The sequence below is a fragment of the Oncorhynchus mykiss genome, chromosome 1 (assembly GCF_013265735.2).
Source record: "Oncorhynchus mykiss isolate Arlee chromosome 1, USDA_OmykA_1.1, whole genome shotgun sequence".
Classification (NCBI taxonomy): Eukaryota; Metazoa; Chordata; class Actinopteri; order Salmoniformes; family Salmonidae; genus Oncorhynchus; species Oncorhynchus mykiss.
The window spans coordinates 19,834,287-19,903,711 of record NC_048565.1 but is presented as its reverse complement, the minus strand read 5'-3'; the positions used below and the strand labels follow the sequence as shown (position 1 = coordinate 19,903,711).

Sequence of the window (69,425 nt, the reverse complement as noted above, 5' to 3'; positions counted from 1 at the left end):
ATAACGTTGGCTCCTTTATAAATCGCAGCTTTATGTGTTAAACAGAGAATGATCAATTTACATTTATTTTTGTAGCCCCTGCGTGTGACCCCTGCTCTTTGCCGAACATGAGAGATTTCTGCACAGAGGGAAATTAATAAATATCGGGTCCGTTTTTTTCTATGAAACATATTTAGACTATGGAAAAAACACCTCTTTATTATTAATAGAATATTCTATTGTTATGGTCTCAACTACACACAAAAAACGTCAGATTGGAGGACTAATCAGGTCAAACTGTCACTGACTTTACGGAACAGCGAAAATGGCTGGGAGTTCGTGTTTTGTTCGTCTTGTTTGAATGAATAAACAAAAATAATTTAGCTAATTTCCATACATTTTGTAAAGGGTTCAACTTTTAAATATTTTTGTAGTCTTTACTTATCATTCCGACTAGATAGAGACACCTAACCACCAACTATTGTATTTCTAGCTCTGCTCCATGGCATTACATGTGGCTTGAGTCTGCTTCAATGCCCTCTATCTTTACTCACCAAAGTAAAATATGTTCAAGTTCTGACGAAATTCGACGCAATGTGCGAGCAGGCCCATGGGCATGCGTCGGATCTGCATTACGAGCTGTGTGCGCATGGACAAAAGCTAGTCTGACGACAACCAGAGTGCTCGAAAGTAGTTTATTTCGTATTTTGGACAAATGACAACTTGCGCATACTTAAATAAGTTGGTCAGCACTCCTGCAACACTTATGTTTGCGAGTAACGAAAGTATATTAAAGCCAGTCAGTAAACATAATTAGAAAAAAATCCTCTATGGAGGGTAGCCATGTAAACTCGAACCTCAGCTGCATATCTAATATGCTGTTTATTAGCTGTAAATATATTTTCGACTAAGCTTTACTTGGTGATACTTTCTTTGTTCTCGATTTGGAAGGGGCCGGTGTCTTATAAACCTCTGTGTCCAGTTGCAGGTGGAACTCCAATAAGGAGGATATATTCAGAAAGATATATAAACCACGTTCTGTGTGCTGCATACATTGGATAAATTGGACGTATGCTTAGACGGCTTGACAGAAATGGTAGCGGAAGGCGAATGTTGAAATTATGTTGCTTACATATCCCGATGAGGCTCTACCATTTTGCGCAATAACACTGTCGGTGTGATCGAGGTGTTACAAATGACTAGTTCCTGCAAAGATGCCAAACGCCAGATCTCCAGCAGCTAAAGTGGCGAGGAACCTCCTCCTGTGGTGCAAAAATTAGATTAAATATTTTTCAGAATATTCCGTTTTTTGGAGTACCACCTGCAACTGGCCACAGAGGTTTATAAGACACCTGTGCATTCCTAATCAACAATGAGGAGTATTGCCAAGCAAAAGGTGGTCAGAAATTTGATGACTACGGCTAAATAGGAGCATAGTAGCGACGGCTATCACAAGCAAATTAAATTAATACGCATACGTTAAATTGATGATAGTCGTTTGATTTGATATCAGTTATATTAATCGAAATATGCAGGCCGTTGAAGTCGAGGCTCAAGCCACACATAACACCCTGGACCAGAGCTAGCATGTTTCCAATCCACACGTGACACATTGTCAATTCATAAGTTATTTCCTCTGCAGCATAAAGGTAAGAAGTATATTTGACCTTTCAAAATATATTGACATACCAATCCGAGTGAAATTTCAGGGAGGATGAGAAGGTAATTGTCGCAGCTATTTTGACCTAGGACTGGTCATTCATGTTTTTGAAAGTCAATGCACCTCAATTCCAAACAGTAATTGTATTCACTGACAATCGTTCACAGCCAGTGGTGTCCTGAAGGGTTTTGATCCTCTGTTGAACCTACTGTTGGATGAAACAGTTCAATACATGCGCGGAAAGGGATACAAACTCCTCTGACAAATTTAATAGCATACTCATGTCCTCTCTCCTTGCCTCCTTTCTCAAAACCCATTGGAGGAGAAGTTCAGAGAGGAGGAACCTCTGTCTTTCTCATCCATTCCTAACACCTTTTTACAGCAGCAGGAGGGCTAGCCAGTAGCAGCACCTCCACCACCTCTCTCCTATTACTCTCAGGGGATGCATCTCAACAGTCTACATTGGCTTCCTCTCCTTTTATTCTCCCCTTTATCTGTTCCCGAAAAGACAAGATCGGTGAAAGCAGTAGGACTACTAGAAATGTTTCTAGCATTTGTCCAGCTATTCTTTTTATTTTAATTGAACCTTTATTTAACTAGGCAATTTAGTTCATTTATTTATTTTTAATTTAACCTTTATTTAACAAGGAAAGTCAGTTAACAAATTCTTATTTACAATGACAGCCTACCAAAAGGCCCCCAGCAGGGACGGCTGCTGGGCTAAAAAAAAAAACACATAACTTTTTAATATATTTTTAATTCACCTTTATTTAACCAGGTAGGGCAGTTGAGAACAAGTTCTCTTTTAAAACTGCGACCTGGTCAAGATAAAGCAAAGCAGTTCGACACATACAACAACACAGAGTTACACATAAACAAACGAACAGTCAATAACACAATAGAAAAATCATTGTACAGTGTGTGCTAATGTAGAAGATTAGGGAGGTAAGGCAATAAATAGGCCATAAAGGCAAAATAATTACAATTTAGCATGAACACTGGAGTGATAGATGTGCAGATGATGATGTGCAAGTGAAGATACCGGGGTACAAAAGAGCAAGAAGATACAAATCAATATGGGGATGAGGTAGTTGGGTGTGCTATTTACAGATTGGCTGTGTACAGGTACAGTGATCGGTAAGCTGCTCTGACAGCTGATGCTTAAAGTTAGAGAGGGAGATATACAGTTGAAGTCAGAAGTTTACATACACTTAGGTTGGATCATTAAAACTTGTTTTTCAACCACTCCACAAATGTCTTGTTAACAAACTATAGTTTTGGCCAGTCTGTTAAGAAACCTACTGTGTGCATGACACAAGTAATTTTTCCAACAATTGTTTACAGACAGATTATTTCACTTATAATTCACTGTATCACAATTCCAGTTGGTCAGAAGTTTACATACACTAAGTTGACTGTGCCCTTAAACAGCTTGGAAAATTCCAGAAAATGATGTCATGGCTTTATAAGCTTCTGATAGGCTAATTGACATAATTTGAGTCAATTGGAGGTGTACCTGTGCCTTTTTGCTTGACATCATGGGAAAATCAAAAGAAATCAGCCAAGCCCTCAGAAAAAAAATTGTAGACCTCCACAATTCTGGCTCATCCTTGGGAGCAATTTCCAAACGCCTGAAGGTACCACGTTCATCTGTACCAACAACAGTACGCCAATATAAACACCATGGGACCACGTAGCCGTCATACCGCTTTAGTTTTACTAGCATTTAAAAGCAGTTGGAGGCCGCGGAAGGAGTGTTGAATGGCATTCAAGCTCATTTGGAGGTTTGTTAACACAGTGTCCAAAGAAGGGCCAGATGTATACAGAATGGTGTCGTCTGCGTAGAGGTGGATCAGAGAATCACCAGCAGCAAGAGTGACATCATTGATATATACAGAGAAAAGAGTCTGCCTGAGAATTTAACCCTGTGGCACCTCCATAGAGACTGCCAGAGGTCCGGACAACAGGCCCTCCGATTTGACACACTCTGAGAAGTAGTTGGGGAACCAGGCGAGGCAGTCATTTGAGAAACCAAGGCTATTGAGTCTGCCGATAAGAATGCGGTGATTGACAGAGTCGAAAGCCTTGGCCAGGTCGATGAAGACTGCTGCATAGTACTGTCTTTTATCAATGGCGGTTATGATATCGTTTAGGACCTTGAGCGTGGCTGAGGTGCACCCATGACCAGATCGGAAACCAGTTTGCATAGTGGAGTAGGTCCGGTGGGATTCAAAATGGTCAGCAATCTGTTTTTTAACTTGGCTTTCGAAGATTTTAGAAAGGCAGGGCAGGATGGATATAGGTCTATAACAGTTTGGGTCTAGAGTGTCTCCCCTTTGAAGAGGGGAATGACCGCGGCAGCTTTCCGATCTTTGGGGATCTCAGACGATACGAAAGAGGGGTTGAACAGGCTAGTAATAAGGGTTGCAACAATTTGGGCAGATACTTTTTAGAAAGAGTGTCCATCACGACAAGAGAGACAACACAACACTACATAAAGAGAGACCTAAGACAACAACATAGCAAGGCAGCAACACAACATGACAACAACATGGTAGCAACACAACATGGTAGCAGCACAAAACATGGTACATTATTAGGCACAGACAACAGCACAAAAGGCAAGAAGGTCGAGACAACAATACATCACACAAAGCAGCCACAACTGTCAGTAAGAGTGTCCATATTTGAGTCTTTGAATGAAGAGATTGAGATAAAATTGTCCAGTTTGAGTGTTTGTTGCAGCTCGTTCCAGTCGCTAGCTGCAGAGAACTGAAAAGAGGAGCGACCCAGGGATGTGTGTGCTTTGGGGACCTTTAACAGAATGTGACTGGCAGAACGGGTGTTGTATGTGGAGGGTGAGGGCTGCAGTAGATGTCTCAGATAGGGGGGAGTGAGCCCTAAGAGGGTTTTATAAATAAGCATCAACCAGTGGGTCTTGCGACAGGTATACAGAGTTGACCAGTTTACAGAGGAGTATAGAGTACAGTGATGTGTCTTATAAGGAGCATTAGTGGCAAATCTGATGGCAGAATGGTAAAGAACATCTAACTGCTCGAGAGCACCCTTACCTGCCGATCTATAAATTACGTCTCCGTAATCAAGCATGGGTAGGATGGTCATCTGAATCAGGGTTAGTTTGGCAGCTGTGGTGAGAGGAGCGATTACGATAGAGGAAACCAAGTCTAGATTTAACTTTAGAGGGGAGAGGGGCATTCTTCTTACCAAACCACATGACCTTTGTTTTGGAGGTGTTCAGAAGAAGGTTAATTGTAGAGAAAGCTTGTTGGAGACTAAGAAAGCTTTGTTGTATACACAATCCTGGGAGGGATATAAATATAAATGTAAATGGATGAGAGAGCTTCCTACTGCCTGTGCTATGTTGTTGATGTAAATTGAGAAGAGCGTGGGGCCTAGGATCGAGCCTTGGTGTACTCCCCTTGGTGACAGGCAGTGGCTGAGACAGCAGATTTTCTGACTTTATACACTGCACTCTTTGAGAGAGGTATTTAGTTAACCAAGCCAAAGACCCCTCAGAGACACCAAAACTCCTTACTAAAGAACAAATTCTCATTTTACAATGACGGCCTACCCTGGCCAAACCCTCCCCTAACCCCAGTGGTGTAAAGTACTTTAGAAAAAATACTTTAAAGTACTGCTTAAGTAGTACTACTTTAGTACTCTTTGAAGGACTAAATGTCAGTATTTTTTACTTCAACCACACTTGTGTATTCAAAAGAAAGCAGAGGCTCAGAAAAGTGTTTTCACCCTCATACCGCCCTCTGGAAACTTCTTTCTCAAAACTAAGGATCCAAATCACTTTCTGTGCATGTTATTTTGCACACACATTCAAGTTTTTCTCTTTACTCTATGCTTTTCTCAACCTCCTCTGAACCCTCAACCAATTTGATCGACATGATGATGTAGCCAATGTCTCTGCCTCATATTTCTGAACAGCTGAAATAACTTGCCGGCGATTTGAAAGAACATTCCAAAAACCTATATATTATAAAGTCTGTCTGTTGTAATGGATGTTGCTGTAGCACAAGCAAGACTGTCTACACATTGTATTGTGGCAAAACTATCAGTGTTTTGTGTTATGTCATCTTTATAGTTATGCTGCCATATATCCAGAGAACTCTGCCTCCCAATAGCCAATGTTTGCGCATTAAATTACTATTGACTGCCTGTCTGTGTTTTGCTTGTTGATATGCTACATACATATAGCTTGCCTACATAGCAGTGGTGTAAAGTACTTAAGTAAAAATACTTTAAAGAAAGTACTATTTAAGTCGTTTTTTTGTGGTATCTGTACTTTACTTTACTATTTATATTTTTGACACCCAAAAGTATACCTTTCATTTTGACAGGAAAATTGTCAAATTTGAAGAAAACTGTGATGTCTCGTTTGCTTAATATAAGGAATTTGAAATGAATTGTACTTTTACTTTTGATACTTAAGCAGTGGCGATTTAGCAAATACATATTGGGATGCATGCCAGCTAAGCCACAGCACAACACTAAACAATATATTAATTGCACTATAACGGTGACAAACGGTGCCCACCAACTGTTAGGGCCTACATAAAGCTGTCCCAACAGCAGTCCCAACATCTTACCACTGCTACACCTGGCTATCAGCGGAGCCTTGTCTGGCAGCGAAATAGTTAATTTAGCCTCATTTACTGCCTTTTAAGCAAACATAGCTGATATGGCTGACTTGCTTAAACAAATGTGGTTTCTAATGACAATTGAGATGTACAAACTATGGCATAAGGGGACGACAAGCAGATAAGAGGCAATTCGTAATTTAGATTAAGACATTAATGAGCGAGCTAGGATGGACGTAGTCAATATAACTATTTGTTTAGCACTTTTGAAATGTACAGCGACAGAATTCAGAACATGGGCCATTCTTACAGTGTTCTCCCTGTACACCAAGTCAGAACCGTAGGATAAATAAAGCAGACAATGAAAGATTTTACATAATTTTACATAGTAAGCAGACAATGAAAGCTTTTACAATATTCAATGATTACATTTCTCTAAAACAGGTTATAGGCTACTTGTGCACCATTAAGTCAGAACAGTAGGTGAAAGTAAGTGGGGTAAATAGACCAAATTATTAGGGTGAGGCACATGGGCTACTAACATCTTATTACACAACATACACTTAGTATTAATTTCCTAGCTACAGCATACATATCTCCCTGGCATATTACATAATTCATGTAGCAGCATACAATGCATTTTTGGACTCACCTTATTATGCTGTGCTCATGTGAACTGGAAGGTGGCGCGACGGTTCTTCGTGGGCAAAACAACTGGGAACTTGGAAAAAAAAACAAGGTTGAATTATGATGACATCATTGGTCTTCAGGTCGTATATCTAGAAAGAGGCCAGATTTACAATTCGGAGTTGGATGAACGTTCAAAACGTATTTTCCCAGTCATAGCTCGTTTATTCCCGACTTCCCAGTTGTCTTGAACTCACTGAAGTCAAGTTTTCGCAGTTCCGAGTTAACAGTTGTTTTGAGTACGGCACCACTCATGCTTCATTGACACCATGACCAATGTTGAATGCTTATCATTTAAAACCTGGAAAAGAGCCCCTTAATCGCAGATTTGGGACCATACAGCCACTCTACTGAATAGCAGGCTAGTGATTGCATTGCAATGCTTGCAGTTAGCCTCTGTCACTAATTCCTTCCAAACCACTCATTGTTGAATTTGTGATTTCCAACTTGTTGTGGAATGTTTATGTCCAATGGCCAATGAACACAACTACGTTTTATCTGTAATTTCTCTTCATTATTTCTCTTCATATGACAAGCATTAAAAATGATTGTCGACTTGATTCATGATGATGACTCGCAGCTAAGATTTTGAAAATATGATGTTGACATGATCAGTCCAATCAAAGCTACTGTACATACAACGTGATTTGCCGTAATTTTATCTGTGGCCAATGACCTTGAGCCTTTTTGGATGGGCACTTCTATTGTAACTATATCAAATCAAATCAAATGTTTGTTGTTACATGCGCCGGATACAACAGTGAAATGCTTACTTACAAGCCCTTAACCAACAATGCAGCTTTAAGAAAAGTAAGTGTTACGTAAACAATAGATAAGTAAAAAATAAAAGTAACAAATAATTAAAGAGCAGCATTAAAATAACAATAGTGAGGCTAAATACAGGGGCTACCGGTACAGAGTCGATGTGCAGGGGCACCGGTTAGTCGAGGTAATTGAGGTAATATGTACATGTAGAGTTAAAGTGACTATGCATAGATAATAAACAGAGAGTGGAAGCAGCGTACGGGAGGGAGGGGGTCAATGCAAATAGTCTGGGTAGCCAATTTATTAGCTGTTCAGGAGTCTTATGGCTTGGGGGTAGAAGCTGTTAAGAAGTCTTTTGGATCTAGTAGAGAAAACAGTCTATGACTAGGGTGGCTGTAGTCTTTGACCATTTTTAGGGCCTTCCTCTGACACCGCCTGGTATAGAGGTCCTGGATGGCAGGAAACTTGTCCCCAGTGATGTACTGGGCCGTACACACTACCTACCCTCTGTAGTGCCTTGCGGTTGGAGGCCAAGCAGTTGCCATACCAGGTAGTGATGCAACCAGTGCTCTCGATGGTGCAGCTGTAGAATCTTTTGAGGATCTGAGGACCAATGCCAAATCGTCTCCTGAGAGGGAATAGGCTTTGTCGTGCCCTCTTCACGACTGTCTTGGTGTGTTTTGGATCATGATACTTTGTTGTTGCTGTGGACACCAAGGAGCTCTCAACCTGCTCCACTTCAGCCCCGTCGATGAGAATGGGGTGCTTGGTCCTCTTTTTCCTGTAGTCCATAATCATCTCCTTTGTCTTGATCACGCTGAGAGAGATGTTGTTGTCCTGGCACCACACCACAAAGTCTCTGACTTCCTCCCTATAGGCTGTCTCATCATTGTCGGTGATCAGGCCTACCACTGTTGTATCATCTGAAAACTTAATGATAGTGTTGGAGTCGTGCCTGACCATGCAGTCATGAGTGAACAAGGAGTACAGAAGGGGACTGAGCAAGCACCCCTGAGGGGCCCCCAGGTTGAGGATCAGCGTGGTGGATATGTTGTTACTTACCCTTACCACCTGGGGGCGGCCCGTCAGGAAGTCCAGGATCAGTTGCAGAAGAAGGTGTTTAGTCCTAGGGTCCTGAGTTTAGTGATGAGCTTTGAGGGCACTATGGTCTTGAACACAGAGTTGTAGTCAATGAATAGAATTCTTACTTTGGTGTTAATTTTGTCCAAGTGTGAAAGGGCAGTGTGGAGTGCAATAGAGATTGCATCATCTGTGGATCTGTTGGGGCAGTATGCAAATTGGAGTGGGTCTAGGGTTTCTGGGATAATGGTGTTGATGTGAGCTATGACCAGCCTTTCAAAATACTTCATGGCTACAGACGTGAGTGCTACGGGTCGGTAGTCATTTAGGCAGGTTACCTTAGTGTTCATGGGCACAGAGACTATCGTGGTCTGCTTGAAACATGTTGGTATTATAGACTCAGTCAGGGCCTGGTGAAAAATGTCAGTGAAGACACTTGCCAGTTGGTCAGCGCATGCTCGGAGTACACGTCCTGGTAATCCATCTGGCCCAGCGGCTTTACTCACATCGGCTATGGAGAGCGTGATCACACAGTTGTCAGGAACAGCTGATGCTCTCATGCATGTTTCAGCGTTACAGTCCTTGAAGCGAGCATTGAAGTAATTTAGCTTGTCTGGTAGGCTCGTGTCACTGGGCAGCTCGCGGCTGTGCTTCCCTTTGTAGTCTGTAATAGTTTTCAAGCCCTGCCACATCCGACGAGCATCGGCGCTGGTGTAGTATGATTCATTCTTAGTCTTGTATTGACGCTTTGCCTGGTTCGTCAGAGGGCATAGTGGGATTTCTTATAAGCTTCCGTTTTAGAGTCCCGCTCCTTGGAAGCGGCAGCTCTACCCTTTAGCTCAGTGCGGATGTTGCCTGTAATCCATGGCTTCTGGTTGGTGTATGTACGTACATTCACTGTGGGGACGACGTTATCGATCCACTTATTGATTAAGCCAGTGACTGATGTGCTGTACTCCTCAATGCCATCGGAAGAATCCTGGAACATATTCTAGTCTGTGCTAGCAAAACAGTCCTGTAACTTAGCATCTGCTTCATTTGACCCCTTTTTTTATTGACCGAGTCACTTGTGCTTCCTGCTTTATTTTTTTTCTTGTAAGCAGGAATCAGGAGGATAGAGTTATGGTATGATTTGCCACCAAATGGAGGGCGAGGGAAAGCTTTGTACGTGTCTCTGTGTGTGGAGTAAAGGTGGTCTAGAGTTTTTTCCCTCTGGTTGCACATTTAACATTCTGGTAGAAATGAGGTTAAACTGATTTAAGTTTCCCTGCATTAAAGTCCCCAGCCACTAGGAGTGGCACCTCTGGATGAGCGTTTTCCTGTTTGCTTATGGCCGTATACAGTTCATTGAGTGCCGTCCTAGTGCCAGCATCGGTTTGTGGTGGTAAATAGACAGTTACGAAGAATATAGATGAAAACTCTCTAGGTAAATAGTGTGGTCCACCGCTTATCATGAGATACTCTCCCTCAGGTGAGCAAAACCTTGAGACTTCCTTAGATTTCGTGCACCAGCTGTTGTTTACAAATATACACAGACCCCCACCCCTTGTCTTACCGGAGGCAGCTGTTCTATCCTGCTGAAAAAAGCGTGAAACCCGCAAGCTGTATGTTATTCATGTCGGCGTTCAGCCATGACTCGGTGAAACATAAAATATTACAGTTTTTAATGTAGGATATATGTGCTCGTAGTTCGTCTATTTTATTATCCAATGATTGCATGTTGTCTAATAGGACCGATGGTAAAGGCAGATTACACACTCGCCATCGGATCCTTACAAGGCACCCAGACCTACGTCCCCAATATCTCTGTCTCTTTCTCCTGTGAATAATTGGGATGAGGGCCTTGTTGGGTGTCTGAAGTAAATCCTTTGCATCTGACTCGTTAAAGAAAAAATCTTTAACGAGTGAGCAAAGCTGCCATCATGGCAAAGGGTGGCTATTTGAAGAATCTCAAATATAAAATATATTTTGATTTGTTTAACACATTTTTGGTTACTACATGATTCCATATATGTTATTTCATAGTTTTGATGTCTTCACTATTATTCTACAATGTATAAAATAGTAAAAATAAAGAAAAACCCTTGAAAGAGTAGGTGTTCTAAAACTTTTGACCGGTAGTGTAGTTCTTCATGTACAAGCAGCAGCGGTGTCACAGAGTGAGTGAACACTGAGCAGCAGCTGAAACTTGGAGGGGGAAGTGCGCAGATGATCCTGCACATATGTAGAAATGTTTAGTAAAAAAAATATGGGTTCCAGAAAATCCGGAACCGCAACCACTGTAAAAAGAACATTGTGGAGGGTTGGTAGCTTGCTGGCTATAGTGTCACATTTATAGCTAAGTTAGAGGGGCTGAACGGCTCTTTTCATCCTGCAGGAAGGGAGGCTTGTTGATTGTGATCAGCGGGCTGTAATTCTTAGCTGCTGTAGGGGGCTACTCAAGCTTGCGGGCACAAACAAAGAGACGCTTGTGGGCGGCTCGGGTCTTCCTGGGGTCTTAAGCGGTGCATGGCTGCGAAATGAATATAGGGGAAACACTGTTGACTCTTGAAAGCATTTACATTTAAACCAGCTACTGGCAATTATTTATCTGTAGATAGATCAAAATGTAATGCCACTTTATTTTCATCCTAAATAGTGTACTGCGTGAGTGGCACAGTGGATGTGGTCTAAATGCACCATGTAACTAGAACTGATAAGCGAAGTTGGCTAGAGAGACTGCAGTCCTGGTAAGATAAGTAAAGATCTGCCAAGAGCAGTGAGCCCAAGGCATCGAGCCAAAAGTTAAAAGAATTCTAGGACTCTCCCCTCCATCTTGAAGTGTTTTACTATGTCAGGAGATAAGGTAATGATGTATACTGAACAAAAAATATAAACGCAACATGTAAAGTGTTGGTATTTCTGCCTGTAATAAAGCCCTTTTGTGGGGGAAAACTCATTCTGATTGGCTGGACATGGCTCCCAAGTGCGTGGGCCTATGCCCTCCCACGTCCACCCATGGCTGCAACCCCTGCCCAATCATGTGAAATCCATAGATTAGGGCCTAATGAATATATTTCAATTGATGGATTTCTTATATGAACTGTAACTCAGTAAATTCTTTGAAATTGTTGCATGTTGCGTTTATATTTTTGTTCAGTATAATAGCCTACATGAACACAAATATTTAGACACTACATGACAAAGGGTAAGTGAACACCTGCTCGTCAAAAACATCTCATTTCAAAATCATGGGCATTAATATTGAGTTCTTCCCCCCGTGGCTGCTATAACAGCCTCCACTCTTCTGGGAAGGTTTTCCACTAGATGTTGGAACATTGCTGCGGAGACTTGCTTCCATTCAGCCACAAGAGCATTAGTGAGGTTGGTCACTGATGTTGGCCGATTAGGCCTAGCTCACAGTCGGCGTTCCAATTCATCCCAAAGGTGTTCGAGGGGGTTGAGGTCAGGGCTCTGTGCAGGCCAGTGAAGTTCTTCCACACCGATCTTGACAAAGCATTTCTGTATGGACCTCGCTTTGTGCACAAGGCATTGTCATGCTGAAACAGGAAAAGGCCTTCCCCAAACTGTTGCCACAAAGTTGAAAGCAGAGAACCGTCTAGAATGTCATTGTATGCTGTAGCTTATTTCCCTTCACCTTAACGGGCCTAGCCCAAACCATAAAAAAGAGCCCCAGACCATTATTCCTCCTCCACCAAACTTTACAGTTGGCACTATGCATTCAGGGAGGTAGTGTTCTCTTAGCATCCGCCAAACCCAAATTCGTCCATCGACTGCCAGATGGTGAAGCGTGATTCAGAGTCCAATGGCGGTGAGCTTTACACCACTCCAGCCGACGCTTGGCATTGCGCATGGTGGTCTTAGACTTGTGTGCGGATGCTCGGCCATGGAAACCAATTTCATGAAGCTCCCGAAAAACAGTTATTGTGCTGATGTTGCTTCCAGAGGCAGTTTGAAACTCGGTAGTGAGTGTTGCAACCGAAAACAGATGATTTTTACACATTATGTGCTTCTGCACTTGGCGGTCTGTGAGCTTGTGTGGCCTACCACTTTGCGGCTTAGCCGTTGTTGCTCCTAGACGTTTCCACTTTAAAATAACAGCACTTACAGTTGAACGGGGAAGCTCTAGTAGGGCAGACATTGTATGAATTGACTTGTTGGAAAGGTGGCATCCTATGACGTTGCCACGTTGAAAGTCACTGAGCTCTTCAGTAAGGCCATTCTACTGCCAATGTTTGTCTATGGAGATTGCATGGCTGTGTGCTCGATTTTATACACCTTTCATCAATGGGTGTGGCTTTAATAGCCGAATCAAATAATTTGAAGGAGTGTCCACATACTTTTGTTTATATAGTGTATATCCAATCAAAACTTTTTTTGATTTGACATTCAACTCCTATGAAATTCACCTTTTTTAGCTCAAAATAAATGTCACAACATTTCAAGTAATTCCATGATGAATACTAGGGAGCACCCTTTGTTTTGATTTACCTGTGGATTTTTACACATATAATACTGTTAGGTCACATCATTTGTACAATGAAGCCTATGTAAACCGGGATGTAGCCAAACCCTTTTTTAAGGCTCTAGGTGGGATCAGGGTTGGTGGGAGGGGGGACTCAGAGGATTTGTGAAGGGAAGGATATGAACACAAGGTGATTCTAGCGCCTTCACGCCCACTGGCAGGTTGAACAAATACTGGACCTGTTTCCGATGTATTTAGTCTCCATGGATCTTTTGTCTGTCCCGACTCATCTTCTGAAAAGGATACTGTGATCGTCAGTGTCGGACATTGGAGACGGGACAGGTGAGTTGGCATACTTTAAATCGTTTTACTTTTTACTGTAAGCAGTTACTAATGAGTGCTAGCACCTGTCGTGTCGAATTGCTCGACATAACTTTATGCGTAAAAGTGGCGCTTAGGGTTTCTAAAATTACATTCAACTAGTTTAGGCTGCTCATCTCACAATGCCATTGGTGGCGTGTAGACTCAGCATTTGTTTTTCTTACATGGACTTCAAACAACAGACTACTTCTCCTATTTATAATGCTTTTTATTTGGCCTATCCAGTCCTTAGGGCGATCCATTACTCCGATGCGCTTTTGACGGATGAGCGTAAATTTCGAAATCGGCCAAATTGAAGCCATCAAATGAGAAACTTAGATGAAAATCATAAACACCTAAGTATAGCCTACTAAATATGTATAGTTTTATTTCACCTCCACTTTTATTAATAATACCAATGTCTAGTGATATTGTGCTTGTTTACTTATAGTAAATTGCTAGCTTTCTTTGCATTAGTAGATAGGTTTTCATCCAATTGCTGACAGATTTTCATGCGATTATTCTAAAATCCGCATAAAGAAAATATCCTATGTGAATTTCTCACCATTGGTGTTTCCACCAAATGGACTTGTTGAGGATAAAAATCAGTGCGTCGTGATTTAGTGCACACAACATTTACTTTTTTGTTAACATTTTCATGTACCCAATAAAAACCTAAAGTTCAATGTGTTTCTATCGCATTTTCAACTTTACCGATAGTTTTGTCACAAAAACGGTTGAGTTTAATAGCAAATGTGCTTACTCTGGTATTGGAGTGTGCAGGCCTGCAGATACAATGCATGTAGTAGGCTAGACATGATGAGATTAAGGATAACAGCGAGAATATTTGTATTTGTCAAATGGCAGTCAAGCATTGACCATGTCACCAGAATAAGACCCTCGATATTTATTGGAAAGGAGCATCAAAATCACCTTGCAGTTTTCACCACCCTGGGAAGTTCATCATAATTTAATACATCTGTAGCCTAATAAAATGCATAGTTTCTAGTCATTGTGGGAGGGCCACACATCATATCATCGCTTGAAGTTTACTTAGATTTGATGGTTATTATATCAATATTTGCGCATAAAGACTTTTCCACCGTCATTTATCGCATTATTAATTTTACCAACACAAAATATCCCACCATGTCGAACTAACAAATGATCTGTTGGCATTTACAAAATTATACCCAAACTTCCTGTTTCCATCACAGCTGTTTTTATTGTTTAAAATAAGGTATAACTTTACTCGCATAAAAACTGTGGATGTAAACGTGGTTAGTAGCTAGGTTTCCATCCAATTTGCAACAGATTTTCATGAGACTATTCTAACATCCGCAAGAAAACAATATGCGCATTTTCCCACGAGAGATGTGCTTCCATCAAATGGGTTCAAATGTTGCAGATAAATCTGTGCGTGAGGATGTAGTGCACATAAAAATACCTTTGCGGTTAAATTCCCATGTACCGAATAAAAAAAATAAAAAAGTTACATGGGTTTCCATCGCATTTTCAACTCAACTGAACGTTTTCGCACACAAAAGTGCTATCTGTGCGCTGTTGGCTAGAGTGCACGCATAGCCTACATGATGAGATTATGGGGGCTAATATGAACAAAAGAGCGAGATTATTTTTATTTGTCAAATGGGTTGTGTCCGAAAATCATGTCACCAGAATAAGACCCTCGATATTTATTGGAACGGCGCATCAAGCTCATCACCTTGCACTTACACCACCCTGTGGAGTTCATAATGTATTTAATTTGTAGCCTAAAAAACTGCATGCTTTCCCGAGTCGTAGTGGGAGCTCCACACAACATCTCATCGCACAGCCTGGTCAACCAGCCAGCCAGCGTTTAACTACAAGTTCTCTTCAATATTATGGTTCTTATATACATTTTTGTGCATAAAATGGTTCCGCTGAAATTTCTAGTATAATTCATTTTACAGACACAAAAAGATCCCACCCACCTTGTCTAGCGTTTTTGGTTTTGTGACATTTGTAACGTTTACCGAAACATTTTATTTTGCCATCAGGCCTGTCATTACATTTGTTTTATCTTACTGTGTACTTTACTCGCATACAAAGGATGGATGGAAACCTGGTTTAAAAATTTCAATGGCCTAGTTAAATGGAATATTTAGTTCCATTGCTCCAGGGTGGTGTATTTCAACTAATGGAATAACATTGGATCGGAGACCAGCCCTTTCTCCCCACGAGAGCCATAATTAACAGAGTTATGCAATGTAAATATCCTCTGGTCAAAAATAGATATCTCATGTAACTAAATATCACCACAAGTTGTAGTATCATTGCCGGATAAAGAATTTCGACCAGTAGCCCTACAGTATATTCCATTACCCTAAATCTTTGCTAGCTAAAGCTCCGCCTTATCTCGGCTCACTGGTCACCATAGCAACGCCCACCCGTAGCACGCGCTCCAGCAGGTATATTTCACTGGTCATCCCCAAAGCCAACACCTCCTTTGGCCGCCTTTCCTTTCAGTTCTCTGCTGCCAATGACCGGAACGAATTGCAGAAATCTCTGAAGTTGGAGACATATCTCCCTCACTAACTTTAAGCATCAGCTATCTGAGCAGCTTACCGATTGTTGCAGCTGTACACAGCCCATCTGTAAATAGCACACCCAACTACCTACCTCATCGCCATATTGTTTTTATTTACTTTTTTGCTCTTTTGCACACCAGTATTTCTACTTGCACATCATCATCTATAACTTCAGAGTTAATTTGCTAAATTGTAATTACTTCGCCACTATGGCCTATTTATTGCCTTACCTCCTTACTCCATTTGCACACACTGTATATATATTTTTCTATTGTGTTATTGACTGTACTTTTGTTTATCCTATCTGTAACTCTGTGTTGTTTTTTTGTCACACTGCTTTGCTTTATCTTGGCCAGGTTGCAGTTGTAATTGAGAACTTGTTCTCAACTGGCCTACCTGGTTAAATAAAGGTGAAAAGAAAATTGCCCTTAAATTTCATACCCATCTTGCCATTATTCTTTATAACTTTCTGTTAAACGGGGTTTGATATGCTTTACGTAGAGTAGGCTACTACTACAGGGTTACATTTACAAGGTTTGCCAAAAAAAGGAAAGATTACAATGCATTTCCCAATCTTTGACTGACTGAGTATTCCATTCTATGTGCAGATACTGGAATGCTCTGTATGAGGTAAGGTTGCTTTGAAGCCAACATGGAGTTAAAGAAGGATCATGAGTGGCCCCCAGGGGAGCCCGCTCCTACTCCCCCCAACTCTGTCTGCTGTAGGAACATCACCCTGGCTTTTATCCTAGTCTTATTCATCAGCGTCTTTGTGGGCTTGTTGGTTGGTGAGTCATGTAACTTACATAATGCTTATTACAGATAATGTATCGGCTATTTGAGTAGTAATAATCAATTGCATACAGATGTTTGATCCTCTCTGACATCAACAGCATACTTGGTGGAAGAGGAGCATTACTTCATGGAGACGGTAGAGTTGAAGGGTCTCAAGTATGGTCCTGACCTGCAAGATGAAAGCTCTGCATTCTCTATAGTGCTCACTTCTACTCTAAAGACTAAGGTAAGAGCTGACTGCACTGAGATCCTGGGGCCTGATTTCATGTCACACGTTCACATTTCAATGATTTTATTAATAAATAGTTCCAATCTTTCAATCCACTTGCAGATCAAGAATATTTTCATTGCCTCATCAATAGCACATCACTATATCGACTGTAATATTGTTACCTATGGGTAAGTTCAAAGATAATGAATGTTACACTGAATAATAACATATGCCATTTAGCAGATGCTTTTATCGAAAGAAACTTACGTGCATGCATACATTTTACGTATGGGCAGTCCCGGGAATCAAGCCTACTATCCTGGCGTTGTAAGCGCTATGCTCTACCAACTGAGCTACAGAGGACCGCACATACTTATATGAAATGATAGTAAACAAGTGTTTTAGAACCTTTTATGTTTGTTTACTTTGATGTTTCCATTTATTCCAGTAACATCAATGGCAATGTGATGGCCACATATCGACTGGTCTTCAGCGTGGCCAAGGTCCAGCAGTACTCTGATAACTTTATTCAGGACCTTTTGAGGGTAGGACTGAACGCCCTGTTTCATGGGAAGTCCATAAAAGTGCCTGAGTTTGGAGAGATCAACACTATTGTTTTACTGGGTACTATGTCATCTTTTTTTGTCCGATAGTTATGATGTATGATAGAAAATCCCACTCACACTCAAACACCCTGACTAACATATATCCTGATTGTAGTTACAATGTTTTGACCAAAACAGATCAAGAGATGTTGAAAAAGAGGGGGTATAGATAATGCATAGTTCACAACTATCATTTAAGTGTATAGTTACATATTATGTCATGCTTTCTTCCTCATCCAGTCTTTTATTTTCGTGTTCACTCCCCAGGGGCCAGTGGGAAGTCATTCTATAACATTGGAGACGATATGGGTGAGTTTCTATTCTACTCTGATATTGATTGCTCTAGAAAAGTCAGGGCACCGCAGGTCAGGTTTTTCCATCTGACCATATGATACTGTCTCTCCTCAGCCAGCTGTCCTGACAACACTTTTACCTGTGACAATGGGGAGTGTGTCACCAAGGTCAATGCCGAGTGTGATTTCATCCCGGACTGTGCCGACGGCTCTGATGAAGCGTACTGCTGTAAGTGCTCTAACCTATGACTGACAGACAGAGAGAGATAGTCAGGACAGACAGAAACACTAAAACATACAATTTTCACAATATAGTAACTGACTGCTGTTGTCCCCAGCCTGTGGGACACGCCCGGCCATGGGCAGTAGAATAGTGGGTGGAGTGGATGCACGTCCTGGGGAGCTGCCCTGGCAGGTCAGTCTGAGGCTGCATGGCAGACACAACTGTGGAGCCTCCATCATCAACAGCCATTGGCTTGTCACTGCTGCTCACTGCTTCGAGAAGTAGGTTACTACACTACACCATGCACCGGTTTTCACTAGATAGCACAGCCACAAAGTCAAAATTGGATTTAGCGTAAAAATGTGGTCTTAATTTAAGGTTAGGGTAAGGCATAAAGTTAGCAGTGTGGTTAGGGTTAAGGCTATGTTCAAAATCTCATTTTAAGAAGAGACATTGTAGAAATACGTGGGGTTTCTTTGTGGCTGTGGTAACTAGTGACAACCCCTTGCATCTGTCAATAGACTTGCCACACATAGGCTATCAACGTTGAGAAGTGAGGAGTGATTGGGTCAGTTTGAAGTTGAGTGAATTGACCTCTCTTTTCCAACTCCCTACAGGGACAATGACCCAAAAGAATGGACAGCCCTGGTAGGAGCCAGCCTGGTGAGTGGAGAAGAGTCAGAAGCCATCTCTGTGAACATCAAGTCTGTGTTTGTGTCCCCAGACTACAACCCTATGACCACTGACAACGATGTGACCATGCTGGAGCTAGAGACCCCCCTCACCTTCAGCCCCTACATTCAGCCTGTCTGTCTGCCCTCCTCCTCCCATGTCTTCAGCCCAGGCCGGAACTGTGTGGTGTCAGGCTGGGGGGCTCTCAACCAGCATTCCTGTGAGTTAACTTTGAATTTGTTTTTACAACCACAGCATAACTAAAGTCACACCTTTGCAAGTTACCCTTTGTATTGTGGTGCTCACTGACCCTGCTCTCTGTTGTGCTGTGTAGTTGATACGCCACCATCTCTACAGAAGGCAGTGGTTAATATCATTGATTCAAAGGTCTGCAACAAGTCGTCCGTTTACAGAGGCTCTGTGACCGACAACATGATGTGTGCTGGCTTCCTACAAGGGAAGGTCGACTCCTGTCAGGTGAGAAAGAGAGAGCGATGAGCCTGAAAAGCTATCCGCTTGGAGACTTTGACATTTTTGGTTCCCCTACAGGGTGGCTCTATTTAAGTAAAAAGGCCAATATATATACACCATGGCTAAGGGCTGTTGTTATGCACAACGCAACGTGGAGTGCCTGGACACAGCCCTTAGCCGTGGTACATTGGCCATATACCACAAACCCCCAAGATGCCTTATTGCTATTATAAACTAGTTACCAACGTAATTAGAACAGTAAAAACATTTTTTTTTACATACCCGTGGTATACTCACGGCTTTCAGCCAATTAGAATTCAGGGCTCGACCCACCCAGTTTATAATACTATAATACATACAAAATACATGTCCTTTTTTTATATTATTGTTGTGTGGAATGTGTACTTAGAGTTCAAATAACACATTGACCCTTAGGGCTGTCCTACAAATAGTGGTCTGGGATTATGGCATGTTGACATGCTTATTAAATTCCCTGATTTTATATTAAATCACTATCAGGGTGACTCTGGAGGGCCATTGGTGTGTGAGGAGGCCCCAGGGCGGTTCTTCCTCGCTGGGGTGGTGAGCTGGGGCGTGGGCTGTGCTCAGATCAACAGGCCAGGGGTCTATTCCCGCGTCACCAGGCTACGCAACTGGATCCTCAGCCATACCAACCCTGGCATGGTCCACTACCCTGCCCACACCCCGCCAATGGTGCCAGTTACGACACCAACAGTCAGTCCTATTTCCAAGACAATGGTAGCAGCCCCACTCCTGCATGGTAATTTTGGAAGCAAGGTTATAGAGACATTTTAGGTAGTTGATGTTTGATTATTCGGAAAAATTTTCAGACCCCTTGACTTTTAAAACATTTTGTAAAGTTACGAACTTATTCTAAAATTATTTAAATTGTTCTGTTCCCCCTCATCAATTTTCACACAATACCCCATAATGACAAAGCAAAACATTTTTTTTTTGACAATTTCTGCTAAAAAACAACAACAACAATTGAAATATCAAATTTACATAAGTATTCAGACCCTTTAAACAGTATTTTGTTCAGGCAGCTTTGGCAGCGATTACATCCTTGAGTCTTCTTGGGTATAACGCTATAAGCTTGGCACACCTGTATTTGGGGAGTTTCTCCCATTTCTCCCATTCTTCTCTGCAGATCCTCTCAAGAATTGTCAGGTTGGATGGGGAGCGTCGCTGCACAGCTATTATCAGGTCTGTCCAGAGATGTTTGAACGGGTTCAAGTCCGAGCTCTGGCTGGGCCACTCAAGGACATTCAGAGACTTGTCCCGAAGCCAATCCTGCGTTGTCCTTGCTGTGTGCTTAGGGAGGTTATCCTGTTGGTAGGTGAACCTTCGTCCCAGTCAGAGGTCCTGAGCGCTCTGGAGCAAGTTTTCATCAAGCATCTCTCAGTACTTTGCTCCGTTCATCATTCCCTTGATCCTGACTAGTCTCCCAGTTCCTTCTGCTGAAAAACATCCCCACAGCATGATGCTGCCATCACCATGCTTCACCGTAGGGATGGTGCCAGATTTCCTCCAGATGTGACGCTTGGCATTCAGGACAAGAGTTCAATCTTTGTTTCATCAGACCAGAAAATCTTGTTTCTCATGATCTGAGAGTCCTTTGGGTGCCTTTTGGCAAACTCCAAGCGGGCTGTCATGTGCCTTTTACTGAAAAGTGGTTTCCGTCTGGACATTCTACCATGAAGGCCTGATTGGTGGAGTGCTGCAGAGATGGTTGTCCTTCTGGAAGATTCTCCCATGTCTACAGAGGAACCCTGGAGCACTGTCAGATGACCATCACCTTCCTGACCAAGACCCTTCTCTCCCGATTGCTCAGTTTGGCCAGGTGGCCAGCTCTAGGAAGAGTCTTGGTGGTTCCAAACTTCTTCCATTTAAGAATTTTTGGAGGCCACTGTGTTCTTGCGGACCATCAATGCTGCAGAAATGTTTTGGTACCCTTCCCCAGATCTGTGCCTAGACACAATACTGTCTTGGAATTCCTTCGACCTCATGTCTTAGTTTTTGCTCTGACGTGCACTGTCAACTGTGGGACCTTATATAGACAGATGTGTTTTTTTCTAAATCATGTCCAATCATTTGAATTTACCACAGGTGGACTCCAATTAAGTTGTAGAAACATCTCAAGGATGATCAATGGAAACAGGATGCACCTGAGCTCAATTTTCAGTCTCATAGCAAAGTGTCTGAATACTTATGTAAATAAGGTATGTTTTTTTATTTTAATAAATGTGCAAAAATATCTAAAACCCAGTTTTCGCTTTGTCATAATGGGGTATTGTGTGTAGATTGATGAGATTTTTAGAATAAGGCTGTAACGTAACAAAATGTGGAAAAAGCGAAGGGGTCTGAGTACTTTCCGAATGCACTGTAACTAATCATTGTGTTTTTTTGGCAGGTGTGAACTGTAGTGAGAACTTCAAGTGCAGGGCTGGGGAGTGTGTCAGCAAAATGAACCCTGAGTGTGATGGTGTCATTGACTGCTCTAACGAGGCTGATGAGAAGAACTGTGGTGAGTTCATCGCTGGCCTGTCTCACAAACTGTACAACTGTCTCAGTTGTCAACATACAATACCTTCAGAAACTATTCACACCCTTTGACTTTTTCCAAGTTTTGTTGTGTTACAGCCTGAATTTAAAATTGATTCAATTTAATCTTTGGGGCACTGACCTACACACAATACCCGATAATGTCAAAGTGGAATTATGTTTTAAGAAATGTTTACAAATGAATGAAATATTAGTTTAGGAGTAAAAATGTGCAATAATAGTGTTTAACATGATTTTGAATGACCCCACACATACAATTATCTGTCGAGCAGTGAATTTCAAACACAGATTTGAAAGGTTTTCTAAAGCCTCGCATAAGGGCACCTATTGGATTTCACCGTGAGGCCAATGGTGACTTTAAAACAGTTACAAAGTTCAATGGCTGTCATAAGAGAAAACTGAGGATGGATCAACAACATTGTAGTTACTCAACAATACTAACCTAAATGACAGAGTGAAAAGTAGTAAGCCTGTATAGAAAAAAAATATTCCAAACATGCATCACCTCTTTTCTGAGTATATAACCAGCTTCTTAGGCGCTATCTCAGTGTGCTTCATTCTATATTTAGTATCACGTTTCAATGTAAGACCCAGATGCAGACAACATTGAATTAACAACAGTTTAATAATCCAACAGGGGCAGGCAAAGACAGTTCAAAGGCAGGCAGGGGTCAATAATCCAGATAGGTGGGGCAAAGGTACAGGACAGCAGGCAGGCTCAGGGCAGACAGAAAAGGTCAAAACTAGAAAACAGGAACAATCAAGAGACAGGAACAAAGGGAAAACCGCTGGTAGGCACGACGAAACAGCCCCCCCAGGGGCTCCACCTGGTTTCCTTCCTGGGTGCATACCTGGTTGACCAGGGTGTCGGCATTGGAAATCCGCGATGAGGCCCTGGAGGGGAGCCAGGACTTCTCCTCCGGGCCATAACCCTCCCTGTCAACCAGGTACTGGAAACCCCTGCTCCGAGGTCGAACCTTCAGGAGACACCTCACCGTTTATGCCGGTTGGCCGTTGATGAGACGAGGGAGAGGGGTGGGCCTGGAAACAGGAGACAAAGGGCTGTGTGACATGGGTTTAACTCGGGACACATGAAACGTGGGGTGTATACGAAGGGTACGGGGCAACAGAAGAACAGCAGAGGGGTTAATCATTTTAGAGATGGGAAACGTGCCGATAAACCGGGGGGAGAATTTGCGGAATTCCACGCGGTGGGGCAGATCCCAAGTGGATAGCCTGGATTTAGCCATATCTTCTGCCGAGACGATACCGGGGAAACAGGGTCCGATGGCGATCCGCTTGTCGTCGATACCTGGAGGTGGTCTTGAGGAGGGCCGACCGGGCTCTCCTCCAGGTACGACGACAGCGGCGGACAAACATCTGAGCAGAAGGTATGCCGACCTCATCCCTGCTTGGGGAAGAGCGGGGACTGCTACACCAGGGAACACTCAAATGGCGATAGCCTCGTGGAAGAGCAAGGAAGGGTGTTGAGGTCATATTCCACCCACACAAGCTGCTAGCTCCAGGTGGTGGGGTTGGCGGATACCAGGCAGCGCAGTCCTTGTTGGCTCGCGCCGGTCGGAAACCATGTCCACCGGCAGTGCATGGATCAGGAAGACATGCTGCAACATGAGCTAGGCCGTCTCCTTGGCCAAGGGTAGTTTGAGGGGATGAATGAAGTGGGCGGCTTTGGGAAACCCGGGCAACCACAGTCAGGATGGCAGTGTTGCCCTTAGACGGGGGGGGGGGGCATGACGAAATCCAGGGATATGTGGGACCAGGGACGGTGAGGGACGGGCAGTGGTTGCAGAAGACCAGCCGGAGCTTGCCGAGGAGTTTTCATCAGGAACCATAGTAGGCCACCAAAAGCATTGTCACAGGAAGGCCAGGGTCTGACGGGAGCCCGGGTGGCAGGCAAGCTTGGAGGAATGGGCCCACTCCAGGACTGCAGAGCGGACAGCGTCAGGCACAAACATCCGGTTATCTGGGTCCCCGTCCAGGGCTAGGACCACTGCGCCTCCCGGATCTGTTTCCCTATACCCCAGCTGAGTGCCGTCAGCAGGCATGAGGTGGGAAGGATGGTCTCGGGCTCCGGGGCGGTAACTGTGGGGCCATAGAGGCGAGACAGGGCATCCGGCTTGACGTTCTTAGACCCCGGCCGGTAAGAGAGGGAAATGTTGAACCGGGTAAACAGCAGGGCCCATCTCGCTTGCCTGGAGTTGAGGTGCTTGGCGGTGCAGAGATACTCCAGGTTTTTGTGGTCGGTCCACACAATGAACGGATGTTCCGCCCCTTCCAGCCAGTGCTTCCATTGCTCCAATGTCATCTTCACAGCGAGAAGCTCCCGATTCAGCACATTGTAGTTCCTCTCCGTGGCATTGAGGCGGTAGGAGAAGAAGACACAAGGATGCAGCTTAAGCTCCAGGGCAGAACATTGGGACAGGAAAGCCACCACTTCGACATCCAAAGCATCGGTTTCTCCTTTCCTAGGCAATCAGCAATTAGTACCAGGAGGTGTGCTCTTCACCTTTGCAAGGCAATTAGCAATTCATATTAGTACTTCAGTCTCCCCTGTTTTCTCAGCGGTGGTCTTTTCAGCGGCAGCCTCATCACAAACTAAGACCATTGCCGAGTCAAAGACAGTTCAGCCGAGTTCTGCAGTGTTATTTGAGGAAGGAAAGAAAGGAAGGCTCCACACCACTCTCTCACTTGAGTATCTTACCTAGTTATTTTCAAATAATCTAATTTTGCTCTTTTGTAGCTTTGGCAACTATGTGTGTGTTTTCTATCCCAGTTCGCTTCTCTTCCTGTAGGCTTTACAGACGCTCCCCACCCCTTGGCTGCAACCTTTCTAATTTAGTGTACAACCCATGTACCCACGCGTACAACCCATGTGGAATTCCTGGTCTCTGGCAGCGTTTGGAACTGCCAATCTGCAGTCAAGAACGTTGAGTTAATCTCAGCCTATGCTGCCCTTCAGTCCCTTGACTTTTTGGCCCCGATAAGACATGGATCACCCCAGAGAACACTGTTACTCCAGCTGCTCTGGCTTCATCTGACAACGTTTTCTCTCAAAGTCTGAGAGCATTTGGTCGTCGCGGTGGTGGCACAGGGCTACTAATTTCTCCTAAGTGGAGATATTCTCTTTCCTGCCTCTCATCTGTCCATCTCCTCATTTGAATTCAATGCTGTCATGTCACTTGTCCACTAAAGCTTAACATTGTTGTCATCTATCGCCCACCAGGTGCCCTTAGAAAGTTCTCTTTGAGGTTCCCTCAATGAGCTTGACACCTTGATAAGCTAATTTCCTGGCGATGGCTCACCGCTCTTAGTACTTCAACCTTCTGATGTCTGTCTTCGATTAATTTCTTTCCAGCTCTCTCTTTACCCTCCTTGCCCCTTTTGACTTCACCTTTTCCTAGTCTCCTCACAATCACAAGGCAGGCAATATGCTAAACCTCATCTTCATGCCGTTCGCCCCCAGGTCTCTGATCACTACTTTATTTCCTTTTCTGTCTTCCTGTCCTCCAATCCTAGTCACTCCGCTCTTTCTCCCACTACTCTCCCCCCTTCTATCCTATCATCTCTCCGTTCTGCTGAATCCTTTTCCCTCCTGTCTCCTGATTCTGCCTCTTCAACCCTACTCTCCTCTCTTTCCGCATCCTATGACTTGCACTATCCCTCTTTCCTCCAGACCGGCTCAGCCATCCCTTCCTGCTCCATGGCAGAGTGACTAATTGCGAGCTTACAGAACAGTGAAAATTGAGGAAAACTAAACTTCTGGAGGACCTATCATCCTTCCACTCCCTCACTCAACCTTCTCTTCCTCTGTATCTGCTGCTAAAGCCACATTCTATCACTCTATATGTCAAGCTACTGAAACTCCTTAATCTTCCACGCCCTCCCCTCCCTCCTCCTTCTCTGTGGACGACTTTGTCAACCACTTTCATTCACTCAGCCACTGGTCCCACTCACACCGAACTACCCTACGCCTTGACCTCTTTCTCCCCTCTCTCTAGATGAAATCCTGTGACTTGTGAGGTCCAGCCGCGCGACAACCTGCCCTCTCAACCCCATCCTCTCCTCCCTTCTCTAGACCATCTCTGGAGACCTCCCTCATAAACTCATCCCTGACCACTGGCTGCGTCCACTCTGACTTAAAATAACCTGACTCGCTACCCTCTTCAAGATACCAACACTTGACTCCTCTGACATCAAAAACTACAGACCGGTATCCCTTTATTTGCTTTCCAAAACACTTGAGTGTGCTGTCTCTGACCAACTTTCTCGCTATCTCTCCCATAACAATCTTCTTGACCCTAACCAGTCAGGCTTCTGCTCTTCTCTGTGTCACTGCCAAAGCTAAATGTCTATCCTCTGTTCTCATCCTCCTAGATCTAACCGCTGCCTTTGACACCATGGACCATCAAATCCTCCTCTCCACCCTCTCAGGGCTAGGTGTCTCAGGCTCTGCACACTCTTGGATTGCATCCTACCTGGCAGGCTGCTCCAACCAGGCAGGGTTTCCAGGTCTAGATATAATTCCGGGCCCAATGACCACTCAAAACCTGCCCAAAAGGCCTGAAAACTTTCCACATTTATACAATAAACCCCTTTTCCAAAACGTTATCAAGACAAGAAGAAGGAATATCAATGTAACTTGTAACAACGGAAGCAAAATTCGGTTGATCAAAATAATAATTATTGCGAGCTATGACGTAATAAAATAATTAAATATGTCGCAAGATGGATGGACTGAATATGGCCAATATACCATGGCTGAGGGCTGTTCTTAAGCATGACGTCATGCGGAATGCCTGGATACAGCCATTAGCCGTGGTATATTGGCCATATACCACAAACCCCCGGGGTGTCTTATTGTTATTATATACTGGCTACCAACATAATAAAAAATATATTTTTTTGTCATACCCATGGTATATGGTCCGATATACCACGGCTTTCAGCCAGTCAGCAATCAGGGCTCTAACCCGGTTTAAAATGTTAAATAAATCCCCTTTGCGCATGTGCATATCTATAGAAAAAAGTTGGACAGATGATCTCAAATTCTCTGAGCAAGAAACACTTAAAAACTGAATGTTGGGCTATTTTCTAGCAATTGTGCCATTATTATGTGCCAGACGTTAAGACTACAAACCGTTATAAATGGCCCATTTGAGAGATTGAATTGTAATTTCAATAGGCATAGTTCACAGTAGCGGTGCATGGGTAAAATCACCGGGGAAGCCAATCGAGAGAAAAATGTCATATTACAACCTATGTGTTATGATAACTACATTGTTTTCTCTATAACCTGTTAGTTCATATTCCTTGACACCGTGATATATAGGCCTAAGGCCGAGACAATATGAAGACCCAGTGGCAGAATAAATTCAACCATATATTTATTTCATTACAAAACCGGAGAGCAGCATCTGTCCGGTGAAGTCCACAAAACATATTGAATGTAAGAAACAGTTACAGGACCTATAGCAATGTCAAGCAAGGTAATGTTTCCAACATTTTTTGTACTACAAAACAACTATTGATATAGAACCATGGAGAGTTACCTCAAGTCGCAAAGAAAACTAGAGCTGTCTCCACTGTTCCAGAACCATTTCAACATCATCTAATCACCTATGCGTAGTGATACTTAGATACCAAAAATGATTTAGTCCAATCAACGTAAGCTAAATATGATGTGGCTGTCCATGGTACTGATGTCTCTCTCTCGGTGTGTGTGTGTGTGTGTGTGCGTGCGTGCGTGCGTGCGTGCGTGCGTGCGTGCGTGCGTGCGACTCACCCTACAGTACTAGTAGTGAAACCCAATGCCATCCTCCCCTTTCATGTTGCCTAAACAGTCTATGACTCTGTCATACAGTACATACTTTTAGTTTTTGTTGTCCTAGGCTACCTGGCTTAAATACTTGCTCGCTAGCCTTACATCCTTTTATGGGCAACTATACGCCAGGCCATCTAGTTAACATTAGCATACTACATCTAGTTAGATGTCGAACTCCCACCCTCTCAGGTTAGGGGCCAGCACGGAGAATTAAGTAAAACCGCAAGTCCAAATCACTATCTCCATCCATGGCTAATTTAGGAAAGGGACCATTTTAGCTAGCTAGCCACCGGAGGATGACAACACAACGAGATCCAACAATAAAAGTTTTTTTTCTGTCAATAATGACATTTGACCTGTAATGTGATTGGTCTGAAGCCAAATCCAAACTGGCTTCCCTTTACACTTTTTTTGGGGTGCACCAGGACCATTCACAGTTCAGCTCGCTCAATTTAGCTCAACGCTGATTGGCTATTATTTTATGTATATATACTTTTTTTTTTATCAAAGTAGGCCAAATGACTTCCCTTGTATTCAATGCTAATGGTGGAAGCAATGTCACACTCTTTCTGACCAAACAGCAACAGATAGATATGCTACACATGCTGAGACAGAGGGGCACTATTCCGTTCCCAGCCTTTTGGGAATTGAATGTCATTTATGAAAAACAGAAAGACTAGAGATTTATTATTATTATTATAATTTTGAGACTAATTCAATCAACATGAATAGGGAAGCGATTTCGAGGTAAGAAGTGCTTGCGTTTCCCAATAGCCTGCTGGAATAGGCTACTGAGGATGGGGTCATAATTTCAGTCACTGAATTAAATATGAATAATATGTATATGAACTGAATATGCTTGTCAACAACAGCTAGAGTTTTTATTTTACATATGTTTTACTTGTAGCCTAATCTGTGTACCTTTACGGTCAATGTAATGCGTTCTCACAACTGATCGGCAATTGCGATAGAGCTTTGATAACTTCCGATTGAATGAATTAAACATGGCCATTAATAATTGCATAATAACACAAGGCTACAAATTGGCACAAATTGATTTGCAATGACTCCAGTGATATCGTTATTTCCACATATTTATTTTATCAAATGTTAGCCTGGTATATACATTAATTGATGGCGAACAGAGGCAAATGTCAGTTGCATTGAGGACTTTTCCCCATTAAAAGAACCAGGCGAGGGATTTTCATAACTTCCATTTCAGATTTCCAATCGCGCAGCCCCCGATACCCAAGAACTGATGAGCATGCGTAAAACACTTCGCTTGATACCGTTTTCTTTAAGAGAAGTCGACATTAGAATGGAGTTTAAACCACCTCAGTGTCAAGTTATGTAATGCGCTCTAGTTCCCACAAAGTCGTTTTCCAGTCCTTTGGCTCATTTATTTATTTGATGTGCATCAGTTCTAGCGTGTTAATATGTTTTATGGGAAAGGGTTGGAAAAAATAGGCGTCTGCATAATGACAATCTATACTGAACAAAAATATAGTGAACAAAAAAATATAAAATGTTAACGCAACATGCAACAATTTCAAAGATTTTACTTAGTTACAGTTCAGATGAGGAAATCAGTCAATTGAAATAAATTCATTAGGCCCTAATCTATGAATAAAACATGACTGGGAATAGAGATGTGCATCTGTTGGTCACAGATACCTTTAAAGAAATGTGCCTCACAATGGGCCACAGGATCTCTAAAATTGTTTGTAGCTTATGCTTGTCCATAACACCACCGCCACCATGGGGCACTAAGTTCACAACATTTACATCAGCAAACCGCTTGCCCAAACAACGCCATACACGTGGTCTGCGGTTGTGAACCCGGCTGGATGTACTACCAAATTCTCTAAAACTATGTTGGAGTCGGCTTATGGTAGAGAAATTAACATTACATTTTCTCGCAACAGTTCTGGTGGACATTCCTGCAGTCAGCATGCCAATTGCACGCTCCCTCAAAACTTGAGACATCTGTGGCATTGTGTTGTGTGACAAAGCTGCACATTTTAAAGTGGTATTTTATTGTCCCTAGCACAAGGTGCACTTGTGTAATGATCATGCTGTTTAATCAGCTTCTTGATATGCCACACCTCAGGTAGATGGATTATCTTGGCAAAGGAGAAATGCTCACTAACAAGGATGTAAACAAATATGTGCACATAATTTGAGAGAAATACACTTTTTGTGCGGATGAAACATTTCTGGTATCTTTTATTTCAGCTCATGAAACATGGAACCAGCACTTTACATGTTGCGTTTATATTTTTGTTCAGTGTGCATAGCCTGCCTAACACTAGTAAAAAGTTGTCATGACATGCGCGAGTGCTGCTCTTGCTCCTCTCACTCAAGTGGCTCAGCCAATAGTGGACTAAGCTGCCTGCTGCAGTGCTCTCTCAACACACACACCCCTCCAGCCCTTTCCACCACTCACTCACTCAGCAACAGACTGCCTCACTGCCTGACAGTCAGCAGCAGGTCACAGTGAAATAATTTTTTAAGAGAAATGCCATGGTTGTCGCGGAGTAACTTAATACACTATATATACAAAACTATGTGGACTGCCCTGCTAAAGCTGCCCTGGTCAACTGTAAGTGCTGTTATTGTGAAGTGGCAACATCTAAGAGCAACAACGGCTCAGCCGTGAAGTGGTAAGACACACAATCTCACAAAATGGGACCACCAAGTGTTGAAGCGCGTATTGCGTAATAATTGTCTCTCCTCGCTTGCAACACTCACTACCGAGTTCCAAACTGCTCCTGGAAGCAGCCTCAGCCCAGTAAATGTTTGTCGGGAGCTTCTTGAAATGGGTTATCATGGCTGAGCAGCTGCACACAAGCCTAAGTTCACCATGCGTAATGCCAAGCATTGGCTGGAGTGGTGTAATTCACGCCGCAATTGGACTCTGGAGCAGTGGAAACACTCTGGAGTGATGAATTACACTTCACTATCTGGCAGTCCAATGGACAAATCTGGGTTTGGCGGATGCCAGGAGAACGCTACTTGCCCGAATGCATAGTGCCAACTGTAAAGTTTGGTGGAGGAGGAATAATAATCTGGGGCTGTTTTTCATGGTTCGGCCTAGGCCCCTTGTTTCATTGAAGGGAAATCTTAACGCTACAGCATATAATGATATTCTAGACGATTCTGTGCTTCCAACTTTGTGCCAACAGTTTGGGGAGGCCTGTTTCAGCATGACAATGCCTCTGTGCACAAAGTGAGGTCTATACAGAAATGGTTTGTCGGGATCGGTGTGGAAGAGCTTGACTGGCCTGCACAGAACCCTGACCTCAACTCCATCGAACACTTTTGGGATGAATTGGAGTTGCTCTTCCTCTCGGGGGAGGCCTGCCCACTCAAAGACCTCTCCAGCACAGTTGACAACTCCCCAGTGTTCTCCTCCCAGAGTGCAAAGAACCTTGACAACACCCTGTCATTCTCTGCAAACATCAAAGCAGTGACTCACCCCTGCAGGTTCATGTTCTACAACATCCATGGAGTATGACCCTACCACACACAGGAAGCGGCGCAGGTCCTAATCCAGGCACTTGTAATCACCCGTCTGGACTACTGCAACTCGCTGTTGGCTGGGTTCTCGTTTGTGCCATCAAACCCCTGCAACTTATCGAGAATGCTGCAGCACGACTGGTGTTCAACCTTCCCAAGTTCTCCCTTGTCTCACCACTCCTCCGCCCACTCCACTGTCTTACAGACGAAACTTGCATCCACTACAAGACCATGGTACTTGCCTACGAAGCAACAAGACAAACTGCCCCTCCTTACCTTCAGGCTATGCTCAAACCCTACACTCCAACCTGAGCACTCTATTCTGCCACCTCTGGTCTCTTGGCCCTCCCACTCCTACAGCTTTCCCCTGAAGCTAAGACACCAGCGTTCCTGCCCATCATCCGAAAAACCTCTTAAACCTACCGCTTCAAAGAGTATCCTAAATAATCCCACAGCATCCCCGCCTCACCTGACACCTTCCTTAGCTCTGACTTTGCTGATACTGTAGCTATTTTTGAGTTAAAAATGTTGTACTTTCTATGTCTGATACAGTGCCTTGCGAAAGTATTCGTCCCCCTTGAACTTTGCGACCTTTTGCCACATTTCAGGCTTCAAACATAAAGATATAAAACTGTATTTTTTTGTGAAGAATCAACAACAAGTGGGACACAATCATGAAGTGGAACGACATTTATTGGATATTTCAAACTTTTTTAACAATTCAAAAACTGAAAAATTGGGCGTGCAAAATTATTCAGCCCCTTTACTTTCAGTGCAGCAAACTCTCTCCAGAAGTTCAGTGAGGATCTCTGAATGATCCAATGTTGACCTAAATGACTAATGATGATAAATACAATCCACCTGTGTGTAATCAAGTCTCCGTATAAATGCACCTGCACTGTGATAGTCTCAGAGGTCCGTCAAAAGCGCAGAGAGCATCATGAAGAACAAGGAACACACCAGGCAGGTCCGAGATACTGTTGTGAAGAAGTTTAAAGCCGGATTTGGATACAAAAAGATTTCCCAAGCTTTAAACATCCCAAGGAGCACTGTGCAAGCGATAATATTGAAATGGAAGGAGTATCAGACCACTGCAAATCTACCAAGACCTGGCCGTCCCTCTAAACTTTCAGCTCATACAAGGAGAAGACTGATCAGAGATGCAGCCAAGAGGCCCATGATCACTCTGGATGAGCTGCAGAGATCTACAGCTGAGGTGGGAGACTCTGTCCATAGGACAACAATCAGTCGTATATTGCACAAATCTGGCCTTTATGGAAGAGTGGCAAGAAGAAAGCCATTTCTTAAAGATATCCATAAAAAGTGTCGTTTAAAGTTTGCCACAAGCCACCTGGGAGACACACCAAACATGTGGAAGAAGGTGCTCTGGTCAGATGAAACCAAAATTGAACTTTTTGGCAACAATGCAAAACGTTATGTTTGGCGTAAAAGCAACACAGCTGAACACACTATCCCCACTGTCAAACATGGTGGTGGCAGCATCATGGTTTGGGCCTGCTTTTATTCAGCAGGGACAGGGAAGATGGTTAAAATTGATGGGAAGATGGATGGAGCCAAATACAGGACCATTCTGGAAGAAAACCTGATGGAGTCTGCAGAAGACCTGAGACTGGGACGGAGATTTGTCTTCCAACAAGACAATGATCCAAAACATAAAGCAAAATCTACAATGGAATGGTTCAAAAATAAACATATCCTGGTGTTAGAATGGCCAAGTCAAAGTCCAGACCTGAATCCAATCGAGAATCTGTGGAAAGAACTGAAAACTGCTGTTCACAAATGCTCTCCATCCAACCTCACTGAGCTCGAGCTGTTTTGCAAGGAGGAATGGGAAAAGATTTCAGTCTCTCGATGTGCAAAACTGATAGAGACATACCCCAAGCGACTTACAGCTGTAATCGCAGCAAAAGGTGTCGCTACAAAGTATTAACTTAAGGGGGCTGAATAATTTTGCACGCCCAATTTTTCAGTTTTTGATTTGTTAAAAAAGTTTGAAATATCCAATAAATGTCGTTCCACTTCATGATTGTGTCCCACTTGTTGTTGATTCTTCACAAAAAAATACAGTTTTATATCTTTATGTTAGAAGCTTGAAATGTGGCAAAAGGTCGCAAAGTTCAAGGGGGCCGAATACTTTCGCAAGGCACTGTATATGGTTGTCTCACCTAGCAATCTTAAGAAGAATGCACTAACTGTAAGTCACTCTGGATAAGAGCATCTGCTAAATGACTAAAATGTAAATAACGCACTAAAGTGAAACTGCAGAAAATGTGGCAAATAAATTAACTTCATGTCCTGAATACAAAGCGTTATGCTCGAGGCAAATCCAACACAACACATCATTGAGTACCACTCTTCATATTTTCAAGCATATTGTTGGCTTCATCATGTTATTGGTATGCTTGTCATCGGCAAGGACTAGGGAGTTTTTTTAGGATAAAAATAAATGGAATAGAGCTAAGCACAGGCAAAATCCTAGAGGAAAACCTGTCTCAGTCTGCTTTCCAACAGACACTGGGAGACACATTCACCTTTCAGCAGGACAATAACCTAAAACACAAGGACAAATATACACTGGAGTTGCTTACCAAATCGACAATGCTCCTGAGTGGCCTAGTTACAGTTATGAGTTAAATCAGCTTGAAAAATCTATGACAAGACTTGAAAATGGCTGTCTAGCAATAATCAACAACCAACTTGACAGAGCTTGAAGAATTGTTTGAAGAATAATGTGCAAATATTGTACAATCCAGGTGTGCAAAGCTCTTAGACTTACAGCTGTAATTGCTGCCAAAGGTGATTCTAACATATATTGACTCAGGGGTGTGAATACTTGTGTAAATTAGATATTTCTCTATTTCATTTTCAATAAATTTGCAAAAATTTCAAAAAACATGTTTTCACTTTGTCTTTATGGGGTATTGTGTGTAGATGGGTGAGAAAAAAACCCATTTATTCAATTTTGAATTCAGGCTGTAAAGACAAAATGTGGAATAAGTCAAGGGTATACTCTCTGAAGGCACTGTATGTAGCAGATGTAGATGGACCCAATTTTACAATCCCTCTTCAAAACATTGACGACTTTTAAAGTTCTAAGTTACCATCCTGTACTCTCTCTCTCCTTAGACTGTGGCATGCGTCCGGCAATGGGCTCCCAGAGGATTGTGGGTGGCTTGACAGCACGGAGGGGGGAGTGGCCATGGATTGGCAGCCTACAGTATCAACGCTTACACCGCTGTGGAGCCACTCTCATACACTCTAAGTGGCTCCTGACTGCTGCCCACTGCTTCAAAGGGTACAGAATACATCACTCTCTGTCAGGGCCTAACATATATTGTAGACCATTCACAATGTCACATACTGTAGAAGAGTGATTCCTCATGAAACACAGACAAAAAATACCATGATTTGGGGGATTTTCATGAAATGTAATCCAAGGATTAGTCCAAGGAAAAATTGTTGACATATATTTGACATTTGTATCTAAAACGATAATATAGCAATTATTTATCAAAGTTGGCATATTTATGACATTTTGGCCTTACCCAGGCCTCCTTTAAGACTCCCTAATGTTTAATCTATAGATGCTACAAAGCAAACATTGGTGTCATATGAAGCTTTACCACTTGCTCTGTAATATGAGTCGTATTTAGATTTCCAAAAATGTTTTTTCTTTCCATTCATTTATGAATATTGACAAATATAAAGATACATTTTTCTATACATTGTTGAACATAATATACTCTACAAGCATATCAAAGTTCCAGAGCGGGATCTCTGCTAGTTTTAAAGTTATGGCCTATTTTAGTATATAGAGAAATTGGCATAGTCGGGAATGTATCCAATCACAGCACTTTCTTTTACTTTATCCATTGCACATCCAGCAAATCACCAGCAGAGGGTGACCATTTTGAATCCATTTGCACATTCACTCTTTTGGTAACACTTACAAATTCAATCATAACTCTAAAAGTAGCAGGGATCCCACTTTTGAAATTTTGAGATGCCCGTAGAGCAGGGTTCCCCAACTGGCAGCCCATGGACTGAATTTGGCCCCCCTAGTTTTCTAAGCAAAAACAAGACATTTTAGATTTTTTCATTGTTGGACATAAAATACTAAAAACACAAGGAAATCAACTCCAATTTATTTTAATTTTGGAAATCTGTTCCCAAGTATTCCCACGCATAATAGAGAGACGTGATCGTATACACATGTAAGCAAGGTTTGAAATTATTGTTTTAGCCAAATATTATATCTGTTTGGGATTCTTGCAGTCTACAAATTATTTGTAATTATGTTTCCGGCCCCCGACCATCCGCTCAAGAAAAAAACTGTCTGAATCTAGTTGATTGACTCTGCCGAAGAGTATATTACTTTCAACAATATAAAAAATGGCCAAATAAATTGTCTTTTCAATATTCATAAATTAATGTAAATTAAAAAGTTATTGAAATCAAAATACGACTCATATTACAGAGCAAGCACATGACACCAATGTTTGCTTTGTAGCACCTACAGATGAAACACTAATGAGTCTGGGTAAGACATGAGTAAGGCTAAAATGTCATAAATATATCAACTTTTATAAATGATTTCTCAATTATGTTTTAGATACAAATGTCAAATATGAGTCAACAATCATTCCTCTAAAGTACTATTCTATGGATTACATTTCATGATAATCCTCAAAATCATGGATTTTTTTTGTCTGGGTTTCATGAGGAATCATTCATAAATTGTTTACTTACACAGGGAGGGACATAAGATTCCCCATAACATATCCTTCAATTTTTAAGAATAGGGTAAAGGTGTGCATGTCTGTCTGTCTCCAGTGCCCCTCATAAATAACTGTATATAGAACATTCACTTCTACACATACTCCAAAATCTATTCCCTGCCGAAACGGCCAGTTAAATCATCAGCTCATTGTCCTCATCCCATCACCGTAGTAACTCCAACCCTGTCGCCTGGTCAGTGAGTCTGGGTTCAGTGCTGAGGTCCGGGGTGGGAGCTCTGGTTATCCCCATCCAGAGAATCATACTGCACCCGGGCTTCAACAGTACCAACATGGATTATGATGTGGCCCTGCTGGAGATGGCTGTCCCAGCACCCAGGTCCTACACAATCCAGTTGGTTTGCCTCCCCTCTCCTGTACACAGCTTTCTGAAGAACACTGAGTGCTACATTACTGGCTGGGGCTCCATGAGGGAGGGAGGTGAGAGTAATATCAGATATCAAGACATTCTGTTGTGATAAAATGTTTCATATGTTCAAATAAGTGATGTGTGTATAAATCTTGAAATGTCATTCTTTGACAATGTGACTCATGTTAACATTTGTCTCAGGTTCTCTGACCAACCTGCTCCAGAAAGCTGATGTGAACATCATTGAGCAGTCAGACTGCCAGCAGGCATACGGCAACAGCCTCACCCCAAGCATGATGTGTGCCGGCTACATGGAGGGGGGCAAAGACACATGCCTGGTAAGAGCTCAAATGACATGAAATGCAGTGCACACTATCTCCATGTTAGATGCAACTGAAGTCTTTTAAAACATTTAAACTCAAGTTAAAATGTTTCTGTACTCTTTCGAGTGGTTGTTTATCCTAAGACACTGCTGTACTTAAGTGATGGTTATCTTTACATTTTTTTCTCCTTAAAACTGCAGTCAGTCTCCTCTTAAGCTGCTTATGTAACCAAGTCAGCCGATTTGCATTCCTGGGTTCAGGCATCCAGCGTCTAGCTAGCCAAATAGCACTCTACTCAGCAAAAGAACAAAAATAATGCCACACGCAGTCAGTTCTCAAAAGTACATTTATGGTGACAAACATTTAAATCAGGTGACTTATTTTTGTTCTTATGCTCTAAAGCCATCTTCCCAGGACCAATGCACATTTGGGATGTACTTATGGCCTTGTATTTTCAATTCTCTAACAAAGTTGTCAACCGAGGTCTCCGTTTCTGAAACGCAGGGAGATTCTGGTGGCCCCTTGACATGTCGTGAATTCTCTGGCCAGTGGTTTGTTGCCGGGGTAACTAGCTGGGGACATGGCTGCGGACGGACTGCTTTCCCAGGAGTCTATATGCGGGTCACTGCCATCAGGGAATGGATATCCAACTATCTGCACTTCTGAGGCTATGGAAGAGAGAAGGAATTGAGACTGACAGAGACATCATACAATACTTGAGGACACAAAATGGGTTTTCTACATTGCAGCCACCACTGGCATGTGTGTTACTGGTAAAGGAAGATATGCCACCAGTAAACTGCCTGGAGAGTCCAGCTGAAAGTTTAATCTTGGACAATAAATGTGGATAACTGGTCCATGGACATTTTACTACAACATACATTATTAAATGGGGAAGTGTATTTATTTTAGTCTTTGTGGGTCCAAAAATATATTTCATTTTATTGGCATTTACCCAACTGTCATTTGTCTTATTTAGCCAATCACCATTTTGATGCAAGTTCAATAGACCAACCAAAACTAAAATGTTTGACAATTATGTGCACAGCTATAGCAGATTCTTGTCAGGAAGTCTTGCATGAAAGCATCTTTACGTGGCTAAATCTACATAGCTTCTAGAAGCTGTTCAGGCACTACATGAAAAATGATAGCCACTCTGGTTCCTCAAGCAACAGAACATTTATTCATTTTCAAAGGACAAAAACAGCAATTTGACAATTTAATCTGGATTTATTTATTTCTGACAAGTGAAAAAGGCCATTCCAGTCAGTCACAAACTGAGCAGCACCCACCGTTCAGCATTCACAGGCCATTTCTTTTTACTTCTCTACACAAGTCAAAGGGCTGAATGAAGTGGAGCTGTTCCCAGAAATCTGACAAACCAAGCACACAAAGCCAGCTGGGTTCAACACAAAGTCTGCACCACAGCAGACCTTGTTAAAACAGACCCACTACTGTGGTGGGCAGATAGAGTGACAACTGGAACCAAAGTCTTGACAATACTGTTTTGTTCTCAACACGTATTCTGATATAGGATTCTTTGGCTTGGCCGGGTTCACAGTTATGAAAACAAAAACTTGTTCCTCAATTCTTCCCCATGAGAGAAACTAGGTTTACAGATGAAAGTGGTGGTAAAATAAACCTTACCTAACCTCTTCAGGGAACTGTTTCACCCACACAAACACATAGCCATAGCCTGTGACAAACTGAAGAATTGGGTACCTGGCACTGAATATAAGGGGACGGTTACAGAGAGTAGACTAGTTTAGAGGGTGATTGAAAAGTGACATAATTACAGAAAGTCTTTTTTCATGAAAATGAATTCATGACTCTTGTAATAAAAAATAAACATTATAGAAGATATCCATTTGTTAAACTATCCTTTAGTGAAAGGAGAATGTCCACAAATATGGCTGCTGTTCACAAGGTCGACAAACCAAACCTGTCCGTGAGGTGTTGTCACAGAAGTTTGTGTGGCATCGTGCCAGCCTCAGCAACTACCGTTAACACCTTCCCTGCCATATGTTTGGGCTTTGCTGAGGTAGGGCTGACAGAGTAGGATAATGTTCATATACGAGCCCTTTCCCTCTGTAGTCTGGAATTGTAGGCACGGGACACAGTATTCCATGCATCCATATATCGATCCATGCACATAGCGATGCATTTCTGCAATAAACAAAGATATCAGTCAACATTACCACTGCATAATATTTGCATTTTATGATGTCCAACATACCTCAAACATGTCTCAAATGACAATTCACTGACTCAAGTTAGGGGTCACAAATCAACCACTTCACATCCATATCCTGTCATAATAATCTGCGAATAAATACACTGGCATACCTGTTCAGAGTTATCCAACGTGCCTCCTGGTTTGCCTATGCATTTCTTGAAGCATTTGTCTGTCATCCTCTACAACAAAGGAGAAAGATAAGATTTAACCCACCATCACTCACCTCAGGCTCCACGACCTGACAGGCAATTTAACTAACGTTACATTGAGAGTAGGCCTGGCCTACAGACCAAATATGCCGTTTGTAGTTAACTATATACATGTAATACAATATTTACATGGCTTGCTAACAAACAGCAAGCATTCATTCATTCATTCATTCGACAGGCTAAGGTAGCTAGTTAGCTAACTAACGTTAGCCAGCTTGTAGCTTATAAGGCCTATTGTATTCGTAGCTTACTAAATAGTTGTAAGGTGGTAGTAACTTATTGCTTTCACATCAGCTTTTTCAACTTGCTACGCAACAATTAGTTAACCTGTCAACTAGCTGTCCGGTGTCTAGTTACCTAGTATAGCAAATTACCTACCTGCAAGAGCTCTTGCGCATTAGCCACCGCAATCTGGACCTTCACTTGCTCCATGATTGTCCCGGTGTCCATTTTACCGGACCCAGCACCTGATGAAAAGTCGGAACCAAATCCGTCCATAACTAATTGTGATAGCTAATATTAAAACTTTAAGAAATTAAACTGTAGCTACCTAACTACACGTGCAGCTCTTGCAACCACTTCGACAAGTTGCCCTTGAAACAAGATAATTCGATCACGTGACTTCCTGTAATTGTGTTTCCGACATGGGAGATGTAGTTTTCAGTTTCCTAGCCAGTTCAGTTCACTAAGGGCCTGTTTCACAGACAGAGTTTAGATTACTCCAGGAGTAGGATTTAATGTGTACAGTCGTGGCAAAAAATTGAGAATGACACATTAATTTTCACAAAGTCTGCTGCCTCAGTGTCTTTAGAGATTTTTGTCAGATGTTACTATGGAATAATGAGTATAATTACAAGCATTTCATAAGTGTCAAAGGCTTTTATTGACAATTACATGAAGTTGATGCAAAGAGTCAATATTTGCAGTGTTGATCTTTTTTCAAGACCTCTGCAATCCGCCCTGGCATGCTGTCAATTAACGTCTGGGCCACATCCTGACTGATAGCAGCGCATTCTTGCATAATCAATGCTTGGAGTTTGTCAGAATTTGTGGGTTTTTGTGTGTCCACCCGCCTCTTGAGGATTGACCACAAGTTCTCAATGGGATTAAGATCTGGGGAGTTTCCTGGCCATGGACCCAAAATATCAATGTTTTGTTCCCCAAGCCACTTAGTTATCACCTTTCCCTTATGGCATGGTGCTCCATCATGCTGGAAAAGGCATTGTTCGTCACCAAACTGTTCCTGGATGGTTGGGAGAAGTTGCTCTCGGAGGATGTGTTGGTACCATTCTTTATTCATGGCTGTGTTCTTTGGCAAAATTGTGAGTGAGCCCACTTCTTTGGCTGAGAAGCAACCCCACACATGAATGGTCTCAGGATGCTTTACTGTTGACATGACACAGGACAGATGGTAGCGCTCACCTCGTCTTCTCCGGGCAAGCCTTTTTCCGGATGCCCCAAACAATCGGAAAGGGGATTCATCAGAGAAAATGACTTTACCCCAGTCCTAAGCAGTCTTTTGCAGAATATCAGTCTGTCCCTGATGTTTTTCCTGTAGAGAAGTGGATTCTTTGCTACCCTTCTTGACACCAGGCCATCCTACAAAAGTCTTTTCATCACTGTGCGTGCAGATACACTCACACCTGCCTACTGCCATTCCTGAGCAAGCTCTGTACTGGTGGTGCCCCGATCCCGCAGCTGAATCAACTTTAGGAGACGGTTGTGGCACTTGCTGGACTTTCTTGGGCACCCTGAAGCCTTCTTCACAACAATTGAACCGCTCTCCTTGAAGTTCTTGATGATCCGATAAATGGTTGATTTAGGTGCAATCTTACTGGCAGCAATATCCTTGCCTGTAAAGCCCTTTTTGTGCAAAGCAATGATGACAACAAGTGTTTCCTTGCAGGTAACCATGGTTGACAGTGGAAGAACAATGATTCCAAGCACCACCCTCCCTTTGAAGCTTCCAGTCTGATATTCAAACTCAATCAGCATGACAGAGTGATCTCCAGCCTTGTCCTGGTCAACACTCACACCTGTGTTAACGAGAGAATCACTGACATGATGTCAGCTGGTATTTTGTGGCAGGGCTGAAATGCAGTGGAAATGTTTTTGGGGGATTCAGTTCATTTGCATGGCAAAGAGGGACTTTGCAATTAATTGCAATTCATCTGATCACTCTTCATAACATTCCGGAGTATATGCAAATTGCCATCATACAAACTGAGGCAGCAGACTTAATATTTGTGTCATTCTCAAAACTTTTGGCCATGACTGTACTATTTAAACTATGACATTTAAGTAGCTTTCTTGAACATGGCTTACATTTGCTTTAGTTAGTCAGAGACTATGGAGTCCTGGGCTTCGGTCCAAACACTTAAAAGACACACCCTCGTCCACTTACCCTCCTCGCCTTATGCCCTTGGGGGAATCCCCGCTGCCATCTTGGCGGGTGGTCCAAATGATTAGCTAAGCAAGGGAAGTTTGCAATGTAAGGCCCTCGTTTTTAGTCGGCTTTGCAAGTGTACAATTGTGTTTACTCCCGTGCCTGAAACTCTCCATAATTCAATTTGCGACGATTGTACATCCGCGAAGAAAAGTCCACAATAACCTAAAAACAACATCAGTGGAGAAGTCAACATTCAAGTGTCAGTACAAACGAATGCAAATAAGTTAGAAAGTGTGCTACTAATGCACAAACGTTTCGTAAAAAGTAAATATGTTTTTGTTTGGTTGTCTTTTGGGAATTGTAGAAATAAAACATTTTCCTTCTTCATAAGTTCCAGCTAGGTATGCTAACGTTAGCTAATTAATTTGCTAGCCATCTTACAGTAGGCTAATATTAATAATTATATATTTAATATTAAGTAGACATGCAATCATAATTGACTGTCGCTCATACCGGTAGTTGAAAAAACAATCATCTCGGGATCAACGGGCGATGAATTTATGGCCAAGGGTGGCCCATTTAAAAATCTTTCCTTCCTCCCTCGTCCTGCAAGTGTATACTCGTCAGACGTCATCAGAAGTGTCCACTTAATTTGAGGGCTGAGGGGATAGGGTGTGTCTAAGTTTTTGGACAGCAAGTCCTGGAGTAAGTTAAGTAAGTCTAAATGAGAACACCTGTGTTAACACTTCTTGGCGCACCGATCCCTTTAGCGGGATCATTTTTGTCAACATCCGCTGAATTGCAGAGCGCCGAATTCAAATTAAATTACTAAAAATATTGCACAAGTGCAATATAGCTAAACACAGCTTAGCTTGTTGTTAATCCACCTGGCATGTCAGATTTCAAAAAAGTTTTTTGGCGAAAGCAAACCAAGTGTTTATGTAAGGACATCTCTCTCAGCAGACAAAACATTACAAACAGCTAGCAGCAAAGTAGATTGGTCACGAAAGTCAGAAAAGCAATAAAATGAATCGCTTACCTTTGATGATCTTCGGATGTTTGCACTCACGAGACTCCCAGTTACACAATAAATGTTCCTTTAGTTCCATAAAGATTATTTTTATATCCAAAATACCTCCATTTGGTTGGCGTGTTATGTTCAGAAATCCACAGGCTCGAGCGGTCACGAGAGGGCAGACGAAAATTCCGAATAGTATCCGTAAAGTTCATAGAAACATGTCAAGCATTTTTTATAATCAATCCTCAGGTTGTTTTTTCAATAAATAATCGGTAATATTTCAACAGGACCGAAGCTTTTTCAATACGAGAGAGAGAGAAAATGTATGCTCCAAGCTGCTCGCACATGCAAAACTCTGCTGGCACCCAGCCATCCACTGACGCGATGTGATCTTTCTCGCTCATTTTTCAGAATAAAAGGCTGAAACTATGTCTAAAGAATGTTCAGACCATGTAGAAGCCATAGGGAAAGGAATATGGTTGACATCCCTTTAAATGGAGGGAAGGCATGCAATGGAACAGGGAGCTTTCAAAATAGAAGGCACTTCCTCTTTGAATTTTCCTCAGGTTTTTTGCCTGCAAAATCAGTTCTGTTATACTCACAGACAATATTTTGACAGTTTTGGAAACTTTAGAGTGTTTTCTATCCTAATCTGACAATTACATGCATATTCTAGATTCTGGGCCTGAGAAATAGGCAGCTTCATTTGGGTACGTTTTTCATCCAAACATCAAAATACTGACCCCTACACTCAAGAGGTTTTATGCCTGATTAGGTTAAGTATGAGCACATGCTGTTGGTTTAATGGTGCTCATAAAAACCTGAAATGGAATAGAAAACGCCATTACTGGTGTGAATCTCGAGACAAAGACAATGGCAGAGGCTAAAATCATTTGTGAGTCAAATCATCCAGTTATTGAAAGTAAAAACAACACTACTGCTACTGAGCAAAATAAAGAGTGGTTGGGCTGCAACTTGAAGTGAAATCAATAAATTTGTAACCACAAGAAGAGTACAACTTCGAGTGAGATATCTTCATTAATATCAGTATTTTACATTTCTCTTTCATATCTGTGACATCACTTATAATGAATGATATCTGCCTTTATAGACTCTGTGGAAGAACCTTAAACTGGCTTTAAAAAGAGAATGCCGAGATCAGAAGAGAGTGATTTACTACTGGTGGTGGACCACCAAAAAAAAGACAAGACTGATGAATTGAGTGACTTGCTGTCTGTAATAATAGAGCACCAGCAACCTCTGGATGGTATACCAGACAATGACCAACCTCTGGATGGTATACCAGATGATGACCAACCTCTGGATGGTATACCAGACGATGACCAACCTCTGGATGGTATACCAGACGATGACCAACCTCTGGATGGTATACCAGACGATGACCAACCTCTGGATGGTATACCAGACGATGACCAACCTCTGGATGGTATACCAGACGATGACCAACCTCTGGATGGTATACCAGACGATGACCATTTGGACATTTCAGATAAAGAACTGAGCACAAATGGTACATATACCAAACAAAGTTAATTAGTTACTTCCTTTGGTAAATATATTCCACTCTCTGAGTCAATCTTTACTCTTCTTTCATTCTAAGGACCATATGAGTTTATGGTCCTTACAATGTTTATGGTCCTTACAATGTTATTTACAATGTTATTTTTTCAGAGGAAAGGAATGTGAACAGGTTGGAAGAGCCAGTGCACAGTGAGTGTGTACCCTCTACATCTGCTATAGCATCCCTGAGAGAAGATGCTGCCACCACCTTTCAGCAGAGAACAAAAAAGATGACCATGCATGAAAAGTTAGCCAGAGAATTTCATGAGCATGAAATGAAATATCTGAATGAAGAACATGAAATTACAATTCTACAGGTTGGATTGGATATGAAGTTGGAAGAGAGAAGAATGATCCAAAAAAGATAATGATGAGACAATTGTGATAACCAGCCATGGTGAACAATATATATAAAACATTTAAATGTTTTTATTTGGATATTCATGAGTATTTTAATCACCACAAACTACATTTTAAACCAGCCTTGGTTTAGTCACTTCATTTTGCTGCACACTATTTGAATTTTGTACAGAACAAACATTATCAAAGCAAAAAATAAGCCATAATGAATACATTCCATATTTAAATGCATCTCATCTAGTTGAAGTGCTGCAATGTGAAAGCAACTCTGTATGCAAGTCCTCGTTGGTCATTGCCTGCCTCAGCCTTGGGCATATTATCTTGATCCTGATCTTCCATTCGAGGAGGTAGTTGTGCAGCACAGCTGTAGCAATGATCACCTTGCAGCATCTTCTTGGCTTGAAACTAAGTGTATTGCGTAAACACTGGAATTGATTTTCCATACTCCACACATACACTCGACCATCCCTCTCGTGCGGGTATGAGCTTGGTTGTAGTATCTTTGCTGCTCAGCTGTTGTGGGATTTATGTATGGAATGAATAGAAAGTTATTCTGACCATATCCACTGTCAATTAGTAGTCCACGTTGTTGTCCTCCCTGAAACTGAGCACACAATGAAGAGTTGAAAAATCCTTGAATCGTGAGTTGCACCTTTCCAGTGGGCAACAATGTTTGAAAACTCAAAATTAGGAGTGCATACACCCTGAACATTGATGGAAAATCATTTCTTACGGTTCCTGTACACTTGATGGTAATATTACATCCATCCAAACAGCCAATCACTCCTGGGAAGTGCCTATATTCATAGAATTGCACTTTATAGTTGGCTTGGCCAGCAGCATCAGGAAACTTCAGTTCCTGGAGACCTCAGTTCAAAAATGGCCCTGTTTCACGATGAAAGATGAAAGTTTCCAGATGCCAAAAACCTCAAAGTGATCAGAACTTGGAGAGAATTGGTTAAAGGCCTTCCTCTTTGAGACAGAGAGGAAAGTCTAGGCAAAGATTATCTTCAATGCATTTTCTTTGTACATACGAAAGCGGTCTCAAAGCCATTTTTATCAAAGTAGTTTAATGGATTACTCCTATCCACAAGTACTCATCTGGCTGGCCTCTGTAGTGCATGTTGGTCTTCATTTAGATATTCCAACTAGTCCATGCTCCCCCACAAACAGTACTAAGCAGAGGTTAAACCTGCCTTTTTGAAGGATTAATTTAAGCTTCAATTTAGTCCTAGAGTAGCTCTAATCCTCCCTCTTGCAATCGGCTTTGTTTAATCCAGAACAGGATAAATCTAAGACTATTTTAAGATAAAGCGACTTGTACAGACTAGAATTAAGATAGCACAAAACAGGCATTTTACTCATGGAGTAGGCTTAAGCGTTGTCTGTGAAACCGGCCCTAAAAGTTGTATATCAAGTGCAAACATTTTGTCTTGATTCATTGAAATAAAAACCTTTAACATAATCTGCCTGAATTGTGTTTTAGTCCATTTTAATGTTTTTGGGACACATGAGTGTGTGGTGTGCTATATTCCAACACATACACTACCTTTCAAAAGTTTGGGGTCACTTAGAAATGTCCTTGTTTTTGAAAGAAAAGCAGACATTGGCTGTGAAGTTAAGTTGTTTTGTAAGTATATAGCATATGTATCTGTCTTGTATTCCAAGAAACGTTTACAAGCATTTAAATATTTGTATATTTTTCCATTTGTTTTCTGGTAAATATTTGAAGCTTGCTCGAATTGGCTGTAAATGTATAGATTTGCACATTAAATGTAGTAAAATTTTCAATTGACTGTTCAGTTGCCCAGTTACAGACTTACTGGTCCTTAACCCTTTCTCCCTAGTCATTAGTCATGTGTGTCCAATTCCAAATCAAATTTTAGGCCAGGGTTGGTATGGAATTGGACATTGGTTTCTAGTTAGTGTTTGCATATCTGGAGGTTCTAGATTTGTGTATGTAATATGGCAGAAGTGTCCTGGAGTCCATTACACAGCAGGGTTGAGTCAGCACCATATTGCTACACCTATCCAAGCCCCATCAGGTCAAGCACTACAAAGATAGAGTAGGGGGTTAAAAATCCTTCTCTCGGCCTGTACCTTGACATGGTTCGAGGGCTTCCAACTAACCCAGGCCCATGTTATTGAACTGGTTGCCTGTCGAGGACAAGTGACAAGAAGAACTAGCCACAGCACCCGATCAAGCATCTCCTGATTATGCCCCTTTCCTCATCCTTTAACTCTTTCTCTCCTCCCAACTAACACAGAGATTTGAAGGAGCAGAAGACTTACAAGGCAAGCATACGTTGTTGCCAAGGGGCCCAACTTCCTGTGTAATGCCCGATTCCTATTATTAATTGAAGCCATTTGGGATCTGCAGTAATGGTGCCATCGACGTGTTCAATAAAAATACTCTGGCTCAATGCATACAACACCAGGAGCGACCCAAAAGTTATTGGTGGCCATTTCCTTGATACGGTTGGGGAAGTGGGGGGCTGCGCCCGCATTGTAGGAGCAGACATGGGGACGGAGAACAGTCGTGTCTGGGACATGCAATGGTACCTACGACAGAATGATGATGCCATTGGGGGCGAGAGAAGCTTCTTATACGGTCGAACCACCAGCAATCAGAGAATTGAAAGCTGGAGGGGGTTTCTGCCTAAAGTATGTTGATTTTTGGCTTGAGCACCCACATAGACTCTAAGATTCAGGTGATTTCGACAGACTTCTTGGACAAGAACCTTATGCTGTTCTGCTTAATGGGCTTACCTGCCACACTGTACTGCACTTACCTATAAACGTTCTTCTTCCTTATCCATGTACCTCACCAATAATGCAATTACAAGCATATTTTGTAGTGTTTCCGAAAACAAGGACAGAATGAAACTCTTAATATGTTTTATTTTCCTATGATTTCATATCTAATTGCAAGTGAATTGCATGCTGTTAGGAGCAGACAAGCGTCCAACTCCAATCAATAGACCCCCCCCCCCCCCCCCCCCCCCCCCCCCTTACATCAGCTGATATCTCAAAGTGCTGTACAGAAACCCAGCCTAAAACCTCAAACAGCAAGCAATGCAGGTGTAGAAGCACGGTGGCCTGGAAAAACTCCCTAGAATCCTAGGAAGAAACCTAGAGAGGAACCAGGCTATGAGGGGTGGCTAGTCCCCCGGGTGGAGATTATAACAGAACATGGCCAAGATGTTCAAATGTTCATAAATGACCAGCATGGTCAAATAATAATAATCACAGTAGTTGTCGAGGGTGCAACAAGTCAGCACCTCAGGAGTAAATGTCAGTTGGCTTTTCATAGCCGATCATTAAGAGTATCGCTACTGCTCCTGCTGTCTCTAGAGATTTGAAAACAGCAGGTCTGGGACAGGTAGCACGTCCGGTGAACAGGTCAGGATTCCATAGCCGCAGGCAGAACAGTTGAAACTGGAGCAGCAGCACGGCCAGGTGGACTGGGGACAGCAAGGAGTCATCATGCCAGGTAGTCCTGAGGCATGGTCCTAGGGCTCAGGTCCTCCGAGAGAAAGAAAGAAAAAGAGAATTAGAGAGAGCATACTTAAATTCACACAGGACACCGGATAAGACAGGCGAAGTACTCCAGATATAACAGACTGACCCTAGCCTCCCGACACATAAACTACTGCAGCATAAATACTGGAGGCTGAGACAGGAGGGGTCAGGAGACACTGTGGCCCCATCCGATCATACCCCAGACATGGCCAAACAGGCAGGATATAACCCCACCCACTTTGCCAAAGCACAGCCACCACACCACTAGAGGGATATCTTCAACCACCAACTTACCATCCTGAGACAAGGCCGAGTATAGCCCACAAAGATCTCAGCCACGGCACAACCCAAGGGAGGGGGAGCGCCAACCCAGACAGGAAGATCACATCAGTGACTCAACCCACTCAAGTGACGCACCCCTCCTAGGGACGGCATGGAAGAGCACCAGTAAGCCAGTGACTCAGCCCCTGTAATAGGGTTAGAGGCAGAGAATCCCAGTGGAGAGAGGGGAACCGGCCAGGCAGAGACAGCAAGGGCGGTTCGTTGCTCCAGAGCCTTTCCGTTCACCTTCACACTCCTGGGCCAGACGATCAGTGTATTCTCTATGGCCTGTAGTGGAAACCAAAAGATCTGGAGCATTAGTTGCAATAATCTTTACGTGTATTCACTATTTTACAATTCTAAAGTTCAGTGGAATCGGAACAATGTCATTGTAAACATAGCAGTCTCTCTCCTATGAGGCCTTTCACCTACCAACACACTAGCAATGCCAATCCCAACGAGCCACAGGTTTTGAATTTTGTCATGAGCTCTGAGTTGAGCGGCCGTGCTGCCCCTGGTGCCCCTTTAATTTATTTATTTTTAGGATGTGTGTATTGCTATGCATTACTGCGCCATTGGAGCTAGAAACAAGCTTTTTTCTGCACCTGCGATAACATTTGCAATTATGTGTTCACAACCATTAAAATTATATTTTTTAGCGTTGCTGTCCAGCAACTGGTGGTGCTGAAATCTCAGAGGTATCGCTCTTATGTTTATTTGGTGCTGATTTGTGCCACTGTTCATGGTCCTGAATCAATACGTGTCTGCTGTTTTAATGGGCACATCTTGGAGTTCATGGGGCTTCTCCCATGGCAGGCCACTAAGCCTAATACAAACTTCTGAGCCCCAAATTCGACAAGGGCTTTGAAAAACATATAGGATAGGCTACTGGTAGTCACAAATGATGGTAAAATACCTATATTTTTTCCTTATTTTGGCACTTGTAGGGCTTGTTATGTTCATGATACCTTAATAACAACAACAATATTTCCACCTCTATAGGATGAATTGGACACTACAAAGGACACCTGGAACACCTGATCCACCCGTCAAAGAATGAGAATGTCCCCCCATTTTCAGCCTGACGTCACGTACACAGTTCCAGAGTTGTATGACATACACTGTGTGGTGTGTCACAAGAGGACATAACCAGCTGTGAGGACCATCGTGTCCACCGTCATGACTGACATAGCTTGTGGTGAGGATGTGTATACCTTGTGCTCTTACATCATGGCAGAGAACAATCTAGCTGTTCCTGCAGATGCATATGTAACAGTATAACTTTAGACCGTCCCCTCGCCCATACCCGGGGGCGAACCAGGAACCCTCTGCACACATCGACAACAGTCACCCATCGCTCCACAAAAGCCGCGGCCCTTGCAGAGCAAGGGGAACTACTACTTCAAGGTCTCAGAGCAAGTGACGTCACCGATTGAAACGCGCGCACCGCTAACTAAGCTAGCCGTTTCACATCCGTTACACTCACCCCCCTTTTGACCTTCCTCCTTTTCCGCAGCCACCAGTGATCTGGGTCAACAGCATCAATGTAACAGTATAACTTTAGACCGTCCCCTCGCCCATACCCGGGCGCGAACCAGGGACCCTCTGCACACATCAACAACAGTCACCCCTCGAAGCCTCGTTACCCATCGCTCCACAAAAATATACTAGCTATTTACCAGTCATATTATTTGAGAATCAATGGATAGGAATTGTGCCTTTAAGTAACAGTATACTTTTACATTTATTTTCAGACAAAATATAAGCAGTGTTGACTTTTGTTATCAATGATCCTTTTATTTCATGAACATGTAAACACATGAACAAACTTTGGACTCAAACACATGAAGTTTTTACAAAGTAGGCTACTCCTGAGTGGGGCGAGTGCGCACTGAGGAACCGCGGCTGTAAAAAAAAAATAAAAATAAGTTAAAACCGAACCCATACGCTAATTATTGGTAGTTGTTTGGCAAACATAGATGAGTCTCTTCTTTCAGACGGTCTTCAAAATCAAAACATCTGGGCTGTATGCAATTTGAAATTATGATCTGAAAAAAAGTTACATTTTTTTAAAGAAAACTAAAACAGAAGATGCTCCATGTAGACCGAAATAACTCGCTGATCTTCAGCCTTTTCAGTCACAATCGATAAGTCACCCATCAGAGTATTCTCAATTTAATATATTTATTATTATTATTGAAAATAGTTTTGATATTGTTTAGGTGTACTTTTGATGGACAAGCAACTTGTTGGATGAAGGGGCAGGGAGGAAAAAAACATACTCCCAAAAACTGCTTATAACAAATTCTGACTTAATTTTGCCGGACACCAGGAAAAGTAGCTGCTGTCTTGGGGATCCATAATAAATACAAATTATTGTGTTTTGTGATTTAGAAATTGTAACAATGTCAGTGTGTTTTAAAGAAAAGTCAAGGATGGGGACAATGGCACTGAGTACAACATGTGTGTGTTCTTCAGTAGTCTTGGGGGCTTCTTCCAAAGTTACTCTTAGTTTCAACACAAGGACATGTGCGCCAGTTGAAGAAAGTAAGACAGGGTAAAACATAACATTGTAAATGTAGTGGTTGAATGTGTTGTCAACATAATTGGGTCAGGTAGCCTGGTGGAACAAGACAGATACATTTATACTGCTCCCCTCTAACGCAACTAGCATCCTCCCTGGTAACTTTTGACAATTAATCTACTAATGCTACATGATTGATTTGAGAAAGTTCATTGTGTGTGTGTGAGAAAAGGTCTCACTTACATTTAAATGATGTCCATCACCCACACTTTGGAATCCAGGACCTGGGTGAATTCCTCTGGCATCTCAAGGTATGATGTGTAGGTGTTGGGGGATCTCCAAAACACATCTGCGGGTGTGTGATTGGGGCTTCTCACAAAGTCACTCTTGGGCTCAACAAAGTAGACGTGAATGGCTGAAGACACAAGTACATCTGCACCTGTATAAGAAAGTAAGACAGAACAGAGAAACAGTAAATTACATTTGCATTTAACGTCCATAGAAGCAATATCAAACAAAACACACGCTAGCTGGTGAGCTACTTAATTATCATTGTTCAACATTGAAATTACCTGTGCAAAATCTGAGAAATGTCTTAGGCAGTTGGTTGAGCAGTTATGGATGTACTTATTTAAAAAGTCCATGACCGTTTGTTCCCTCTTGAGAAGGTATCATGTTTAACAGCTGCAGCAACTCTTGAATGTTGGTGTGAGGCTCCCGAGAACCAAGTCAAAACCCCCAAGATGCAGTTTCAACCTTTTCAGTACGCTGTTCCAGGACTCAGCAATGTAGGCAGGATATGATTTCTTTGTGGGTGACTTCAAGTAGCATCTTCTGCCAGTTCATCTCATTGATCAGAATCTTGACATCATGTGCTCCCAGCAACTGACGAGCAATCTTGGATTGACTGTTTGACGATGACCGTTTCCTCACTTGGTATAGACTCCAAAAATGTTGCCAAGAAGTTTTCAGATTTGATCTGTTCTCCAAGACAGTGTTGCAGAAATGGCTTGGCCAACGCTAAAGGGAAGTAGCCTACCATGTTGTAATCCAAGGATCATCACTTTTGCAACAGTTTCCCACGAGTCCTTCATGTCATGGGAATTTTCATGGTCCCACTTGTGCACTTCCTCATGAATGTTTCCCAGTATTCACTTAAGGCGTCCCTCAGCACTCCACCATGGGCCTCACCTTTCTCTGTGGTGCCACTGGGTAGAATAATTTCTCTCTCTAAAATGGTGTCTTCTTCAGAAACACCTACATCTTGAATGGCAGCATTCAGGTCTTGGAACACATTTCCTCTACACATTTTGATTCTGGGTATCCTTTGCGGGGTGGGGGTGGGCCTCGGCGTTGAAAATAACATAGCGTCAATTGGAAGAGCATCATCAAGCAAAGCACTCATGCAAATGTTTTTGTTCTTCCTGGCCAGGTGAATGGAGGGAGTGGTAAGCTTGAAGACCGATGGGAATGTCCTGTGTCAATTTCCTCTGATTCCAGGCTTTCTTTGCGGCGGATGGTAATGTCCCCTGTGCTGATTTCCTCCAATTCCAGGCTTTCGTCGTCAGATGAGAAAACATTGGCGATTCTGTTGTACTTGATTATGTTATTCTTCTCTGTAGAGATAGAGGCAGCTGCCTTGAGACTTTCATCTGCCGCATAGTTTATTTTTTTGCTGGAAAGATATAGTCTAAAAATGTTTAAAACTCTTCTGAGTTCGTATTGTTCGACCAATGTAGTAGATGGGTCTTCCTCAGTAAAGTCTTGCATGGTGAATTCAAAACCATTAACATGCCCTAGTTTGCTTTTTCTATTTGGAAAGAAAAGTGCCTTACTGACCACCAACAGCTCTGCCACTGTACCCATCTTTGCTGCCTTTAATTGTCTTGTCTCACCACCTTTCTTTATCTGTGACTTGGCAGAATGAGTTGACACCAACTTGTTCCAGTCATACAATTTGGAAAGTACATTCTGTTTTCTAATTATTGGCGTTTCCAAAGTTTTGCTGACTTCTCATTACTTTTCTTTCAGTGTTTAAAATGTTCCATATCCCTCTCTGCAGCTTTGGATACACTTGATCCCTGGAGAGCGGCCACTTCTCTTTTGCAGTACTGACTTAAGATCACCAAACCTGGGCACGTATTGTGTGAGTTGGGCATCCGTCATGCCCTCGACAGCACTGCAGTCAATCTGAAAACAAAGGAGGAAAATAGTTACAGCTTTGAGCAAGTAACTATATTTGATGGATGGTTATAGTGGATGGATGAATAAATTAAGATGTAATAGATAGATAGCTCAATTAAAGCAAGAATCCATAACTGAAGTAATAAAAAGCTGAGGAATGGGCCTGGAGAAATGTAACCACTCAAATTCATACACAGAGCAACTAGCATCTCTAACGCAACTAGCATCCTCCCTGGTAACTTTTGACAATTAATCTACTAATGCTACATGATTGATTTGAGAAAGTTCATTGTGTGTGTGTGAGAAAAGGTCTCACTTACATTTAAATGATGTCCATCACCCACACTTTGGAATCCAGGACCTGGGTGAATTCCTCTGGCATCTCAAGGTATGATGTGTAGGTGTTGGGGGATCTCCAAAACACATCTGCGGGTGTGTGATTGGGGCTTCTCACAAAGTCACTCTTGGGCTCAACAAAGTAGACGTGAATGGCTGAAGACACAAGTACATCTGCACCTGTATAAGAAAGTAAGACAGAACAGAGAAACAGTAAATTACATTTGCATTTAACGTCCATAGAAGCAATATCAAACAAAACACACGCTAGCTGGTGAGCTACTTAATTATCATTGTTCAACATTGAAATTACCTGTGCAAAATCTGAGAAATGTCTTAGGCAGTTGGTTGAGCAGTTATGGATGTACTTATTTAAAAAGTCCATGACCGTTTGTTCCCTCTTGAGAAGGTATCATGTTTAACAGCTGCAGCAACTCTTGAATGTTGGTGTGAGGCTCCCGAGAACCAAGTCAAAACCCCCAAGATGCAGTTTCAACCTTTTCAGTACGCTGTTCCAGGACTCAGCAATGTAGGCAGGATATGATTTCTTTGTGGGTGACTTCAAGTAGCATCTTCTGCCAGTTCATCTCATTGATCAGAATCTTGACATCATGTGCTCCCAGCAACTGACGAGCAATCTTGGATTGACTGTTTGACGATGACCGTTTCCTCACTTGGTATAGACTCCAAAAATGTTGCCAAGAAGTTTTCAGATTTGATCTGTTCTCCAAGACAGTGTTGCAGAAATGGCTTGGCCAACGCTAAAGGGAAGTAGCCTACCATGTTGTAATCCAAGGATCATCACTTTTGCAACAGTTTCCCACGAGTCCTTCATGTCATGGGAATTTTCATGGTCCCACTTGTGCACTTCCTCATGAATGTTTCCCAGTATTCACTTAAGGCGTCCCTCAGCACTCCACCATGGGCCTCACCTTTCTCTGTGGTGCCACTGGGTAGAATAATTTCTCTCTCTAAAATGGTGTCTTCTTCAGAAACACCTACATCTTGAATGGCAGCATTCAGGTCTTGGAACACATTTCCTCTACACATTTTGATTCTGGGTATCCTTTGCGGGGTGGGGGTGGGCCTCGGCGTTGAAAATAACATAGCGTCAATTGGAAGAGCATCATCAAGCAAAGCACTCATGCAAATGTTTTTGTTCTTCCTGGCCAGGTGAATGGAGGGAGTGGTAAGCTTGAAGACCGATGGGAATGTCCTGTGTCAATTTCCTCTGATTCCAGGCTTTCTTTGCGGCGGATGGTAATGTCCCCTGTGCTGATTTCCTCCAATTCCAGGCTTTCGTCGTCAGATGAGAAAACATTGGCGATTCTGTTGTACTTGATTATGTTATTCTTCTCTGTAGAGATAGAGGCAGCTGCCTTGAGACTTTCATCTGCCGCATAGTTTATTTTTTTGCTGGAAAGATATAGTCTAAAAATGTTTAAAACTCTTCTGAGTTCGTATTGTTCGACCAATGTAGTAGATGGGTCTTCCTCAGTAAAGTCTTGCATGGTGAATTCAAAACCATTAACATGCCCTAGTTTGCTTTTTCTATTTGGAAAGAAAAGTGCCTTACTGACCACCAACAGCTCTGCCACTGTACCCATCTTTGCTGCCTTTAATTGTCTTGTCTCACCACCTTTCTTTATCTGTGACTTGGCAGAATGAGTTGACACCAACTTGTTCCAGTCATACAATTTGGAAAGTACATTCTGTTTTCTAATTATTGGCGTTTCCAAAGTTTTGCTGACTTCTCATTACTTTTCTTTCAGTGTTTAAAATGTTCCATATCCCTCTCTGCAGCTTTGGATACACTTGATCCCTGGAGAGCGGCCACTTCTCTTTTGCAGTACTGACTTAAGATCACCAAACCTGGGCACGTATTGTGTGAGTTGGGCATCCGTCATGCCCTCGACAGCACTGCAGTCAATCTGAAAACAAAGGAGGAAAATAGTTACAGCTTTGAGCAAGTAACTATATTTGATGGATGGTTATAGTGGATGGATGAATAAATTAAGATGTAATAGATAGATAGCTCAATTAAAGCAAGAATCCATAACTGAAGTAATAAAAAGCTGAGGAATGGGCCTGGAGAAATGTAACCACTCAAATTCATACACAGAGCAACTAGCATCTCTAACGCAACTAGCATCCTCCCTGGTAACTTTTGACAATTAATCTACTAATGCTACATGATTGATTTGAGAAAGTTCATTGTGTGTGTGTGAGAAAAGGTCTCACTTACATTTAAATGATGTCCATCACCCACACTTTGGAATCCAGGACCTGGGTGAATTCCTCTGGCATCTCAAGGTATGATGTGTAGGTGTTGGGGGATCTCCAAAACACATCTGCGGGTGTGTGATTGGGGCTTCTCACAAAGTCACTCTTGGGCTCAACAAAGTAGACGTGAATGGCTGAAGACACAAGTACATCTGCACCTGTATAAGAAAGTAAGACAGAACAGAGAAACAGTAAATTACATTTGCATTTAACGTCCATAGAAGCAATATCAAACAAAACACACGCTAGCTGGTGAGCTACTTAATTATCATTGTTCAACATTGAAATTACCTGTGCAAAATCTGAGAAATGTCTTAGGCAGTTGGTTGAGCAGTTATGGATGTACTTATTTAAAAAGTCCATGACCGTTTGTTCCCTCTTGAGAAGGTATCATGTTTAACAGCTGCAGCAACTCTTGAATGTTGGTGTGAGGCTCCCGAGAACCAAGTCAAAACCCCCAAGATGCAGTTTCAACCTTTTCAGTACGCTGTTCCAGGACTCAGCAATGTAGGCAGGATATGATTTCTTTGTGGGTGACTTCAAGTAGCATCTTCTGCCAGTTCATCTCATTGATCAGAATCTTGACATCATGTGCTCCCAGCAACTGACGAGCAATCTTGGATTGACTGTTTGACGATGACCGTTTCCTCACTTGGTATAGACTCCAAAAATGTTGCCAAGAAGTTTTCAGATTTGATCTGTTCTCCAAGACAGTGTTGCAGAAATGGCTTGGCCAACGCTAAAGGGAAGTAGCCTACCATGTTGTAATCCAAGGATCATCACTTTTGCAACAGTTTCCCACGAGTCCTTCATGTCATGGGAATTTTCATGGTCCCACTTGTGCACTTCCTCATGAATGTTTCCCAGTATTCACTTAAGGCGTCCCTCAGCACTCCACCATGGGCCTCACCTTTCTCTGTGGTGCCACTGGGTAGAATAATTTCTCTCTCTAAAATGGTGTCTTCTTCAGAAACACCTACATCTTGAATGGCAGCATTCAGGTCTTGGAACACATTTCCTCTACACATTTTGATTCTGGGTATCCTTTGCGGGGTGGGGGTGGGCCTCGGCGTTGAAAATAACATAGCGTCAATTGGAAGAGCATCATCAAGCAAAGCACTCATGCAAATGTTTTTGTTCTTCCTGGCCAGGTGAATGGAGGGAGTGGTAAGCTTGAAGACCGATGGGAATGTCCTGTGTCAATTTCCTCTGATTCCAGGCTTTCTTTGCGGCGGATGGTAATGTCCCCTGTGCTGATTTCCTCCAATTCCAGGCTTTCGTCGTCAGATGAGAAAACATTGGCGATTCTGTTGTACTTGATTATGTTATTCTTCTCTGTAGAGATAGAGGCAGCTGCCTTGAGACTTTCATCTGCCGCATAGTTTATTTTTTTGCTGGAAAGATATAGTCTAAAAATGTTTAAAACTCTTCTGAGTTCGTATTGTTCGACCAATGTAGTAGATGGGTCTTCCTCAGTAAAGTCTTGCATGGTGAATTCAAAACCATTAACATGCCCTAGTTTGCTTTTTCTATTTGGAAAGAAAAGTGCCTTACTGACCACCAACAGCTCTGCCACTGTACCCATCTTTGCTGCCTTTAATTGTCTTGTCTCACCACCTTTCTTTATCTGTGACTTGGCAGAATGAGTTGACACCAACTTGTTCCAGTCATACAATTTGGAAAGTACATTCTGTTTTCTAATTATTGGCGTTTCCAAAGTTTTGCTGACTTCTCATTACTTTTCTTTCAGTGTTTAAAATGTTCCATATCCCTCTCTGCAGCTTTGGATACACTTGATCCCTGGAGAGCGGCCACTTCTCTTTTGCAGTACTGACTTAAGATCACCAAACCTGGGCACGTATTGTGTGAGTTGGGCATCCGTCATGCCCTCGACAGCACTGCAGTCAATCTGAAAACAAAGGAGGAAAATAGTTACAGCTTTGAGCAAGTAACTATATTTGATGGATGGTTATAGTGGATGGATGAATAAATTAAGATGTAATAGATAGATAGCTCAATTAAAGCAAGAATCCATAACTGAAGTAATAAAAAGCTGAGGAATGGGCCTGGAGAAATGTAACCACTCAAATTCATACACAGAGCTATGGATGCAAGGACTGACCATCCATGATATCAAAATTAAAACAAGCTTATATTTTGGGTTCTGATAGGATGCGACAGTTGAACTAAGCTCATGAGGCATTTATAAGTTATATTCTTGAAGAATCAATATATCTCTCATTAATCTATAAGTCCAAAAATGAATGTCACAAACACAGCGATGTGTGAGACAAACTGTGCCCCAACTATCCCACTGCCCACAAATGGGAGAATGATATACATCTGGCTAGGCAGCAGCACTGGCCTTTCAGCACCACTGAGTTGTTCTGCTATACCAGGGTTTCCAGAATTCGGTCCTGGGCCCCCCCCCTGAGTGCACATTTTGTGTTTTGTCCTAGCACTTCACAGCTGATTCAAATAATCAAAGCATGATGAGTTTAATATCTTCATCAGCTGTGTAGTGCTAGGGCAAAAAACTAAAACGTGCACCCAGGACCGAGTTTGGGAAACCTGCCTTAAATGAAACCTGTCCAATGAGCGGAGTCACTGCGCACGCAAAGCGCTGTCCATTCAGCATTACTGAATGTCGGCTGCTGGCTCAACTCCCCCATGGCTAGAACTTCTTGTAGCCTACTTCCTAATTCCACCATTGTTTGGTTGAGTTAGCGTTGTTTGTCATGCATGTGTGGTCGGTGTGGTGCATACATTCGATTTATCGAATGTATGCGTAAAACTGTATGTGTAGACGGCTTGACAGAAATGGTAGCAGAAGGTAAATGTTGAACTGTTGTTGCACACATATCCAGATGATGCTGCGCAAAAATGCTGTCAGTGTGTTCGAAGCGTCACCTTCTGCTACCATTTCTGTCAAGCCGCATAAATTTGATAAATCCAATTGATGCACCGCATCAAACGCAATGATGTAAGGCAAACGCTGCGTTTCATTGGAATTGAATGTAATTGTGGTGTACCAAAATGCAAAACACTGTCGGTGTGATCGAAGCGTTACTGCCAGCTAGCTACATAAGCAATTATACATCGTTTACCTGTTCTAATTGATCTCAGACTATGGTTCCATCAGCAGCATAATTTCTGGCAAAGGGGTGCAGACACAAATGAATGGAAAAACACGCATATTCCGAGGATTATTAAAATTGAGTGGATTAAAAACCTGAGTGAATTAATACAAAATATGAGGGAACTGATAAAAAAATATATATAATTGCAATGGATTTTTTTTTAATCAAGGGGAATGGATAAAAAAACAACAACCAAGGAACGGGTTAGTATGGCAGTTTTTTCCTCTCCACAATGACGCCTAAGGGGCTCCATACCAATTAGATCAGCTTTGAAAAATAACTGATGTGATTGGTCAAACGACCAAATAGCGGAAAAAATATCTAAATTGGGCTGCCTGTCTTAACAGTCACACAGATAAAGTACGGTGAACAACATTTATATGAAGATTCGATTTAGGCCTGAATGTGTGGCCTTCAAAAACAAGGGAAAACTGCTCACACAACGGTATAAGCAATGGTAGTGTAGAATGCCAAATGTAAACACCTGATTTTCCTTGATTGCATACATCAGACATGTCATTATCCAATGGTCAAGTTCTCTCAATTGTGACGTAAGGGGCACCAGAAATTAGAATTTCTAAAAATATTCCATGTCAACATGTGCGGTGGAGACCGGGGAAACGTCGGGCAAAGAGGATATCAGGTAAGCTAATTGAATACTTTTGCTTTGTAATTTCAGGTAATGGTTACAATATAAAGTAAACTACAAACATGCTGAACACACATACATGTAGACTACAAATCATCTGAGTTTATCGATATAAAAATTCGTTTCAGTCTCACAACATGTCTTCACCAACTGCAGACGTCTTCCGATGTGGCTTGCAAATGTATCAGCTGTCCCCAGATTCAAGGCGGCTTGGGTCATACACAGAGGACAGAACATATGATAGTTTGGATGGGTAAGAGCCCTTGTTACAGATGATTACTGTAATATCTGATACATTTAAATGTCATGTTTTAAAATTAATTGTTCAGACTTACAGGGACCAGATTGGTCATTACAAAAACATGATCAGAAATATAGGCTGTAATGTTCTTGTTCAGGTGGAGCATGTGCATTCACCTCAATTGAGGTTTATTCAATGTCAAAAAACACTAAATGTTTATCAACTTTTGAATGTTGATATCAATGGTTCTGCAGAAGTTCCACAGAGTTGACTGATGTGTTTGAAGAAGAGGACTGTATTCAGGATGAAGGCTGGAGTACCCCTGTTGTAGACCTGAAACAGAAAATTGCAGCTCGGCTAGAAAACTATCTTACCAATGAGAGCCTGTCTGAAGATGCCTTTTTACTGAAACATGTTCAGAGGAACAAGAAGGGCTACGTCAGTGTGAAGTTACTAACTTCATTCAAAAAGGTAGGATTTATAGATTACTTTGTTATTGAAAACTACCCTGTTCACTGCTTTGGCCTGCACTGACATGTCTTTTGATAACAAGTATAACCTTTGACAATTACTAACCTAAACATTCTGTGTCATAGATCAGGGAGCTCACACGTGACTGGCGAACCACTCTGGCTGCGGCTCGCACCACGCAGCAGCTGGAAGTCAACGAGGAGGGAACCAAGGTGCGACGGAGGGACCCAGTGCCCGACTGGCTACTGTGTGTCCCCACCAGCAAGCTGCTGCTGGCCTGGAACCTCCTGGGAGGAGAGGACAACGATGAGGAGAGCGTAGCCCCGGGGGTGGAGCAGCAGAGCCTGATGGAGACAGCTATGAGACTATTTGGCTGCCACGGCACCATCACGTCCCTCCGCATCCTGCGCCCAGGGAAGGAGATCCCTGCCGAGCTCAAGAGGTATGCAAAGAAACACATGGAGCTGGGGCGTAAGGTGTGTGCCGTGGTGGAGTATGAGTACCTGGAGGGGGCACGGCGGGCCTATGAGGCCCTGCAGGCTGAAGAGCAGCTACAGGGGAACAGGGCTGTACGCGTGGTACTCCTAGGCAGCAGGGGCACCAGGAAGCCAAGGGGCAGCCAGGACCGCACAGAGGAAGAGTCTGAGGACGGCATCGAGAGTGTGTGCTCGAGGAAGCCCAACCGCAAGGGCAGACGCTACCCGGGCTACTCCCTGGAGGACTCTGCCCTCTACAGCTCATCTGAGTCAGACTTCGCCCCCGCCTCGCCCAGGCCCAACCGCAGGGTCACACGACCTCAGGCTCTGTACGGCAGCCCCCTGGCCATCCCCCGGGTGTCCTCCTTCCGCTCAGACCCCTACAAGAACCCAGTTTGTAGCCCTGTGGGGAGCCCCCTCCTGCCCCGTAAGCTGTTCCCCAATGGCCACACTCCGTCCCCGCTGGCCGCTCCAGAGATCAGCAGCAGCCCTGTATCCAGTGGCAATGGAAGCTTTGGCAGCAGGAGCAAGTGCTCCGGGGACTATTCCCAGGAAAGTTTGGGCTTTGTGGGGAGCCCCTGGGTCCAGCGTCGGAAGACTGCCGCCCAGACATTTTTTCCTGACAAAGGTGGGCCCCTCTCGCCTGGCCTGCCCAAGAGGCCACTGGGCGTGGTGGATGTGCTGCGCCAGCCGCTTGGCCCTGATGGCACTAAAGGCTTCTACAACTGCATTGGCAGGGGGAAGCTGGTAGTGCAGCAATGATAAAGCCTGGCGAAAATTACCTCTGCCCAAAGCAAGGAATGATTTGATCTTAATGTAACCACCATATAGTGTTTACAATTACTTTTGATTGTCTCAATGTTTATCTAAATGAAATGGGGGGGGGGGGGGGGTCACATTGGTCAAACTTATGAAAATGTTATTTTGTATTGATTAATAAAGATTACGATGTACTTTCAACAGTTCTTATGTTATTTCCCTTTATGCCCAGTATGGACTAAAATTATTCCGACTATGCAATATCTCAGTACATTACTATTCTGGGGTGAAACATGGTTTCATTCCTGCCTCAACTGCTAAAGACACACGCATATATGGTTATCTGAACTTCCCTAGCATAACTTCTAATGTATGCGCCTCCACCAGGATAATGTTCTCAATGTGTCAAGTCCCACAGGGGCAATGGCCACTATAGTCTGTGTCAGGCACCATTCCCTGTGCCTGCATGTCTTCTAGTGGGCTATGTTCTACAAAGATAGTATTGTTTTTTTCTCTCACACTGCCAAGTTATTTTTCCAAATAAATGGTGTATGAATAATTTATTCATGTAGCAGACTGCCCCGTTAAAGCATTCCTCATTGAACAGAAATACCTATTCTCATTTCTTCATTGACTATGACCGTAACATGAACAGAGTGAGCAACACACATTTTACAGTTCAGAGGCAATATGCAACTGTCCCCATGCTAAAGGTACAGTGATCACAAACGGAACAATTTAAGCAGCCCAATCATGCAGTTGTACTGAAAGAAAAAGCAGACAAACTTTTAGCCACCTGATTTAAGCCAACACTATATTGCTTCTATAATGATTAAGCAAAACCATACAATATAAAGAGTACAAGGCATGGCTGTGACGTCAAACTACATTTGTAGATTTAATACAAGGTTCAATCAGGAAGGCTGATCTGAATGCTTGTTTAAACAACTCACTTTGTATTCTATGCCCGTAGAATACAAAAACAGCATAGCATCTTGTTTCATCTCTTCCCATTAGCCAAGTGTGGAATGCCATTCACCTATTTACCTTAGCCTATAAGCGTGGCACAATAATGCACATTCCTCACGCTTGCCATTTAACCTATGGGCTCACGCTTACCACCTTTCTCTCAACCAATGGGTCTAAATCTTGGGATGTATTTGTCAATTTACCCTTGCTCTCATACTTGCTGTTTTTCAGCAACAGTTTGACAACCATCCACCTTCCTACCACCACCTATAATAACCTTGAAGGACATCATAGGAACTTTCCTTCCATTATGAAAAAAATAACCACTTTGATTCTGACCCTACTGGAATGTGACATCTATGTAGCAGCTAATGTTGCATAGACTTGCTTCACTGAAGCAAATATTGATGCCAGTAAGAGGCATGTCTTATATTCACCATTAAATGTGTCATGTTTACAAGGGAGTAACTACAATCCCTGAAAAAACTGAATTGTCACGAAAAAAAAGATTAAAAGTATACACTACATATACAAAGCATGGGATGGATTGGAACCTAGCCTTGCAGGTGCTGCAGATGTACTTTCTGAACTTTGACCAGGTGAACACTGACCATAGAGGTCCTGTTTACACTATTTCCAAATATTTGATATTACAGTATAAAAATATAGCAGTTCAAACAGTAACAGACGATAACCAGATGTCTATACATTTCACATCTGGTTAAGACATGGAATCAAGGCAGATTAGTTTCTCTCCATTTGGTTACATCAAAGGCTTCATAACGTGTCAAGCAGTTCCCCCACATTCATGTAAGATGTTAAGTTGTAAGTCATCTGCTTAACATACAGAACTACTTGAACATTAAAAAAATAACGACATGCATGATGTTTTGAAATTACTCATGCCTCTACTTCAAGTACTATCCTCTTCTAGAACCTTTTCACCTCTAACCTATGTAACTCTTCTCAGGGGCCTTTTACTATACCGTTGTTCCAAACACTATCTCATCCAGCTCCTGGTCATCCATGTCATCCTCACTGAGGGAGAAGTCTTTGTGGTTAGAGATGCGGTTGGGACTGCAGTTTGACTCCCCGTCTGTGAGGGACGTATTGGCAGTGGGTTCACCCATCCCCACAACTGGCCCAAGTCTTTCTGCCTCAGCCATATGGGACAGCATACTGTCTAGTAAAGGCCTGCTCTTGCAGATGTTGTCCAGGAGCTGGCAGCGATGTTGCAACTGTCCTATCATAGCATCCTTCTCCTTGACCATGTTCTGAAACCTCTGGATGGTCTCTTCTGACTTGCACAGCTTCTCGTGGAGGTAGTGAATCTCTCTAGAGAAAAGAAATGAGACATGATTGATAACCTTTTACATATTAAATAACAATGGTTGGGGATATTAAACGGGAGCTTTGGTATTGCCCCGAAGAGACAAGACCTCAAATCACTTACTTATCCTTGGCCTCGGCGATCTCCTGGGTAGCAGCCCTCAGTTGCTCGTCCTTCCTGATGAGACTCTCTGCTTGCTCCCTCACGGTGTTCTCTGCTGCCTCGAGCCACTGTTCCAGCTCTGCTACCCGCCTGTGCACAGCGACCAGGTGTGCGTTCGCCTCCCGAATTTGGACTGGTGATGGCGAGGACATGTCACATGAGGAATATGGTACGACCTAAAGTCAAGTTACAATAGCACACCGTAGAAGATTGATTAACGATCAAATAAGAGAGCAATGAATGATCACTTGAAATCTCGTGAACAAGCATTTCACCGGAGGGCTGGTGTTTACTCTTCCCGCCATGCCTGCACCCTCTTCAGCGTTTGTTCCTCGTTAAACAACTGAACCAAAAAATATTGTTCCGTGTCCAGAAAAAAAGTATTGATTATGTTATGCTAACCAGCTACCGCTACCGACACGTCATCCTACGAGATTCTAAGCTCCAAAACTCATAAGAAATGCATCAATATATAATTGAATTGATTCATTACGAACAACATGCCTCGAGCTATATACTCGTTCGTTATCTGCACTGTTTTGAAATTTAAAAAAAGCTGGATAACTTGAATGAACTTTGAAACTGATTCTCTTTGTAACCTGTGGATTAAACTCCGCCCCGGAAACAGTAGTGTTGACAGCTTTACATACAATGTAGAAAAATTGTCAGTGTGTTATGTTGTTTTATATGTAGCTAATAACACATTTAAAAAGTAATTGTATTTTCAACTTTTTTTTAAAGTAAACAGAATACTTTTCACAAGTTGTTTGTTTAGCTAATACATGTTTATCAATAAAGTTTTCCGATATTTCAAGTGTCGTCTTCTTTCCCCCCCATCTCGCGATATTTCCTCAATGTCTGTGTCCTTCATGTGAAATCCAAAATGGGTTATTGGGATCTGCAAGAGGGGAAAGATTGTATCGAGAAAACATGGATCACCACTAAATTGGGCACAGCTCTAGGTATCTAAATCTAACACAAAGAAATACATTGTGGAAATTAGCTAGCTGGAGGTAAAGAACAGTAAAGTAACACTAGACTCCATAACCGGTTAACGTTAGCTAGCTGCCGAGCTAACTTGCCATAGCATATTTAACTGTCATTCTAACTAACTACTGCTAGCTTACTGTACTAGTAAGCAATGTGTTGTTTTCAACAAATGTAACGTTGTTCGGTTAGCTAGTTGTTTAGCCGGCAGTTGCTGTCAGGCAGTACAGCTAAGGCAGTAAATTAAACTATGGATTTTGAATGATGTTTACCAGTTAGCTAGCAAGCTAATCATAGCTAACATTCTTGTGACTTTGAAAGACAAAATGACTTGTCAAGTAGGTAGCTAGCTAGTTAACCCAATGCACAGTAATCTAACAGCCAATTTTTTAAAATATTTTTTTTACACACAGGGTTGGTGGGTTCAGCCTATCACATTGTGGCATTCCAGCCTGATTCCGCAATCCAAGCTGTTCAGAGAGCCACAAATGGCACAGTAACCATGGGTATGCATGTCTCTAATCTCATACACTGATAATAATCACCTGGCTTGCTGCCATGAAGGTATCCAATCTTACACTTAAATACCTAGCTACACCTAGACCAGTAGCCAACAGTGTTCAGGCTAGAATGTTATCTCAGATCAGTACACTACATTTGTCAAGAAGATTTAGTCCAAGGGCCGTATCCACAAAGCATCTGTTGGACTGCTGATCTAGGGTCTGTCCGTATAATGCAAAACTGATCCTAGATCAGCATTCAGCTTTGTGGATATGGGCCCAGGTCACAATGCTGAAATGTACCTAATAAACACAGTCTCTACAGCTGCCTCGTTTGAGTGATGGTGAAAGTGTCTGTTTGATCTTAGTGTTTCAATGGTGATCAGATTTTTTTGGGGGGGGGGTGATCAGATGTTTGTCATAAGGAGTTGTAAACAAACACAGTTAAGGTGGGTTTATGCCAGTATGTGTTAATTTAGGGCTCTATTCAATCATATTCACTTCAGCCAACATCAACATAGCGGTTGTTTTGGCAGTGTAATTGTGTTAGAGCTGGCAAATCCACAAACGACACCTGTCATTATACCTAAAGCGAACGTTGCTATTAGCTGCATGGAGTTGCATTGCGAGAGATCCCATGCAGCCTTGTTTACACATTAGAACAGTGGAATGTGAGATGTAATTTACACCTCGATTAGGCTGATAGAAATCCTCATTATTTAATGATTTTCAATTTGAGAGTCATTACATTTTATATAGCCTACACTTTCTTGTTCTGAACGGGACAGGTGTGACTTTGTGAAAATGATCAAGTGCAGCTGCTCACCGATTTGACAGCTCCAACTCAGTTACACTGCCAAAACATCAGTTATGCGGGTGTCAACTATCGATGGTTAGGCCTAATGCTTGATCTGATTGAATCCAGGCCTTAAAACCAATTATCTTTCCTTTCATGACAGCTGCCTTGGGGGCGATCTTTGGAATGACCACTTGTCTAGCTGCACAGGCCCGGGATGCTCCTGATGATCCGGTGAACTATTTCCTCGGAGGCTGTGCATCAGGAGTCTTTCTTGGAGCTCGTAGTGAGTAGTCTATATTAAATAGTATGCTGAAGATTTGGGTTACATGCAGTAGGAACAAATGGGAACAAACGTTTTGAAACGGATAAATAAAATGAGCATTCTTATTGGATAAGTTTGGGTGGAACCTCCTCTGTTTCAAAGCATTTTCTTCCAGGGTTTAATTATAAAAATAGTTATTTTCCCTTCTGCCCTTGTTAACATCCCACATAGTTACCATCATATTGCTGTCATCTATCAAGCGCTATAAGAACTTTGTAGGGCAGTGAACATCTTCTCATTGCCAGATGATGTTTGCTTGAGATACAGAGGGGCATCAGAGATTATCCTCTTTCTTTTCCACTAATAACATGTACTTTTTTCTTTATGATACACAGCTCACAGTGCAATGACAGGCACGACGGCATGTATTGGGCTGGGGACACTGGCCATGTTCACTAAGGTGGGCAAGATGGAGGGCTGGAGATTAGCTGGACCACCCAGGATGTAAACAGCCCAAGGGGGAGACTATATATTGACACGTATATTGTATATTAAATATTCCTTGAATAAACTTGTGTAAAAGAGTGTCTGACAGTCTGTATCCTGCACCTCCCTGCTTTAGCCACATGGTGGAAACATTGGCTATCTTCCCAGACAATTTGCACCAATCAACAGCAATTGAAGATTGTGTGTGTGTGTGTCAACTTAAACAGTGGTGTAAAGTACTTAAGTAAAAAATACTTTAATGTACTACTTAAGTTTTTTAAATATATATCTGTACTTAATAATTTATAGTTTTGACAACATTTACTCCACTACATTCCAAAATAAAATAATGTACTTTTTCCATACATTTTTCCTGATTAAAGTACTTGTTACATTTTGGGAGATTAATGGTCCAATTCACACACTTATCAAGAGAAATTCAAGGGACAATTAGGAGGCCTGCGTCTTGTGACCATAGCGTATGTGTAGGTATGTACGGCAGGACCAAATCGGAAAGATAGGTAGGAGCAAGCCCATGTAATGCTTTTGTAGGTTAGCAGTAAAACCTTGAAATCAGCCCCTGCCTTGACAGGTCGCCAGTGTAGGGAGGCTAGCACTGGAGTAATATGATTTGTTTTGTTCTAGTCAGGATTCTAGCAGCTGTATTTAGCACTAAGTTTATTTAGTGCTTTATCCGGGTAGCCGGAAAGTAGAGCATTGCAGTAGTCTAACCTAGAAGTAACAAAATCATGGATTAATTTTTCTGCATCATTTTTGGACAGAAAATGTCAGATTTTTTGCAATGTTACGTAAATGGAAAAAAGCTGTCCTTGAAACAGTCTTGATATGTTTGTCAAAAGAGAGATCAGGGTCCAGAGTAACACAGAGGTCCTTTTTTAGAAGACTGTACAACCATCAAGATAAATTGTCAGATTAGGGCAATTTTGGGGCTTCACCATGTTTCATTGAAATGTACAGCTGTGTGTCATCCGCATAGCAGTGAAAGTTAACATTATGTTTTCGAATGACATCCCCAAGAGGTAAAATATATAGTGAAAACAACAGTGGTCCTAAAACGGAACCTTGAGGAACACTGAAATTTACAGTTTGTCAGAGGACAAACCATTCACAGAGACAAACTGATATCTTTCCGACAGATAAGATCTAAACCAAGCCAGAACTTGTCCGTGTAGACCAATTTGGGTTTCCAATCTCTCCAAAAGAATGGAGAGATTGTATCAAATGGTATCAAAAGCAGCACTAAGGTCTAGGAGCACGAGAACAGATGCAGAGCCTCGGTCTGACGCCATTAAAAGGTAATTTACCACCTTCACAAGTGCAGTCTCAGTGCTATGATGCTGCGCAACAGCTTTTTCAAAAAAATTTGAGAGGAATGGGAGATTCGATATTGGCCGATAGTTTTTTTACATTTTCTGGGTCAAGGTTTGGCTTTTTCAAGACAGGCTTTATTACTGCCACTTTTAGTGAGTTTGGTACACATCCGGTGGATAGAGAGTCATTTACTATGTTCAACATAGGAGGGCCAAGCACAGGAAGCAGCTCTTTCAGTAGTTTAGTTGGAATAGGGTCCAGAATGCAGCGTGAAGGTTTAGAGTCAATGATTATTTTCATCATTGTGTCAAGAGATACAGTGGGGCAAAAAAGTATTTAGACAGCCACCAATTGTTCTCCCACTTAAAAAGATGAGAGAGGCCTGTAATTTTCCTCATAGGTACACTTCAACTATGACAGACAAAATTAGAGAAAAAAATCCAGAAAATCACATTATAGGATTTTTTTATGAATTTATTTGCAAATTATGGTGGAAAATAAGTATTTGGTCACCTACAAACAATCAAGATTTCTGACTCTCACAGACCTGTAACTTCTTCTTTAAGAGGCTCCTCTGTCCTCCACTCGTTACCTGTATTAATGGCACCTGTTTGAACTTGTTATCAGTATAAAAGACACCTGTCCACAACCTCAAACAGTCACACTCCAAACTCCACTATGGCATTGACCAAAGAGCTTGCTTAAGAGCTCCGGTATTTTTTGTATACCAGGGTGCTAGTTTCTTATGACAATTGTTTTTAGTTTTTAGAGGTGCAACTGCATCTAGGGTATTGTGTAAGGTTAAATTGAGTTCCTCAGTTAGGTGGTTAACTGTTTTTTGTCCTCTGACGTCCTTGGGTAGGCAGAGGTAGTCTGGAAGGGCATCAAGGAATCTTTGGGTTGCCTGAGAATTTGTAGCACGACTTTTGATGCTCCTTGGTTGGGGTCTGAGCAGATTATTTGTTGCGATTGCAAACATAATAAAATGGTGGTCCGATAGTCCAGGATTTTGAGGAA

At 42.4% G+C, this 69,425-nt stretch overlaps 6 protein-coding genes and 2 long non-coding RNA genes across 15 annotated transcripts in view; 3 read left to right on the top strand and 5 right to left on the bottom strand.

The window, feature by feature from the left end:
- LOC110504002 (kelch-like protein 23) overlaps positions 1 to 2,032 on the bottom strand; it is a 4,532-nt gene extending 2,500 nt beyond the window's left edge. For 2 of the 5 annotated variants that reach the window (XM_021582778.2, XM_021582934.2), the window contains exon 1: positions 1,669 to 2,031. The gene's annotated coding sequence lies outside the window, so the exon portion shown is untranslated. Of the gene's footprint in view, positions 1 to 1,668 lie in introns of all 5 variants that reach the window. The other 3 variants (XM_021582865.2, XM_036965100.1, XM_036965197.1) reach the window with 3 other exon arrangements.
- Positions 2,033 to 13,431: 11,399 nt separating this feature from the next.
- On the top strand, positions 13,432 to 37,830 carry tmprss9 (transmembrane serine protease 9). Of its 2 annotated transcripts, XM_036964798.1 has the most exons (17): positions 13,432 to 13,588; positions 16,533 to 16,586; positions 16,785 to 16,964; positions 17,070 to 17,197; positions 17,303 to 17,370; positions 17,631 to 17,806; positions 18,055 to 18,096; positions 18,196 to 18,309; positions 18,419 to 18,584; positions 18,921 to 19,195; positions 19,310 to 19,452; positions 19,966 to 20,227; positions 21,881 to 21,994; positions 34,541 to 34,709; positions 36,365 to 36,630; positions 36,761 to 36,897; positions 37,387 to 37,830. In XM_036964798.1, exons 3-17 carry the CDS (start codon positions 16,829 to 16,831, stop codon positions 37,546 to 37,548), a joined length of 2,358 nt encoding a protein of 785 aa, XP_036820693.1. In that variant the 5' UTR covers positions 13,432 to 13,588; positions 16,533 to 16,586; positions 16,785 to 16,828; the 3' UTR covers positions 37,549 to 37,830. The 2 variants fall into 2 exon arrangements, with proteins under 2 accessions (XP_036820693.1, XP_036820748.1); XM_036964853.1 differs by lacking the exon at positions 16,533 to 16,586 and having other exon boundaries at positions 13,434 to 13,588.
- A 262-nt stretch (positions 37,831 to 38,092) lies between these two features.
- LOC110503939 (mitochondrial import inner membrane translocase subunit Tim13) lies at positions 38,093 to 39,978 on the bottom strand. Of its 2 annotated transcripts, XR_005039975.1 has the most exons (4): positions 39,706 to 39,965; positions 39,229 to 39,297; positions 38,687 to 39,048; positions 38,093 to 38,567 (listed from the first exon to the last, which is right to left on the bottom strand). XR_005039975.1 is itself a non-coding variant. In XM_021582641.2 (3 exons), the coding sequence occupies exons 1-3, from the start codon at positions 39,823 to 39,825 to the stop codon at positions 38,950 to 38,952; spliced, it is 288 nt and encodes a 95-aa protein (XP_021438316.1). In that variant the 5' UTR covers positions 39,826 to 39,978; the 3' UTR covers positions 38,093 to 38,949. The 2 variants fall into 2 exon arrangements, 1 of the variants encoding a protein (XP_021438316.1); XM_021582641.2 differs by having other exon boundaries at positions 38,093 to 39,048; positions 39,706 to 39,978.
- Positions 39,979 to 48,673: 8,695 nt separating this feature from the next.
- LOC110503761 lies at positions 48,674 to 53,229 on the bottom strand. 2 transcript variants are annotated; one of them, XR_002470523.2, is made up of 3 exons: positions 51,615 to 53,229; positions 51,286 to 51,481; positions 48,674 to 48,806 (listed from the first exon to the last, which is right to left on the bottom strand). It is a non-coding gene; the product is annotated as an uncharacterized LOC110503761 (long non-coding RNA). The 2 variants fall into 2 exon arrangements; XR_002470515.2 differs by lacking the exon at positions 48,674 to 48,806 and adding an exon at positions 50,151 to 50,423.
- A 2,490-nt stretch (positions 53,230 to 55,719) lies between these two features.
- Positions 55,720 to 59,300, bottom strand: LOC118944655. Its single transcript, XR_005039952.1, has 3 exons — positions 58,953 to 59,300; positions 56,137 to 57,754; positions 55,720 to 56,003 (listed from the first exon to the last, which is right to left on the bottom strand). It is a non-coding gene; the product is annotated as an uncharacterized LOC118944655 (long non-coding RNA).
- Positions 59,301 to 59,486: 186 nt separating this feature from the next.
- Positions 59,487 to 62,191, top strand: larp6b (La ribonucleoprotein 6, translational regulator b). The gene is made up of 4 exons (XM_021582117.2): positions 59,487 to 59,628; positions 59,763 to 59,887; positions 60,130 to 60,346; positions 60,472 to 62,191. Exons 1-4 carry the CDS (start codon positions 59,584 to 59,586, stop codon positions 61,582 to 61,584), a joined length of 1,500 nt encoding a protein of 499 aa, XP_021437792.2. The 5' UTR covers positions 59,487 to 59,583; the 3' UTR covers positions 61,585 to 62,191.
- Positions 62,192 to 62,996: 805 nt separating this feature from the next.
- On the bottom strand, positions 62,997 to 64,692 carry LOC110503571 (vimentin-type intermediate filament-associated coiled-coil protein). Its single transcript, XM_021582003.2, has 3 exons — positions 64,318 to 64,692; positions 64,004 to 64,218; positions 62,997 to 63,885 (listed from the first exon to the last, which is right to left on the bottom strand). Exons 1-3 carry the CDS (start codon positions 64,345 to 64,347, stop codon positions 63,531 to 63,533), a joined length of 600 nt encoding a protein of 199 aa, XP_021437678.2. The 5' UTR covers positions 64,348 to 64,692; the 3' UTR covers positions 62,997 to 63,530.
- A 156-nt stretch (positions 64,693 to 64,848) lies between these two features.
- On the top strand, positions 64,849 to 67,439 carry LOC110503510 (NADH dehydrogenase [ubiquinone] 1 alpha subcomplex subunit 11). Its single transcript, XM_021581890.2, has 4 exons — positions 64,849 to 65,004; positions 65,443 to 65,535; positions 66,489 to 66,611; positions 66,986 to 67,439. Exons 1-4 carry the CDS (start codon positions 64,926 to 64,928, stop codon positions 67,096 to 67,098), a joined length of 408 nt encoding a protein of 135 aa, XP_021437565.1. The 5' UTR covers positions 64,849 to 64,925; the 3' UTR covers positions 67,099 to 67,439.
- Positions 67,440 to 69,425: the final 1,986 nt, after the last annotated feature.

Coding starts and splice junctions, on each gene's coding strand:
- tmprss9 (XM_036964798.1), top strand. CDS start 16,829: ATGGAGTTAAAGAAGGATCATGAGTGGCCCCCAGGGGAGCCCGCTCCT. Junction 17,198..17,302: donor CTTCTACTCTAAAGACTAAG/GTAAGAGCTGAC, acceptor ATCCACTTGCAG/ATCAAGAATATTTTCATTGC. Junction 18,310..18,418: donor CTCTGATGAAGCGTACTGCT/GTAAGTGCTCTA, acceptor TGTTGTCCCCAG/CCTGTGGGACACGCCCGGCC.
- LOC110503939 (XM_021582641.2), bottom strand. CDS start 39,825: ATGGACGGATTTGGTTCCGACTTTTCATCAGGTGCTGGGTCCGGTAAA. Junction 39,298..39,705: donor ATGCGCAAGAGCTCTTGCAG/GTAGGTAATTTG, acceptor CCTTTGTTGTAG/AGGATGACAGACAAATGCTT. Junction 39,049..39,228: donor CGTTGGATAACTCTGAACAG/GTATGCCAGTGT, acceptor TGTTTATTGCAG/AAATGCATCGCTATGTGCAT.
- larp6b (XM_021582117.2), top strand. CDS start 59,584: ATGTGCGGTGGAGACCGGGGAAACGTCGGGCAAAGAGGATATCAG. Junction 59,629..59,762: donor TCGGGCAAAGAGGATATCAG/GTAAGCTAATTG, acceptor AATTCGTTTCAG/TCTCACAACATGTCTTCACC. Junction 59,888..60,129: donor ACATATGATAGTTTGGATGG/GTAAGAGCCCTT, acceptor ATGGTTCTGCAG/AAGTTCCACAGAGTTGACTG.
- LOC110503571 (XM_021582003.2), bottom strand. CDS start 64,347: ATGGCGGGAAGAGTAAACACCAGCCCTCCG. Junction 64,219..64,317: donor GAGTAAACACCAGCCCTCCG/GTGAAATGCTTG, acceptor ACTTGACTTTAG/GTCGTACCATATTCCTCATG. Junction 63,886..64,003: donor ATCGCCGAGGCCAAGGATAA/GTAAGTGATTTG, acceptor TCTTTTCTCTAG/AGAGATTCACTACCTCCACG.
- LOC110503510 (XM_021581890.2), top strand. CDS start 64,926: ATGGGTTATTGGGATCTGCAAGAGGGGAAAGATTGTATCGAGAAAACA. Junction 65,536..66,488: donor AAATGGCACAGTAACCATGG/GTATGCATGTCT, acceptor CTTTCATGACAG/CTGCCTTGGGGGCGATCTTT. Junction 66,612..66,985: donor AGTCTTTCTTGGAGCTCGTA/GTGAGTAGTCTA, acceptor TATGATACACAG/CTCACAGTGCAATGACAGGC.